Source organism: Ovis canadensis, chromosome 3, assembly GCF_042477335.2.
Source record: "Ovis canadensis isolate MfBH-ARS-UI-01 breed Bighorn chromosome 3, ARS-UI_OviCan_v2, whole genome shotgun sequence".
Classification (NCBI taxonomy): Eukaryota; Metazoa; Chordata; class Mammalia; order Artiodactyla; family Bovidae; genus Ovis; species Ovis canadensis.
Genome location: NC_091247.1, coordinates 212,700,588 through 212,753,250, shown reverse-complemented (window position 1 = coordinate 212,753,250; position 52,663 = coordinate 212,700,588). Strand labels below are relative to the sequence as shown.

At 39.9% G+C, this 52,663-nt stretch overlaps 1 protein-coding gene across 1 annotated transcript; it reads left to right on the top strand.

Annotated features, from left to right (window-relative positions):
* Window positions 1–22,688: 22,688 nt before the first annotated feature.
* On the top strand, window positions 22,689–47,065 carry LOC138436422 (killer cell lectin-like receptor subfamily G member 1). Its single transcript, XM_069582001.1, has 5 exons — window positions 22,689–22,872; window positions 25,933–26,037; window positions 28,414–28,583; window positions 46,521–46,621; window positions 46,924–47,065. The coding sequence occupies exons 1-5, from the start codon at window positions 22,689–22,691 to the stop codon at window positions 47,063–47,065; spliced, it is 702 nt and encodes a 233-aa protein (XP_069438102.1).
* The last annotated feature ends 5,598 nt before the right edge of the window (window positions 47,066–52,663 follow it).

Here is a 52,663-nt window from a genome sequence, read left to right as displayed (position 1 = left end):
CAAAAAAGATCCTCATGACCCAGGTAATCATGATGGTGTGCTCACTCATCTAGAGCCAGACATCCTGGAATATGAAGTTCCAGTGGGCCCTAGGAAGCATCACTATGAACAAAGCTAGTGGAGGTGATGGAATTCTAGTTAAGCTGTTTCAAATCCTGAAAGATGATGCTGTGAAAGTGCTGCACTCAACATACTAGCAAATTTGGAAAACTCAGCAGTGGCCACAGGTCTGGAAAAGTTCAGTTTTCATTCTAATCCCAAAGAAAGGAAATGCCAAAGAATGCTCAAACTACTGCACAATTGCACTCATCTCACATGCTAGTAAAGTAATGCTCAAAATTCTCCAAGCCAGGCTTCAACAATACGTGAACCGTGAACTTCCAGATGTTCAAGCTGGTTTTAGAAAAGGCAGAGGAACCAGAGATCAAATTGCCAACATCTGCTGGATCATGGAAAAAGCAAGAGAGTTCCAGAAAAACATCAATTTCTGCTTTATTGACTATGCCAAAGCCTTTGACTGTGTGGATCACAATAAACTGTGGAAAATTCTGAAAGAGATGGGAATACCAGACCACCTGACCTGCCTCTTGAGAAACCTATATGCAGGTCAGGAAGCAACAGTTAGAACTGGACTTGGAACAACAGACTGGTTCCAGATAGGAAAAGGAGTATGTCAAGGCTGTATATTGTCACCCTGCTTATTTAACTTCTTTGCAGAGTACATCATGAGAAACGCTGGGCTGTAAGAAGCACAAGCTTGAATCAAGATTGCTGGGAGAAATATCAATAACCTCAGATATGCAGATGACACCACCCTTATGGCAGACAGTGAAGAGGAGCTATTTTTAGCTCTTGATGAAAGTGAAAGAGGAGAGTGAAAAAGTTGGCTTAAAGCTCAACATTCAGAAAACTAAGATCATGGCATCTGTTCCCATCACTTCATGGGAAATAGATGGGGAAACAGTGGAAACAGTGTCAGACTTTATTTTTTTGGGCTCCAAAATCACTGCAGATGGTGATTGCAGCCATAAAATTTGATGCTTACTCCTCAGAGGGAAAGTGGTGACCAACCTAGATAGCATATTGAAAAGCAGAGACATTACTTTGCCAACAAAGGTCCGTCTAGTCAAGGATATGGTTTTTCCAGTGGTCATGTATGGATGTGAAAGTTGGACTGTGAAGAAAGCTGAGCACTGAATAATTGATGCTTTTGAACTGTGGTGTTGGAGAAGACTCTTAAGAGTCCCTTGGACTGCAAGGAGATCCAACAGGTCCATTCTTAAGGAAGATCAGTCCTGGGTGTTCATTGGAAGGACTGATGCTGAAGCTGAAACTCCAATACTTTGGCCACATGCGAACAGTTGACTCACTGGAAGACTCTGATGCTGGGAGGGATTGGGGGCAGGAGAAGAAGTGGACGACAGGATGAGATGGCTGGATGACATCACTGACTTGATGGACGTGAGTCTGTGTGAACTCCAGGAGTTGGTGATGTACAGGGAGGTCTGGTGTGCTGCAATTCATGGGGTCGCAAAGAGTTAGACATGACTGAGCCACTGAACTGAACTGAACTGATGCTACTAAGAAGAACGAAAGAGCCTCTTGATGAAAGTGAAAGAAGAAAGTGAAAAATTTGGCTTAAAACTCAACATTCAGAAAACTGAGATCATGGCATCTGGTCCCATCACTTCACAGGAAATAGATAAGCAAACAATGGAAACAGTGACAGACTTTAGTTTTTTGAGCTCCAAAATCACTGCAGATGGTGACTACAGCCATGAAATTCAAAGATGCTTGTTCCTTGGAAGAAAAGTTATGACCAACCTAGACAGCATATTAAAAAGCAGAGACATGACTTTGCCAACAAAGTTCCGTCTAGTCAAGGCTATGGTTTTTCCTGTAGTCAATCATGGATGTGAGAGTTGGACTATAAAGAAAGCTGAGAGCTGAAGAATTGATGCTTTTGAACTGTGGTGTTGGATAAGACTCTTGAGAGTCCCTTGGACTGCAAGGAGGTCCAACCAGTCCATCCTAAAGGTAATCAGTCCTGAATGTTCATTGGAAGTACTGATGGTGAAGCTGAAACTCCAATACTTTGGCTACCTGATGTGAAGAGCTGACTCATCTGAAAAGACCCTGATGCTGGGGAAGATTGAATGTGGGGAGAAGAAGGGATGACAGTGGATGAGATGGCTGGATGGCATCACCGACTCGATGAACATGAGTTTGAGTGAACTCCGGAAGTTGGTGATGGACAAGGAGGCCTGGTGTGCTGCAGTCATGGGGTTGCAATGAGTCAGACACGACTGAGCGACTGAACTGAAATGAACTGAACTGATGCTACTCTCCTCAAATATTTCCTAGTTCTGTGTCTATAAAGAGAAGAAAGTGAACAGGCTAATTTAGGGCTTGAGAGGTTTGGATGCACTTCTAATTGGAGCTGAAGGGCAGGTCTTGCTAAAGGAAGCCAAACTGGCTGTGGCTGAGATAGAGATTCATCAAATATCCACCGTATAACAAATACAGACTCTTCTGGTAAAGAAATTAGAAAGAAATCTTTCAGAGAGTTAGCACTCTTCTCCCCAGTGTATACTTCTGTGTTATTATGTGGCATGAGGAATCTGAGATCAAGTGAAAAAAGATATAGATGATTTTGTATTTAGGAGGACTGGCTTTAGGAACAAAATAAAGACTTGATACTTGGAACACAGACTGTTTACCTGTGTTACAGGGAGTTCTGTACTCAGCAAAAGCTGCTTCATCTGAAAGACACGATGCGGGGAAAACCTTGAGAAATGGGAGCTTCAATGGGACAGGATTTCATGGAGAGGTTTTCACAGATAAAAACTGTACACTTGACTGAAGCAGGAATTGTATCATTGCAGAAATACCAGCTAATTGGGGAAATAGACAAAAATGTCGAGGGATTTCCTCTCTTGATATCATTGAAGGAATCCCCTTCTCTGGGGGAGAAGTGAAGGGCTGCCCACACTGCAGTTGTTCAAGCAAAGTACAGGATGCGGCTAAATGTGGCATGCGTCCTGTCAGTTCTGCTTTGATATTTGCTTCTTTCTCCCTTCATGATATTTTTTCATCCTTCTTTCCAAGTCTGCAACATTCAGCATGTTCATCTCCACTAATCAGAAGAGTATTCATCCTTTATCTTCCAATTAAATTTTTATTTTCTTTATTCTTATATTAAAAAAAAATATTTTTGCAATACTGCATGGCAGGCGGGATCTTAGGTCCCTGAGCGGGAATAGAACCCAAGCCCCCTTCAGTGGAAATGTAGAGTCTTAACCACTGGACCGCCAGGGAAGTCCCCGACTTTTTTTTTTTTTTGGATTGGTCTTCATTGACCATTCAAGGGGTTGTTCTTTTCCTAGCTCTAATTTTCTCCTATAAATATCTGTATAATTCTCCCAACTTTTTATTACTTTGCATTGTTGAAGTATCTTTTAAAGAAGATTTGTATATCTCCTTATCTGTAAACATTTCTTCATAAACTCTGAGTCCCTTGGAAATCATTGCATGATTGGCAGACTTATGTTGTAGCTAGTTTTTATAATAGTTTTATAGGCCAAGGTAGCAGGAATAAGGTAATAGAATATGTCGAAAACAAGAATTACCTATACATGTCTGTCACACTCTAATTCCTTTATTATGGATTGAGGTAACTTAGGGTCCTTGCTGTTGTTGTTTAGTCGCTAAGCTGTGTCTGACTCTTTGCAACCCTATGGACTGTAGCCCAGCAGGCTCCTCTGTCCATGGATCATACCAGACAAGAGTACTGGAGCAGGTTGCCATTTCCTTCTCCAACTTAGGGTCTTAGTCCTCTGTTACTCACTGGTCTCATGGTAATCGTAGACTTTCATGATAGCAGGTTGCAGGTTTCCTACAGGGATGTCTTGTAGAACACAGAAGGAAAAGCTCAGTGTCTGATTGGTACCTGAAAAAAGACAGGGAGAATAATCCAGAATCAAGGAGTCCTCACCTCTTTTTCTTTAGCTCCATTCAGTCTTCATCCTTTGAGGAACAGTCCTGTTGGTGGTGGTGTTTAATCTCAAGGCAGCTGTGCTCCCTCATTGCTCTTGTAGGAGGACGGAGATGAAGATTTTAGAGTAGGAACCCGAGGAGTTAGAGAAGAGATCCTTAGAGTAATGAAACTTTCCCAGACTTTTTAACAATTAAAACAATTCAGGGACTTCCCTGGTGGTCTGACAGCTAAGATTCCACACTCCCAATGCAGGGGGCCCAGGTTCCATTCCTGATCAGGGACCTAGATCCCACACACTGCAACTGAGTTTGCATACTGCAACTAAAGATTCTGCATGCTGCAAGGAAGATGGAAGATCCTGAGTGCTGCAACTAAGACCTGGTACAGCCAAATAAATAAATATTTAGAAAAAAACGGTCCATGTTTCTCCATAATGCCCAATATATGGTTCTGCTCGGAGTGAGAGAATTTTTTCTTTTTAATTAAAAAAAATTCTTTTCTTGGCCATGCCATTCAGAATGCAGGATCTTGGTTCCCTGATCAGGACAAACCCACATCGTCTCAGTGGAAGCTCACAATCCTAACCACTGGACTGCCAGGAAGTGCCCAGAAATTCTTTTTACTGGTGGACTGACTCTATCCATACTAGTGTTTCCGAATATTTAGAAAACACTTTTCAAAGTGTAAACATTTGCGTACAAAATCGAGTGGCTTCTTGTGTTGCTAATGAAATTGATTACATTATGATGAAAGTAACTATGATTAACACTTCTAGACTGACAACATATCTCTCTGTCTATATCTATCTATGCATATATCTATCTACGTACCTATCTATCTATTTACCAATATCTAATTTTTGGTATATATTTATGTTAAAGTGAGGTTGGCATAATCATTGGCCAACTCCTGGGAACACTTCCTACCCTTGATCAGCAACTTTCAACTAAGCTTTTAGATGATCGAGCCTGTTTGTGGAAGTGTGTCTAGAACTCACATAGAACTCACATTCAACACCTGAGTAAACATGTGCCTTTGGTAAGTTTCTTCATTTATAAAATAGAAATAATAAAACCCATCTTCCTAGAATTGTTATGGAGACTGAATGTCTACCTGAAGCAGACAGAAATACTCATATTCCCATTTCAGGACGAATAAATCCATAGTTTCTGAAATGCTTGTATTCCCCCAACCCCCTTGCTTCTGACACTTCAAATTCCAGGGAAGACTGCAGTGAGGAAAGAGACTTTATAAATATTATCTAATGGAACTGGAAGGATGTGCTTTTCAAGGAGGCTTCCCTTATCGCTTTTCTCATATCAGGTACCTCCCAGGTGAAGAGACCCAAGTAAGAGGAATGTCCACCTGCCTGTGTCTAGCAAGGCTGCAGGGCTCTTACCTGTTCCACCTAAATGAGGACACTGTTGTGGCTCACTTCTGTCCTGCTCACGTGGTGCAAGTTATCAAGCTGAGGCAAATGAGAGAAATCACCAGTGTTACTGAATAAATGAATGAGGAATTGAGAGATTGTGATTGACACATATACACTGCTACGTTACGTATAAAATAGGTAACTAGTGTGAACATACTGTACAGCTCAGGGAGCTTTACTTAATGCACTGTGGTGACCTGAGTGGGAAGGAAACCCAACAGGGAGTGACTATATATATGTGTGTGTGTGGCTCATTCACTTTGTTGTACACTAGAAACTAACACAACATTATACAGCAAGTATAAATAAGTAAATGCTTGTCATTCACTTGTGTCCAACTCTTTACGACCCCATGGACTGTAGCCTACCAGACTCTTCTGTCCATGGAATTCTCCAAGCAAGAATACTAGAGTGGGTTGCCATTTCCTTCTCCAGGGAAAGCAATTATGCTCCAATAAAAATTAATTTAAAAATACTTTTTTTACCTGAAGACTACAGGCAGCCAATATTGTTACCATTCTCTGGACTTTGTAGAGCTCTCAAGCAAGTCAGGCTTACTCAGCTCAATTAAAAGAAGTTTGACAACTGTGTCTTTCCTCCCAATTTCAGGAACTGTAGCCACCTGAGTACTACAGAGCTCCAAGGAGTGCACTGTTTCTGTACTCACTGAGAAATTTATATTCCCTGAAAGAAAGGGTGTGTTGATCTGAGCTTAGAGGTCCCAGGACCTCTGCACATCATGTCCAATCTGGTGCTCTTGAAATCCCCAGAATCCGCATGGTGTCCTAGGTTTTGTGAGCAATTAAAAAGCTTTTGTTGTTGTTCAATTGTTCAGTTGTGTCCAACTCCTTGTGACCCCATGGACTGCAGCATGGCAGGCTTCCCTGTCCTTCACCATCTCACAGAGGTTTCTCAAACTCATGTCCATTGAGTCAGTGATCCACTCAGCCATCTAGTCCTCTGTCATCCCCTTCTCCTCCTGTCTTCTATCTTTCCCAGCATCAGGGTCTTTTCCAAGGAGAAAAGCTTGCCCCTAATTTTAAGGAGCTTGCAAGTGCAGGGACGTGTATAGCATCCACTGAAGTCTTTGGCTTGTGGGGCCCAAAGAGGCAAGCCCAATTTGAGGAACCTTCCCATTTTTTACCATCTTTGAGTGGAGGAGTCTCTTCAGAGAACTCTCACTCACCTAGTGATTTGGCAGTAACCAAGCAGGACACTAATTGCCTCTAGTCTGCTCAGAGGCAGGAAGAATATTGGTCTTTCTCTATGGGGACAGCTGTGAAGTCAGGAGAGGCTTCCAGCTGCATAGCCACCTGTAGCCCCCCAGGGGACAAAGTGACACCAGAGAAGGGCATTAAGGTTCCAAGATGATACATGAGATAGGCAAGTGAGAAAACCTGGAGTGAATCTGAGGTGTTAAAAGAGACAGATGGAATTGAGAGAGTAGCACTGACATAAACAGACTAACATGTATAAAATGAATTAAAATGCTTTGCATACAAAGGTCCATATAGTCAAAGCTATATTTTTTCCAGTAGTCATGTATGGATGTGACAGTTGGACTAAAAGAAGGCTGAGTGTAGAAGAATTGATGCTTTTGACTGTGGTGCTGGAGAAGACTCTTGAGAGTCCCTTGGACAGCAAGGAATCCAACCAGTGAATCCTAAAGGAAATCAATCCTGAATATTTTACTGGAAGGACTGATGCTGAAGCTGAAGCTCCAGTACTTTGGCCACCTGATGCGAAGAGCCAATTCATTAGAAAAGACCTTGATGCTGGGAAAGATTGAAGGCAGGAGGAGAAGGGGACAACAGAGGATGAGAAGGTTGGATGGCATCCGTGATTCAATGGGCATGATTTTGAGCAAACTCTGGAACTTGGTGAAGGACAGGGAAGCCTGGTGGGCTGCAGCCCATGGGGTCACAAAGAGTCAGACATGACTGAGTGACTAAAAGATGGAGTGGGAAGCTGCTGCATAGCACAGGGAGCTCAGCTCGGTGCTCTATTTTGACCTAGAGAAGTGGGATTGTGGGTGGGATAGGATGGAGGCTCAAGAGGAGGGGATATATGTGAACATAGAGCTGACTGAAGGCAGGAGGAGAAGGGGGTGACAGAGAATGAGATGGTTGGATGACGTTACTGACTCAGCGGACATGACTTCATTATCTCTCCAGGAACTAGCGAAGGACAGGGAAGCCTGGTGTGCTGCAGTCCATGGGTTGCAAAGAGTTGGACATAACTTAGCAACTGAATGGCAACATATTTACATTAAAAATTTGTATCAACTACATATAGAACATATGTATTTGTAAATATGTTTAATATAAATATGTATTTGTTTATTAATTTTTTGTACCAGTACTAGAGGGACAAGGAAAGTGAAAATAGCATGTTGTCCTGAGGAAATTTAGGTACTGGCTTAGACTCATGAGAATTCTCCCAGCTAAATTTGTAGGGATAGTCCATTTGGAGCTCCCTCTTTCAATCATTTCCTTCCTTTTTTTTTTTTTAATCCACACACTCATCTGCTCATTCAGTTAAAAACATTTATTCCTTTATGGTAAACTGTATGCATATAAGCACTTCTATGATATAAGTGCCTCCTGTCCTCAATATGGTTTTGGTTGCAGGACGTAAACAATGCCAGAGAGAAGAATTACATTACATATGGTTAAATGCAATGTGTGTTAGAAGAAAGGTACAAAGTAAGTCATAGGAATTTAGAGGAATACTTAGAATATCCAAATAATGGGATTGAACAGTATTGACTCATGTCATTTTTGGACACTCGGCCTGGGTTATAATAAAATATTTTTTGTAAGCTTGAGAAATGAAAGAAGATCTAGAGTATGTAAGTTATAGTTTCACAGCCAATGTTTACTTTAATTTTGGAAAAAAATGCTACTTATGCCTTTTAACCTAGGACCTGATTATTAGTGGCATGGTATGCTTGAGAACCCCATGAACAGTATGAAAAGGCAAAATGATGGGATACTGAAAGAGGAACTCCCCAGGTCAGTAAGTGCCCAACATGCTACTGGAGATCAGTGGAGAAATAACTCTAGAAAGAATGAAGGGATGGAGCCAAAGCAAAAACAATACCCAGTTGTGGATGTGACTGGTGATAGAAGCAAGATCCGATGCTGTAAAAGGCAATATTGCATAGGAACCTGGAATGTCAGGTCCATGAATCAAGGCAAATTGGAAGTGGTCGAACAAGAGATGGCAACAATGAACATTGATATTCTAGGAATCAGCGAACTAAAATGGACTGGAATGGGTGAATTTAACTCAGATGACCATTATATCTACTACTGCGGGCAGGAATCCCTTAGAAGAAATGGAGTAGCCATCATGGTCAACAAAAGAGTCTGAAATGCAGTACTTGGATGCAATCTCAAAAACGACAGAATGATTTCTGTTCGTTTCCAAGGCAAAGCATTCAATATCACAGTAATCCTAGTCTATGCCCCAACCAGTAACGCTGAAGAAGCTGAAGTTGAACGGTCTATGAAGACCTACAAGACCTTTTAGAACTAACACCCAATAAAGATATCCTTTTCATTATAGGGGACTGGAATGCAAAAGTAGGAAGTCAAGAAACACCTGGAGTAACAGGCAAATTTGGCCTTGGAATGCAGAATGAAGCAGGGCAAAGAGTAATAGAGTTTTGCCAAGAAAATGCACTGGTCATAGCAAACACTCTGTTCCAATAACACAAGAGAAGACTCTACACATGGACATCACCAGATGGTCAACACCGAAATCAGATTGATTATTTTCTTTGCAGACAAAGATGGAGAAGCTCTATCCTGGCAACAAAAACAAGACCAGGAGCTGACTGTGGCTCAGATCATGAACTCCTTATTACCAAATTCAGACTTATATTGAAGAAAGTAGGGAAAACTGCTAGACCATTCAGGTATGACCTAAATCAAATCCCTTATGATTATGCAGTGGAAGTGAGAAATAGATTTAAGGGCCTAGATCTGATAGATAGAGTGCCTGATGAACTATGGGATGAGGTTCGTGACATTGTACAGGAGACAGGGATCAAGACCATCCCCATGGAAAAGAAATGCAAAAAAGCAAAATGGCTGTCTGGGGAAGCCTTACAAATAGCTGTGAAAAGAAGAGAGGCGAAAAACAAAGGAGAAAAGGAAAGATATACCCATCTGAATGCAGAGTTCCAAAGAATAGCAAGAAGAGATAAGAAAGCCTTCTTCAGCGATCAGTGCAAAGAAAGAGAGGAAAACAACAGATTGGGAAAGACTAGAGATCTCTTCAAGAAAATTAGAGATACCAAGGGAATATTTCATGCAAGGATGGGCTCGATAAAGAACAGAAATGGTATGGACCTAACAGAAGCAGAAGATATTAAGAAGAGGTGGCAAGAATACACAGAAGGACTGTACAAAAAAGATCTTCATGACCCAGATAATCATGTTGGTGTGATCACTCATCTAGAGCCAGACATCTGGAATGTGAAGTCAAATGGGCCTTAGAAAGCATCACTACGAACAAAGCTAGTGGGGGTGATGGAATTCCAGTTGAGCTATTTCAAATTCTGAAAGATGATGCTGTGAAAGTGCTGCACTCAATACGCCAACAAATTTGGAAAACTCAGCAGTGGCCACAGGACTGGAAAAGGTCAGTTTTCATTCTAATCTCAAAGAAAGGCAATGCCAAAGAATGCTCAACTACTGCACAATTGCACTCATCTCACATGCTAGTAAAGTAATGCTCAAAATTCTCCAAGCCAGGCTTCAACAATACGTGAACCGTGAGCTTCCAGATATTCAAGCTGGTTTTAGAAAAGGCAGAGGAACCAGAGATCAAATTGCCAACATCTGCTGGATCATGGAAAAAGCAAGAGAGTTCCAGAAAAACATCGATTTCTGCTTTATTGACTATGCCAAAGCCTTTGACTGTGTGGATCACAATAAACTGTGGAAAATTCTGAAAGAGATGGGAATACCAGACCACCTGACCTGCCTCTTGAGAAATCTGTATGCAGGTCAGGAAGCAACAGTTAGAACTGGATATGGAACAACAGACTGGTTTCAAATAGGAAAAGGAGTAACTGAATGCTATACATTGTCACCCCGCTTATTTAACTTCTGTGCAGAGTACATCATGAGAAATGCTGGACTGGAAGAAACACAAGCTGGGATCAAGACTGCTGGGAGAAATATCAGTAACCTCAGATATGCAGATGACACCACCCTTATGGCAGAAAGTGAAGAGGAACTAAAAAGCCTCTTGATGGAAGTGAAAGAGGAGAGTGAAAAAGTTGGCTTAAAGCTCAACATTCAGAAAACGAAGATCATGGCATTTGGTCCCATCACTTCATGGGAAATAGAGGGGGAAACAGTGGAAACAGTGTCAGAATTTATTTTGGGGGGCTCCAAAATCACTGCAGATGGTGACTGCAGCCATGAAATTAAAAGATGGTTACTCCTTGGAAAGAAAGTGGTGACCAACCTAGATAGCATATTGAAAAGCAGAGATATTACTTTGCCGATTAAGGTCCATCTAGTCAAGGCTACTGTTTTTTCCTGTGGTCACATATGGATGTGAGAGTTGGACTGTGAAGAAGGCTGAGCGCCGAAGAACTGATGCGTTTGAACTGTGGTGTTTGAGAAGACTCTTGAGAGTCCCTTGGAGTGCAAGGAGATCCACCAATCCATTCTGAAAGAGATCAGCCCTGGGATTTCTTTGGAAGGAATGATGCTAAAGCTGAAACTCCAGTACTTTGGCCACCTCATGCAAAGAGTTGACTCATTGGAAAAGACTCTGATGCTGGGAGGGATTGGGGGCAGGAGGAGAAGGGGACGACAGAGGATGAGATGGCTGGATGGCATCACTGACTCGATGGACGTGAGTCTGAATGAACTCCGGGAGTTGGTGATGGACAGGGAGGCCTGGCATGCTGTGATTTGTGGGGTCGCAAAGAGTCGGACACGAATTAGCGACTGAACAAAGCAGAACTGAATATATGTAATTGGAATCATGGGTACTTCAGTGATCTGGAACAGGATGTTATGGGCAAAAAGCAATTTTAAATTCACACTTAATTTGAGAATGTCCTTACCCAAATACACTTGGGAAGATAGTTTAACACTGTGACTTGAGTGTGAAGGCTTCTCTGCGGATCACAGAGTATGGCATCATGACCTCCAAGAAGGTCTGGAAGGCTCAGAGAGAGGCAGTTGAGAGGGAGACCAAGTCCAGTGTCACTGGACAGACACAGGACCCCTGCCTTCCACTCAGTGATGGTATCAGAGACTGTTACTCACTCCTACTTCAGTTACACCCAAGGAGCTGCAGAGGACAGCCATGTGAAGAACAAAAAGCAAGCAAGTGAACTGGTTATCCTAAAATGGTAACTGGGCTTCCCAGGTGGCTCAGTGGTAAAGAATCCAGCTGAGCGACTGAGCACTCAGGCACAAGCTGATAACTGATGAGTGTGACCCAATATCATACTTTTGAGTCCTCTCAAAAGAGTTAGGGGCTTCCCAGGTGGCTTTGTGTAGAAGGCAATGGCAACCCACTCCAGACGGAGGAACCTGGTAGGCTACAGTCCATGGGTTGAGAAGTGTTTTTCACGACTGAACGACTTCACTTTCTCTTTTCACTTCCATGCTTTGCGAAGGAAATGGCAACCCACTCTAGTATTCTTGCCTGGAGAATCCCAGGGACAGCGGAGCCTGGTGGACTGCAGTCTATGGGGTCGCACAGAGTCAAACACAACTGTCCCAACTTAGCAGCAGCAGCAGTAGCAGCAGCCGGTGGCTCAGCTGGCAAAGAATCTGCCTGCAATATGGAAGACCTTGGTTTGATCCCTGAGTTGGGAAGATCCTTGGAGGATCTCCAAGGATCCTTTCCTTGGAGAAAGGAAAGGCTACCCACTCCATTATTCTGGCCTGGAGAATCCCAAGGACTCTATAGTCCATGAGGTCTCAAAGAGGTGGACACGACTGAACAACTTTCACTTTCAAAAGAATTATAGAAATTAACAATATAATCAAAGCCCAAGATGGAAAAAAAGAAGGCATTTCAGTGATTCAACTTCCCCCAATACGGTCATGCCTCCCTCAAGTCTGTACAATCATTAGAAATCTGACTATAGGGACTCCCCCGTTGGTTCAGTGTTAAGACTCTGAGCTCCCAGTGCAGGGGCCCCAGGTTCGATCCGTGGTCAGGGAACTAGATCTTATATACAACAACTAAGACCTGGGGCAGCCAAATAAATAAAATTAAAAAAAAATCTGACTATAGACTTGAAATTGTCATTGAGCTTCCCTCTCTAAAATACTCTCTGACAACTTTATAATTCTAAAAGTGGTTTATTCCACTTGCTTGTAGGATTGCTTCAGGTTTGCTCTTCAATGTGGCATTTGTGCTTGGTAAACATTAGAAAACTTGATTATAATTGGCTTCCCTGATTGCTCAGTTGGTGAAGAATCCACCTGCAATGCAGAAGGCCCGAGTTTGATTCCTGGGTCAGGAAGATCCACTGGAGCAGGGAAGGGCTACCCTATCCTGTATTCCTGGGCTTCCCTTGTGGCTCAGCTGATAAAGACTCTGCCTGCAATAGGGGAGACCTGGCTTCAATCCCTGGGTTGGGAAGATCCCCTGGAGAAGAGAAAGGCTGCACACTCCAGTATTATGGCCTGGAGAATTCCATAATTAGTCATCTCTTTTATTTTTCAGAAGTGCCAGGAATACATACATATCTACAATTGTTGAATTGATATAGTTAGACCAAAGTTTTATAAATTAGCCTAGTCCTGTTTTGAAATGACAGATAATTAAAGAAATGGTTGGAAATAATGAAGTCATGTTTTTTACATCCAAAGCAAATGTGGTTGAATGGAAGTTACTCGCTTTATTATCACCAAGTCCTAGATCCAGGCTTCAGGGAAGTAGCTTCACACAGTCTTAGTGATTGGTTTGAGTGGCTCTCTCCCATTACTGTAGCATCTTCCTCAGTGGCAAGGGCCACTTTGACTATTTTAGTGGGAAGAAGAAGATGCTGCTTGAGAAAGTTATTTCCATACAATGTGACAGAAATGAATAATGCAGCTAAATATCTAGTTTTCCTGCTAAAATTAAAATGTTAAAACAGTTGCACTGGAAACCATGTTCAGCCACTCATTTTCCAAATGGATAGAATCTTTGTCAAAAGTAGAAATGAGTGGATTTCTCTGATGGCATAGTGGATGGGAATCCACCTGCCAGTGCAGGGGATATGGGTTCTGAGATCCCTGGTTTGGGAAGATTCCACTTGCCGAGGGGCAACTAAGCCTGTGGGCAACAACTCCTGAGCCTGAGTACTGTATTACTGAAGCCCGTGTGCCTACAGCCTGTGGCCTGCAATGGGAAAAGCTGCCACAATGAAAAGTATCCCCCATCCACCACAGTCCCGTGCAGACAAAACCTTTTTTAAAAAGTAGAAATGACAAAATCCTGAAGAAAGCCTAACCTAGTGTAAGAGAGACTAGAAGGAAAGTGAAAGTCGCTCAGTCATTTGCAACCCCATGGACTGTCCAGTCCGTGGAATTCTCCAGAACAGAATACTGGAGTGAGTAGCCATTCCCTTCTCCAGGGGATCTTAACAACCCACAGATCGAACTCAGGTCTCCCACATTGCAGGTGGATTCTTTATCAGTTGAACCACCAGAGAATGGTGTATATTTTGAGAGTGAGGGTAGTTGGGGAGGGCTTCCAAAAAACAGAACTTTCACATTAGACAGAAGCAGGAACCTTAAGCTGCCCTTTAGGTAAGATATCTCCAGCTATAAGAAGAGTCATTTCAATTATGAATGGCAAGAGCTGAACAGTGTCAAAGTTATTAGTAGAGAGATTCTTGCAATGATTTTCTTTCTATAGATCCATAAAAGCAAACTTAATGTTTTGACTTACCTGTTTTTAATTTGTGAAAAAAGGCAAGAAACGGAAAAGTATAAACTTCTGAACTAGAAAGGGATGAAAGGGAACATTCCCTCTCTGGTATGTATATATATATTTTTGGATGGGGCAAAGGAAAATCAGGACACAAGAATCATTGCATTTGCTTGGAGTTAAAGTGGCAGGAAATAAAAATCTTACAACTAGTAGCAGAGGTTCTTTGGTCTGCATTTTCTTAGAACAGGAATACAAATAGATTCAGAGTTAAGGCTTTCAGAAATAACTGTTGATAAAATGATAAATGAGGAGACTGTACAGAAATTGTTTATCCTTCCCTCGTGGGTTTTTTCCCTGCATTTATACAGTTTCATTTTCTGGGTTTTTGTTTGCCATGGCCACGGACTTCCTTACTTGGCCTCTGACTTTCTTTTTAACGTTCATTCCTCAAGTTTTGTAAGGTCTCAGTTCTCCACTTCCGGATCTGCCGGTCTGCATGACCAGTTTTTCTAGCAGGTGCAGTAGAGCTTTCCTGGTGACTCAGTGGTAAAGAATCTGCCTGCCCATGCAGGAGACTTCGGTTCGATCCCATACAACTCAGTGACTAAACAACAACAACAAATAGGAAATAGAGTGACCATAGTTCATTTATAGTGCTGTGTAGTTGCTAAGTTGCCTCCGACTCTTTACAACTCCTTGGACTGCAGCATGCCAAGCTTCCCTACCCTTCACTATTTCCCAGAGTTTGCTTGAAGTCATGTCTGATTGAGTCAGTGATGCCTTCCAACCATCATTTAACTTAAAAATTATTTCTCTTTGTTTGATAGTATTCCCTTTGCTTAAAGGGTCTTTTTTCTTTTGTTCTATCTCTCATACACTCACTAAAATGCTCTTCATTTCATATGATACCTCTCCTATATGAAAAAACATCCAGAATTCTCAGAATTATTCTCTTCTGATGTACACGTCATCTACCTGCTATAGGAATAATTATATTTTATCTTACTGTTTATTTTTTTGCTTATTGAATGACAGCATAATGTCCAATGCAATAAAAATGTGGCTCCCACCATGGCTGTTTTAATTTTACCTGAAAGATAGAAACTTATAGTATCAGGACAGAATTTGGGATGTTTGAGCTTCAAGTTGGTGAATACCTTTAGTCTATGTCCTGGAAAGAAAATAATTACCAAATCAAGCACAAATATTTAAATATTGTATAAAAACCCCACTCTGTGTTAAAAATCATAATATCTAATAAGTGAATTACATTATTGTTTTACATAACTAAGAAAAGTTCAAAATACTCAGTGCAGCAGAGGAATAATAACATTTTTTCTAATTTATTTCCCTTGTATACTTTTGCATAGCAAAGCTGAGTATTGTAGAATTAGTTATAAAGCCATAGACCATGTTAAAAGGAACACAGCCATGTGAACACACATTCCTAATCAGCCGTGTGTCCTGCCTTGGCTCTGTTACAATGAGCTATGTTCCTTAAGCAAGTCCCTTAACCTCTTTATGACCCTGTTTCCTCTGGAGAAAAGCAACGATCCAGACTGGGTACTTTCTAGTATTTTTTTATTCATATAGTGTTCTATTAATCCTAATAATTCACAAGGCAGACTATTAATGGATATATGGGCTTTATTGTCCCCTGACAATTCCCCCTTTTTAATTTTTTCATAATTGGGGGTGACTGTAGATACTTTGGTGAGAAAGGTCCTGACCAAATGAGTTTGTTTAGTTTGAACAATTTTAGTTGAAAGGCATTGGTATAATATGCATATAACCATTAGGACAATTATGAGTGTTATAATTTCAGATCCAATACTATGTATAATGCTTTGTAACCATCCTCGAGGGTCTGGCCCAGATAATTGATCAGCCAGTTGTTCAGTTAGTTTCCAAATTAGTGGAAGAGGGCAGACTTTTAGAAAAGGTTTCAGAGATTTCTTTTTGTAATAATTGTACATTCAGAGAGGCATTATCCTGTATGTTTTGTAAATGAAATTTGATCCATTCCCAGTTGTAGGCACAATGATTGAATTGAACAGGAGTAACACAAAATTGAGTAGACCTCCAATCACGTTTTAGTATCATTTGTTTTTGTAAATCTGTTAATTGATCTCCAACCCATTTGATGGCTGTTTTTAGTTCCTGTATTTCATCTTGAATTTCCTCATCTATCTGAGCCTGAGTGGCCCACATAGTATGAGCACCTTTAGTCCAATTTTGGATAAAATTATGTGTTTGAACTGAAGTTTGTAAAGCAACGCCAGTGATGGCAGCAGTGGTGCAAATAGCTATTAATTCCCAAATGCCAAGAATCAGCCAGCCAAAGAATCATTAGATCATCAGAGTATTTTAGTAAGTAACTGGGAAGCGAGCCCAGCCATGGGGCCTCCTTCCCAGGGCTGTTGGAGATTTACTGGTAACCATAAATTACATCAAGATCGAAGAATCAAAAGGTGCCAGAGTCCAGCTCCAGCAGCCAAGGAAACTGAGGGGATGGGCGGTGTTGGTGAGTTATGATGCAGCCTCTCATCTAGTTTTCTTGGACTGCATCTTTATTTCAAGCTTAAGATTCTCTTTTATACTTTTACAAAAGCATTAGGTCAGAGGTTTGACATTTTCAGTTCCCCCTGGCCCAGATTTGTTGTCTTCATAAATCATTGTTGCCCCTCAAAAGGAGTTCCTGCCTCAGTGATTCTCTTATTTACTTCTTCTCATGTGTCCTTGTGAAAACATTGTAACTCATGCTAATGTCTGGGCTGCATACCACATTCCTCAGTTTATTTCTTATCTTTTAAAATCCTGTTTGCCCCTCGTATCCTGAGCTCACTTTCTCTAAAAAGGCTTCTAACTACTAATATCGCCAAAATTCCTAATCTCTATAAGCTATAGTAAAATATGCTAACATTACAACATTCCTTAAATCTTTAGCTTCTAACTATTTTAATTATTCCTAAGCCTTAAATTCAGCAAACTCCTTTGCCATAAACATTTCCCTCACAAATAGGTTTCTGATAGCAATCCTTCCCCTGGCCTCAAGCTGCGGCCTACGTGCTTATTCTGGAACACTCTTTTGTAAAGGTCCTTGAATGAATGTCAATGATTAACTTTATGAATTATTCTCTGAGCACAGCTGCAGAAGGCTTTGTGTCTTCTCATGCTCCTCTAAAGAACAATAAGCACCTTAATATTCTTTTCAGTCAACCCAGCCGAGGAGAGGAAAAAACAAGTCAGAATCACAAGGCCTAACTCCTTCATCCTGGGTCCGTGCCTGTGGGACAAGGAGAGGGAGTTGGGGCCATTCCTCCATTTTGTCAGTAATGCCTAATGTGGCTGCCGACAAAAAAGGATTCATTTCTTAAGGAAATAGGAGTTAAGACAGGTATATAATTTGCAATTTATAGAAGTTACAGAATGTAAAATCTTATTGAATTGTAAGTTTCCTATAGCTATAACAAAAGGAAGGGGAACACAAGTTTGTATGACATATGACTGATTCCAATGAAAGGGATAATGACTAGAACTGCGACTAGTCTCTGTGAAATATCCAGTCCAAGTTACAAGTTCTTTCGGTGCTTGTGGAAAGCTTCCAAATGTCTCATCGTTTAGGTTCAATCCATTTATTGAGGATGATTCGAGGGCAAGGGGGAGCCATTCTACCATCAAGCCAGCCAAGAAGTCCTTTGTCATGGTAATATTCCATCATAATATTGGTAATCTTCCATACTACTTGAGCAGCATAATCACATATAGTGCTATTAATATCATCTGAACAGTCAGATAACCACATACCATGGGGTCCCCAATCGACAATGTTGTAATTGGCCACAAACATTAATTTTCCTGATTTGGCTTGACACCTGTACCAACGAACGGGAATATACTTAAAGTTTTTATAAGTAAACCTTTTGCATAATGTCTTTTGTCCTTTCCCTAGAGTTTCAGTAGTGTTGACATGGTTCTTATAAAAAGAAAGGGCAGTAAATAATCCAAGCAATGTCCAAAAGTCCTTTTTTGGAGGCAGGATGAAAGCCCAAGTTTGTCGGCTAACATTTATGCATAATTCTGCTGGGCCCACGCATAAAGGAAGGATTTCATAACCTAGAGAGATACTAATAGTCTCTCTTCCTCCTCAGAGTGTGAGGGCCCTTTCATGCTCCAGGGAGAAGGCATATGTATGGAATCATTGGTTGATATGATCTGTTCGGTTTCTGTCCATTCTACAACCTGTAATAAAAGGGGTTGGGTATATAAGCCCAATAAGTGTGATTCATTAATTCGGCTTGAGCAGGGAAAGGAAAAGCAAGCAAAGCAAGCATAGCAACAAAAATGTTTTCTGGACTCTGAGGCATTGCCTGTTGAGAAACCAGATTTTCAGCTTGATTAGTAAGGGTTTTTATCTGTCCCCAAGAAGGGAGATCATAAGGTTGATGCCGCCAAGGGCGGTGCTATCTGGAGATATTTAGAGCAGCCATGGCTCTTATTGGAACTTCTTCCTCCTGGGGTTTTTGCTGTTTCATCTCTAGTTTGAATGCTGGGGGCCCTCTTAGGTCGAATCTTCTGAAGAGAAAGCCATTTCTCCATCTGGAGAAATACAAGCATACCACTTTCCCTGTAAGAATAGTTTTCCAGATTTCCATTGATTAGTTAACACATCTTGGTACCAAATGGACAGTGGAAGAGAAGTGACCTTCAGTTTCTCGAGATGTTTTTCTCTCTGTGGTAAGTTAAAAAAATTTAAAACAAATAAAGTTGTATTAACAATCGTTATAGGTTTAGAGAATAGCTTATTTTGGAATCTAGTAAAGTCTGTTTTAGATAAGGAAGATAGTATTGTTCCTGTGTATTCCCCCCTTTTAAATTAATTTTTTTAATTTGTAGTTTCAGTATGTGATGTTCTTGTTTGATTATATCTTGTGCTTGTGGATTAAAAAGAATACCTGTAATATGTTTAATAGAAAATGATTGTAAAAATTGTTTGAAATAACTTGAAGAATAGAAAGGGTCATTGTCTGTTTTTGTAGAACTAGGAGTTTTTATTATAGCAAAACAAACTAATAGGTGAGTTATAATGTGTTGTGTAGCTTCACTGCGAAGAGGTGTGGCTCAGATAAAAGAAGAATTTATGTTGATACAGACGTGTAGGAGAGAAGAAGGAGAAAGTTTAGGGCAATGAGTTACATCTATTTGTCATAGTTTATTAGGTTGTAATCTCTGAGGATTAATACCTTGGGTAATGGGTTGAAGATGTAGGGGTCTACAAGTAGAGCAATTTTATATATATATATATATATATATATATATATATATATATACAGATGGAGCTGAAAACAATATATCATCTATATAATGAATAATGAGAAAATCAGGAAATTGTTTTGTCCATGGGATCACAAAGAGTCAGATACGACTGAGTGACTTCACTCACTCGCTCACTCACTCAAGTTCTTTAGCAGCCTGTAATTTTTCTTTTGTAAGGGGCCATTGCTCTGTCCAAATAGGCTTGTCATTCTTTCAAGTTATTTTAATAATTATTTTGTTTGTTAAATGAGCTGTGGCCCCTAGGAAAAATGCGGAATGTATATCTGACTTTGTCATTGTATAAGTAAATCCCTTTTTATTAGATTAAGGGGTGTATCTATCACATAAGGTTGTAATGTAGCAGGCTGGCCTTCTGGTCCCTCATAAGGATAAATTTGAATACTTTGATAAACTTCTTGTATTTTGGTTTGAGAAAATCCTATAATTTGGCAAGAAATTTTCTGTATAGGCCAAGATTTGGGCCATAAGTGTTTTGAAATAATAGGGATGTCAGATCCAGTATCGAGGAGACCAGAAAATCTTTTATCATTAAGTTTGATATTTATATTTGGTTGGGTATATTCAGATGCCAATGATGTTCATAAGGACTGTTTTGATCTGTATTACTTGATCCATCTGTCTGTATATCATGAGAGGAGTTAATAGCAGTATAAGGTAAAAGAAGTAATTGAGCAATTTTATCCCCCTTTTTGAATTGCTGTAGAATCTGAGATGACATCATAATTTGAATTTTTCCTTTATAATCTGAATCAATTATTCCAAGGTGAACAGTAATTCCTTTAAGTCAAACTAGATCAGCCAAGTATAAGGCTGAAAGTTTGTGGAGGTAGGGGTCCAAAAAGTCCAGTAGGTGTTTTAGAAGGGATTGTTTGAGGGAAAAGGAGAAAATCATTTAGAGCTGATATATGGATGCCAGTACTGCTGGATGTTGAGGATTTGAGGGAAAAGATGGAGTTTGTCCTTGATTTTTGTTGAAGGGGATCTGGGGAGTCCCCTGTTTGAAGTTTCCCGAAATAAGTTTTCTTTCAACATCATATTTAGATTGGCAATCTTTAGCCCAATTCATCTCTTTATGGCAGCGATGGCAAAGTTTTGAAAACCTTTATTATTTTTATTTTTCTCTGTATGTTTCTTAGGGCAATCTCTTATATGGGTCTTATCCCCACATGTAAAATAGCCTTCATTTCTCTTTTTAAAAGCAGCAGCCATTGTTTCAGCTAACCTTTGCATTTTCTGTGTCTTAGACCCCAGATTGTGGCAAGCCTTCAAATAATCAATAACAGTCCCGGTCTCACATATTGGAGTGATAGCTCTTTGACATTCTTGATTTGCATTCTCAAATGCAAGCTGTTTTCCTAGTTGTATATTGGCTTCTTTTCCAATCACAGTATGGGAAATAGCAGTTTCTAGTCAAGCTAGAAAATCAGCATATGTTTCATTAGGTCCTTGTAATATCTTAGTGTAAGTACCTTTAGGTTCTCCTTGAGGAGTAATTTGATCCCAGGCTTCAAGTGTGACTTCTATCAATTATTCATGCAACAAAGGAGGGCATAGTATTTGAGCTTCTATTGCCTCAAAGAACAGAGAAAGCTTCAGTCATAGATATCAAAAAGGGGGTAGAAAGAGTATTTGTCTCATTAGTTTAAGTGGAGCCTTATATATTTTTCAATTAGTTGTCGAGACTAGGTAAAAAGAATACCTCAGTGTTGTAAAAGTTCTGTTAGGCCCTTTCTCAAGACATTCATCTGGTGGTAACTTTGGCACAACATTAGCCAGGGAGAACAGATTTCAGATAATGTCTCTGGGCAAGATATTTTGTTGTTGTGTAATCAGGGGTACAAGTCTTGAGATACATGTTCTTAGGCAAGATTTGTTACAATTATAATCATTAACATCAGTTCAGTTCAGTTCAGTTCAGTCGCTCAGTTGAGTCCAACTCTTTGCGATCCCATAAATTGCAGCATGCCAGGCCTCCCTGTCCATCACCAACTCCCAGAGTTCACTCAGACTCACGTTCATCGAGTCAGTGAGGCCATCCAGCCATTACATAGAGCCTAAGAAAAGCACTGCCATGAGTAAGACATTGTGCTGTGTAATCATTAGTTCTGGACCAAAAGAAAGGTCAGTTTTCCAGCAAGATACATTGTTGCACAGGGCTTAAGGAAAGCGTGAGTGAGAATGTTTGTTTCCTCTTTATAGGGCCCTGGACTGTCTGCTTAAGTTTTGAGTCTTTCATTTCCTCCTGATTTTAGGAGAATATTGTTGTCAGGCAGAGAAGGCAATGGCACCCCACTCCAGTACTCTTGCCTGGAAAATCCCATGGGTGGAGGAGCCTGGTAGGCTGCAGTCCATGGGGTTGCGAAGAGTTGGACATGACTGAGTGACTTCACTTTCACTTTTCACTTTCATGCACTGGAGAAGGAAATGGCAACCCACTCCAGTGTTCTTGCCTGGAGAATCCCAGGGTCGGGGGAGCCTGGTGGGCTGCCGTCTATGGGGTCGCACAGAGTCAGACACGACTGAAGCGACTTAGCAGCAGCAGCAGTAGCAGCATGGTTGTCAGGGAAAGGGGTGGAGAAATCATTCTGTAACCTCTTCCTGCTGGGAAGGGGCATAGGCCTTAAATTGTTGAGGCAATATATTCTCCTCATCTTTATATGGAGGGTCTCTGATCTAGGGGTCCTGAGTAATAGCTAGAGGAGGCAGTGGAAACTGCAGGAGCATGAATAATCATTTGTAACCTAAGCCATTTAGATATAAAAATCATTATATAGTTACAGATATAAAAAGCAAACAGCAAGAATAAGATGACTACAATTATTACAGTCAAGATAGTTTTCCACCATTTGGAGATAAGTCTCTATTTGCTGATGTGAAACCAAACCGTCCCTGAACTTTATTTTTTTTTTAATTTAAAATTTTTATTTTTACTTTATTTTACTTTACAATACTGTATTGGTTGGATTCACATCCCTGAACTTTAAACAAACGGTGAAGTAAACTAGAGAAACGATGGCGTTTTCCAGCCATTTGACCCATGTCTTAGTACTTACCGACCTCAACAGGTCCCGAGTCACTCCGTCCAAAATGCCACGTGTACCAGGTCCCTGTTCGGGCGCCACCTGTTGGGGGTCCTTTAATGGACCGGAACCTGCTGGTCTGGAGTTGATGATAAGAAAGCAAGAGAAAAAGGCTAGTATTCCCTGGGTTACGGAGAGAACCAATAAAGCCCTAGGACAGGGCTTGTACCACTCATGGAGGCACAGGGCGTTCTCTTGAAGAGGTCTTGAAAGCCCGGGCAGCAACGTGAGCTCGGCAGGTTTCTACGCTCCAGAGAATTAGCCAGAGGGAGAGAGAAAGAAAGAATGACATGAGGACCCAAGTCTTTAGTGGAACAAGGGTATTTTATTAGCAGAAATGCAGGCTTATATATCTTTTGTAAAATGATTACTCAGCCATTACAAAGCATGAAATTCCATCAATTGCAACAAAAGGGATTGTCTAATAGATACAAGGTCGCTGATGCTGAAAAGAGTCATTGAAGGGAGCTACTGAAAAGAATCCAAGCAGGTACCCTTTCCCATGATCTCAGTCCTGAGAACTGTGTGTGGCTCTACTTGTTCCCGGAATAGGGACTGATAAGGAACAGAGAATCCGTGAGAAATGGCACACAAAGGAAGAAAAGTGCAGCATATTGGATTCCTTAAATTTGAAAGTCCCCTGAACAATTCATATAACTAGGTCCTTCCCACACTCCCAGTGTTGCACCAGAATGGTGACAAGTGTAGAAAGAAGGTATTAAGAGCATTACAGATACTAGACCCTGTGACTCTGGGAATTTGAAGATGAAACAAACCATTCTTACATAGAACCCCGAGAAAACACTTTCTGCGACAAACAGATAACTGTGTAAATGCCAAAATTAATATTTGATTTTATATCTTGGGGAGCAAACTCCCATGACGTGCATTCTTTAGTGTAGCTCCATAAGCTTTCTCTCTTTTTTTGCCTCATAGTCTTCTATTACAAGTTTTAGTATTGTCCCTTGAAATCACTGCTATAATTTGCTAAATCATCCCACTATCCTTAGACATTTAGATTTATTTCTATTACTATAAATTATAGAGCATTTAACATTTTATTTGTACTTATTTTTCCTGCTTTGGGGTTATGTCTGTGCTAATTTCTAAGGAATAGAAATGTTAAATCAAAAAGAATGTGCATTTTAGAGTTTATATACATGATCACACAGTTTGTGATAAGTTGAAACTTGACTGTAGTTATTTTGATTTCCAGGCAAGTGGTTTTTATTTGTATCCAGTGGATACTGCACGTTCTTATTTATTGCCAGTATGTTTATTCCTACACCAGCTTTCTGGGGTGCTCTGCTTGGGAATGGGAAAATAGGTTAAGAGCATTAAAACAATATTAAAAATCTCTTTAGAAAAGTATTGGTGGTGGTTTAGTTGCTAAGTCGTGTCCGACTCTTGCGACCCCACAGATTGTAGCCCGCCAGGCTCCTCTGTCCATAGGATTCTCCAGGCAAGAATACTGGAGTGGGTTGCCATTTCCTTCTCCAGGAGAAATACAAAAAGCATTACATGCTCATCACAGGAATTAGAGAAACTATCAGAGCATATATAATAAAATAAAATCACTAATAATTTTACAACATGATGATCATCACTATTACTATTTTGACATATTTTTGCTTTTTTGTACTGACTTTACTTCTCCGACAAGTAGTTCACTAAGAGTCTTTTAATATAAAGTACATTAAAATATTAAATTTAAGTTAATTTTTTGAACTGAATTGTGGTTGCACATATACAATTTATCCAATTATGTTTGACACTTTTTTTACACTTAGTGTAATATCTAAAATCAACATTTATTTCATTAAATATCCTTCTATAGTGCAAATGTATTTTTTATGTCACTAAAAAATCAAATGCTTTTGGATTTATCAGTCCAAATAGTTATCCTACAGAGCTCTCTCATTTTAAGCTATCTTCACTATGAATTTCTTTAAGAAGTTCAAAATATATCATGGATACTTACATCTACAGTATCATTTACCTAAAATTTAAATTTGAAAGTGAGGCCCAAATAAGCAGAATTATTTTCTCCATTTCCAAATTAAAGGTTATCAAATAAAGGAGTCAAAACTAGAACTTAAATGCCTTACTTTATAGATTTTTGCCTGTCATACTATCAATCTTACACTATCAGACTATGGGATCACTACCATTTTAAAATAAAAAATTGGTGTGAAAAATCTGTTATTTTCCAAATGAAAATAATGCCATTCTTGGTATACATTGTATACAACATAGTTAATATGAAGTAATGTCCTATCCTTAAACAAATTATCAACCTAAACTGATCACTTTACCAATTATGACAGGTTTCAAAGCACTTGTGAGGTGTCAGTTATTTTCATTTAAGTTTTTTTATCTCAATTTTGAATAAATAATACATCATATGGTTCAAAATTCAAAAAGTACAGAAGAAAATAAAAAGTCTTCCTCCTATCTCTGTCCCCATTGACCTGTTTCCCCTCCCCAAGGCAAGCAACCTTATCAGATGCATGTGTCTATTTTCAGAAATGCCTATTAGCATACACTGTTTCACGACGACTGTTTTATTAACTGTTTTTCTTATCTATAGTCCTTGAAAAATCACTCCATATCTATAAAAAAAGCTTGTCTCTGTTTTTTGTTATAAACTGCATATTGACTTTATGGCTACATTAAAATGTATTTGACTCATCTTTTATTGATAGACAGGTTGAATTTAGTCTTTTTTCCTACAAATATTGTTGCCATGAGTGGCCTGAAAAATATGACGTTTTATACATGTGTGAGTGTCTGCAGGAAAAATTTCTTGAAGAGAAATTGCTGAGTCAAAAGGTAAATTAATGCCTTTGTGATTTTGGGACACAGCCAAACTGCTATCCAAAGAACTTGTTCCAATTTATATTCTCACCACTAAAGCATGAGACTGTGCAAGCCACAGTTTCAAAACAAAAAGCATCTTTCACTGGATAAGTAAAATATGTTCCTTGATAAGTTAATGGTGGCCACTCTCAGCTTCAGAGCATGGCCCTGACAGATCTAGGAAAGGAAACTTTAAGGCCTGGATTGCAATTCCAACCAGGCCAAATTGCTTCCAGATCCTAGCTATCATTCCCTGACCTTTTCTCCTTCGACTTTTATTCTGACTCAGAATATTTGTTTGGATTCTATTCTTGCAGCTTCTTCCTCGAGATGCCCTCACTCTTACCATGTGGCGTTAGCTTTGGGGCTTCTGTCCACCATTCTAGCAAGTATGCTGCTATTGCAGTGGATTCTGTACTGGGGTAAGTGCTAACTGAAACCAAAATTTGTGTATAAAAGCAATATAACGTTACAGAAACCTTGAAAAATAGTCCCAGCAAAATAAATCACCAACATACACAAGAGTATTTCCCAGGCATAGTCTTCTAGTTTTTGAGTACATGCATTTGTGTTAAGTATTTATTCTTTTAAATAAGGTGGGGTATGATTCTGATCACAATATGCTTATAAGTTTGCATATTGCTTTTTGGTTTGATATTGTGTCATAAACATTTTCCTACCTACTATCATATTTAGCATGAAAATCAAATTATAATTTTAATATTATGTTTAACTTTTCATATGAGATATACTGTAGTTTAATTAAGCATATTCTAATTTTTCCCATTTTAGTGAGCTTCCCCATTTTCTAAAATGAACTTTCCTAGATTTAGTTCTCCATCCTTATATATGATGATCCAGAGAGCCTTCAGTTTTTGTTTCACAATCCAGAGTTCTAACTTAGGTTTCTGTTATCTGAGCATGATTGTTAGTGACAGGCTATTGCAGTTGTTGTTTTGTCACTAAGTTGTGTCTGACTCTTTCTGAGACCCTGTGGGCTGTAGTCTGCCAGGCTTCTCTGTCGATGGGATTTCCCAGGCAAGAATACTAGAGTGGATAACCATTCCCTTCTCCAGGGGATCTTCCAAATCCAGGGATAGAACCCAGATCTCCTGCGTTTCAGGTAGATTCTTTACTGAGTCATTAGAGAAGCCCCAAGTGACAGGTTCAGTTCAGTTCAGTTCAGTCGCTCAGTCATGTCCGACTCTTTGCGACCCCATGTATCGCAGCACGCCAGGCCTCCCTGTCCATCACCAACTCCCGGAGTTCACTCAGACTCATGTCCATCAAGTCCGTGATGCCATCCAGCCATCTCATCCTGGGTCGTCCCCTTCTCCTCCAGTCCCCAATCCCTCCCAGCATCAGAGTCTTTTCCAATGAGTCAACTCTTCGCATGAGGTGGCCAAAGTACTGGAGTTTCAGCTTTAGCATCATTCCTTCCAAAGAAATCCCAGGGCTGATCTCCTTCAGAATGGACTGGTTGGATCTCCTTGCAGTCCAAGGGACTCTCAAGAGTCTTCTCCAACACCAGAGTTCAAAAGCATCAATCCTTTGGCACTCAGCCTTCTTCACAGTCCAACTCTCACATCCACAGACAGACTTTATTAATTGGGATTCTAAGGGTTCAGTCCTAGGACCTCTACATCAGATCCAAGTCCTACTTTTGACAGAAGGGGACTCCTAGGCAAGTCAGGAATTTTTCCTTCAGGAAGGTACCATCACAGTTGTATGGAAAAAGCACAAATTATAAGGTGTCGACTTCATAGCTCAATCTCCAGAACCCTATGTTAGTCCCATGCCAGGCCTTCCTACAGAAAGTTTGTCTATAGGTTGACTACTTTGCCCACATTTTAACTTCAAATCTGGGGTAGATATATAATCTACTCTTCAATTATGTATCCACACATATGCTCACTTGATATAATGGTTCATACTTGAGATTGTGATATTGTGTTTATGGTGGGTTTATATAAAAATGTCTTGTGGAAGTAGAAAATCAATAGAATTTTGGAATTTTCATCGAAATCACCGTGAAAGCTTATTCAGTTCCCTTTCATTTTCACAGATCTATAGCCCAACCATTTTAAAGGAATGAATGTGTCTGAATATAAAAGAGCTCAGTGAGGAGAATGGCATGACTTTTCGCTTTAGCAGCTGATATCCTTCTCTGTCAGAAAATCTTTTTTAAATATCTAGAATGAATTCTTTTTTGATGATGTATATCTTTTATCCAATTTCCAAGGAATTTTTACCGCATTTTGTGATTTAAAAAAAAAACAAAACAAAACACCAAAACAGCCTTTCATTCTAGATAAGTTTGTTCTTTCTAGTTTCTGTCCTTTTCTTTTGCACTATTATGGAGTGTCAGACTGAGGTTGCATATTCTGAAAGATTCTACTGAGTTAAGCAACGTGCATTATGCAGTTACACAATGTATGCTCTGAGCCTATATGAATAGCACAGAGATACATTCATGCAGACACGCTGTTATGTTACCTGTTGTGTGCATGTCACACGTGCATACTGATGTCTAGCACCAGCAAGGGACTCTCCTCCCAGTCCTCAGCCAGCTTGTATCCATTTCCTTCCCTGCTCCTTCATATTCTTGCTCAACAGAATGTTCAGTAGTAGTAATAGAGTTGGACATTGTGAGGTATTTAATTTGAGACCGTGCACTGTGGTACATTTCTCTAAACCTTAATCTGAGAGGTAGAGGGCAGGAAAGAGAGTTTATCCCCAATTTCATTGCCAAGACCAAGTGATCCATAAACATGTGACCCAAACCTCTTCTTTTCCAGGCTCCAAGTTGCCCACTTGTCCTGGCTGTCCTCACTGCCCAGACCTCTGGATGGGGCATGGTGACCACTGTTATTACTTTTCAGTGGAAAAAAAGAGCTGGAATTCTAGCCTGGAATTCTGCTTAGCCAAAGATGCGCATCTCCTTATGTTTAAAGACAGCAAGGAAATGGTAAATGCAAACATTTAGTAAATGTAGGCAGTTTTGTTGGAGAATGCTGTTCAAATGTATTGTGTATCCTCTTTCGAGGAGCAAAAGGAATGTTCTTTCCTTTCCCTCCCCCAGCAACCCTCATTTATATACCTAGATGCTCCAATTGGTATGTATACGTGTGTGTGTGTGTGTGTGTGTGTGTGTGTGTATTGGAGGTGGCAGGATGGTGAGTATTACGGGGAAGAAGTAGACCATAAATACAGGGCTTCCATTGTGGCTCAGCTGGTAAACAGTCCGCCTGCAATGCTGGAGACCTGGGTTCGATCCTTGGGTTGGGAAGATTCCCTGGATAAGGGAAAGGCTATCCAATCCAGTATTCTGGCATGGAGAATTCCAAGGACTGTATAGTCCACGGGGTCTCAAAGACTCGACACGACTGAGTGACTTTCACTTTCACTTCACTTTCACAGATCTCATAAAAGAAAACATTAGATCCAGACACATATGAGTGTAACAGTAAAGAGGCACTTTACTCCCTTTACAAGTTTCACGAGCTCTCTCTCACCAGTAAGAGCTGGTGGAACTTGGGATGGAGGGAAAGAGAGGTAGCTTGGGGACTTAATGCCTTCTTCATAATATTTTGCCTTCATTCATTTGAATTCAGAAAGGTCTAGACTAGGAATCAGTTGGGGTTGTGCTGAAGGCATGAGGAAGAAGCAGTTTCAGAAACTTGAGAAAGAAGGAAGGGAAGTGTGTGTGTGTGTGTGTGTGAGTGTGACTTTACACTCCTCGCAGAGTTGAACTGCTGGGCTCCTCTTCCTACTGGCCTCTCAGATCCTTCCTGTCCACCTAACTATCAGGAAACGAGTTCTTTATGAATCCTGGAGTATCTCAAAGTAACACAAGGAGTTGACATCCTGAGGTTACCTGGTATGAAAATCAATCAAATTCTAACTGGTCAACTTAAATAATATATGCAAAGAAAATAAGGAATCCTCCTTAGGTTTCTGTGCTAATTTCATGCTAAGTTTTGTGTTTTGATATTGTTTTACATCTTTTTCTTGGGGTAGATCCACAGATAAGAGTTTATTAAGAATTCAACTATATTAAACATCCCTTGGGGGAAATTCTGACAGGCAATGAATTACTCTAAAGGAGTTGGGGAAAACATACGGTCTATAGAGTCTGTAATTTCCTATTTTAAGAGAAGACTAAAGCGTCTGGATTCCTGCTGTCTGTCAAAAGAATACTCATTCCTTTGAAATTCTGCATACACTCTAACCTCAAATCAGTCCACTTTTGTGACTTTCTTTTCCTTTATCCTTCCATAAACTAGGTGACAGAATGCACTGGTGTGTATTGAATTGTGGTTTTATGGCACCTAGTAATAATAACCTTGCTTTCTGGACCTTTTTGTAGCAACTCCTATTCTCATTCTGATACAACTGCATCTGAGTTCTTAGGCTAAGTGAAATCAATAGCAAAAGTGAGCAGACAGCTTGAAATACTGTTGAGCAAACACTGATAAACAGAGTAGTGAATCATAATACACGACAGTGCCTTGGAGAATTGCAGAGAGGCAGCTACCATAATTGCAGTGTGATAATGACAGCTTCAGCCCAGGATAGCTGGGAGGTGGGCGTGGTTCTGTTTCTCTGAGGTCCCCTGGAAGAATGGATGAGTGTTAAAGGATTTCATCTTTCCATTCTTTCTCTACTTACTGTAAATCCTGATCTACTGCTAAGTAAGCTGAACAGAGTTAGACTGGCTGCATTTCCAAAACTGGTTTATTTCCTTTTAAGGACCCTTGATTCAGACCAGTCCTGGAAAGGATATTCTATGCTCTCAGTAGAATATCCCTGAGTGACTGCATAGCAACTACAGATAAATCTTACTTCTGACGTTCCTGTGGAATTTTGCTCGGTTCTCTGGCCTGATTCTTTTTCTTGCCCTCAGCTTTTGTAAGATCTTGTAAAACCAACTTGACTTATATCTAGTCTGATTTGTTGTACCAGTGTCATTATTCTTTTATTCTCATGGCAATATTTATACATTATTTTAAGATAAATGCTTGCTTTTCCTAGGATTGCACATGATAAGTTGCTTCAGTCATGTCCTACTCTTTGCCACCCTAGGGACCGTAGCCTGCCAGGGTCCACTATCCATGGAATTCTTCAGGCAAGAATACTGAAGTAGGTTGCCATGCCTTCCTCCAGGGGATCTTCCCAACCCAGGGATCAGACCTTCATCTCTTGGGTCTCTTGGATTGGCAGGCAGATTCTTTACCGCTAGCACTACATAGGTCTAAACAGCTACCAAAAGAGATAAAGATCTATGAAAACCAAAGTTTTCTGACATTCCAGTGGTGGAGAATACTGCTAGGGAATTAGTTTACTCTATGCTAGAGGCTCCAAGGCTATCAGAAATGTCCCTCTTACACTGGTAAATAGTTATCTTTCAGGAAGATATATAACTACAGTGCACCTCTTAGATCAGTTATAGATAGCAAATCTTATAATGAAAATAATAAAAATTGAAACTACTGTGTATTGAGCACCTGCTATGTGATAGGAATTCACTTCTATTTTATTATTAATCTTCACAGCATATCCTATGAAGTAGAATTCAACCTCTCCATTTCATTGAGTGAATAAAATTCAGAAGAGTTAGTGAGCAAGTCCAAGGCTACAAATCTGACAGAGCCAAACTTTCTTTTCAGAGCCAGATTTTAAACTCCATACCAACCCACCTTTAGAGTCTTACAGAAATACTGTGTTTGACAGCTTTCAGAATCTATCTTGTGCATGCTGAAAAATGAAATCACTTTTCCAGTTGTTTGTTTTCTGGTTCCTTTTCTTTGCTGTACATGTTTAAAATATTATTTGAATTTGAATCTGGGATGTATATTTTATGGCCCTTGGGATTTAAATATTTTTAAATAGTGAGATGTTCACTTTTTTTTTTGCTATCCTTAGAAATATTTACATGAAAATTATATGCTGAGAGTGTCATTTATTATCTTTTTTTTGTGCCTTGGACTTCAAGATTTATTTTATTTTTGAGAAAATAAAAGAAGTAAAGTTGAATTGTTCTATTATTTCCTCAGTGTTCTGTTTACCTTGTGGCAACTACTCTTTTTTGCTCTTCTTGCTCTTTGAATTTATCCTTAGATCTTTAGATATGTTAAAATTCTTAATTTTAGTTGTTATTCTTTTCTCCATATAGATAAGTTTATTTTGATTGTTAACATTTGTTTCTTATAGTTTTTGGTGTGTTATTTTAAAATATATGTTGACTAAATAATTCCCTGTGGAAATACTTTGGTTTCTTTTTTTTTAATTTTTATTTTTACTTTATTTTACTTTACAATACTGTATTGCTTTTGCCATACATTGACATGAATCCACCACTGGTGTACATGCAATCCCAAACATGAACCCCCCTCCCACCTCCCTCCCCACAACATCCCTTTGGGTCATCCCTGTGCACCAGCCCCAAGCATGCTGTATCCTGCATCGGACATAGACTGGTGATTCGATTCTTACATGATAGTATACATGTTTCAATGCCATTCTCCCAAATCATCCCACCCTATCCCTCTCCCTCTGAGTCCAAAAGTCCACTATACACTTCTGTGTCTTTTTTGCTGTCTTGCATACAGGGTCATCATTGCCATCTTTCTAAATTCCATATATATGTGTTAGTACACTGTATTGGTGTTTTTCTTTCTGGCTTACTTCACTCTGTATAATCGGCTCCAGTTTCATCCATCTCATCAGAACTGATTCAAATGTATTCTTTTTAATGGCTGAGTAATACCCCACTGTGTATATGTACCACAGCTTTCTTACCCATTCATCTGCTGATGGACATCTAGGTTGTTTCCATGTCCTGGCTATTATAAACAGTGCTGCGATGAACATTGGGGTACCTGTGTCTCTTTCAATTCTGGTTTCCTCTGTGTGTATGCCCAGAAGTGGGATTGCTGGGTCATATGGCAGTTCTATTTGCAATTTTTCAAGGAATCTCCACACTGTTCTCCATAGTGGCTGTACTAGTTTGCATTCCCACCAACAGTGTAGGAGGGTTCCCTTTTCTCCACACCCTCTCCAGCATTTATTGCTTGCAGATTTTTGGATCACAGACAGTCTAACTGGTGTGAAGTGGTACCTCATTGTGGTTTTGATTTGCATTTCTCTAATAATGAGTGATGTTGAGCATCTTTTCATGTGTTTGTTAGCCATCTGTATGTCTTCTTTGAAGAAATGTCCATTTAGTTCTTTGGCCCATTTTTTGATTGGGTCATTTATTTTTCTGGACTTGAGCTGCATAAGTTGCTTGTATATTTTTGAGATTAGTTGTTTGTCGGTTGTTTCATTTGCTATTATTTTCTCCCATTCAGAAGGCTGTCTTTTCACCTTGCTTATATTTTCCTTTGTTGTGCAGAAGCTTTTAATTTTAATTAGATCCCATTTGTTTATTTTTGCTTTTATTTCCAGAATTCTGGGAGGTGGATCATAGAGGATCCTGCTGTGATTTATGTTGGAGAGTGTTTTGCCTATGTTCTCCTCTAGGAGTTTTATAGTTTCTGGTCTTACATTTACATCTTTAATCCATTTTGAGTTTTTTTTCGTGTGCGGTGTTAGAAAGTGATCTAGTTTCATTCTTTTACAAGTGGTTGACCAGTTTTCCCAGCACCACTTGTTAAAGAGATTGTCTTTAGTCCATTGTTATATTCTTGCCTCCTTTGTCAAAGATAAGGTGTCCATATGTGTGTGGATTTATCTCTGGGCTTTCTATTTTGTTCCATTGATCTATATTTCTGTCTTTGTGCCAGTACCATACTGTCTTGATGACTGTGGCTTTGTAGTAGAGCCTGAGGTCAGGAAAGTTGATTCTCCAGTTCCATTCTTCTTTCTCAAGATTGCTTTGGCAATTCGAGGTTTTTTGTATTTCCATACAAATCTTGAAATTATTTGTTCTAGTTCTGTGAAAAATGTGGCTGGTAGCTTGATAGGGATTGCATTGAATTTGTAAATTGCTTTGGGTAGTATACTCATTTTCACTATATTGATTCTTCTGATCCATGAACATGGTATATTTCTCCATCTATTAGTGTCCTCTTTGATTTCTTTCATCAGTGTTTTATAGTTTTCTATATATAGGTCTTTAGTTTCTTTAGGTAGATATATTCCTAAGTATTTTATTCTTTTCGTTGCAATGGTGAATGGAATTGTTTCCTTAATTTCTTTTTCTACTTTCTCATTATTAGTGTATAGGAATGCAAGGGATTTCTGAGTGTTGATTTTATATCCTGCAACTTTACTATATTCATTGATTAGCTCTAGTAATTTTCTGGTGGAGTCTTTAGGGTTTTCTATGTAGAGGATCATGTCATCTGCAAACAATGAGAGTTTTACTTCTTCTTTTCCCATTTGGATTCCTTTAATTTCTTTTTCTGCTCTGATTGCTGTGGCCAAAACTTCTAGAACTATGTTGAATAGTAGCCGTGAAAGTGGGCACCCTTGTCTTGTTCCTGACTTTAGGGGAAATGCTTTCAATTTTTCACCATTGAGGATAATGTTTGCTGTGGGTTTGTCATATATAGCTTTTATTATGTTGAGGTATGTTCCTTCTATTCCTGCTTTCTGGAGAGTTTTTATCATAAATGGATGTTGAATTTTGTCAAAGGCCTTCTCTGCATCTATTGAGATAATCATATGGCTTTTATTTTTCAATTTGTTAATGTGGTGAATTCCATTGATTGATTTGCGGATATTGAAGAATACTTGCATCCCTGGGATAAAGCCCACTCAGTCATGGTGTATGATCTTTTTAATGTGTTGTTGGATTCTGATTGCTAGAATTTTGTTGAGGATTTTTGCATCTATGTTCATCAGTGATATCGGCCTGTAGTTTTCTTTTTTTGTAGTATCTTTGTCAGGTTTGGTATTAGGGTGATATTGGCCTCATAGAATGAGTTTGGAAGTTTACCTTCCTCTGCAATTTTCTGGAAGAGTTTGAGTAGGATAGGTGTTAGCTCTTCTCGAAATTTTTGATAGAATTCAGCTGTGAAGCCATCTGGACCTGGGCTTTTGTTTGCTGGAAGATTTCTGATTACAGTTTCAATTTCCATGCTTGTGATGGGTCTGTTAAGATTTTCTATTTCTTCCTGGTTCAGTTTTGGAAAGTTGTACTTTTCTAAGAATTTGTCCATTTCTTCCACGTTGTCAATTTTATTGGCATATCATTGCTGATAGTAGTCTCTTATGATCCTTTGTATTTCTGTGTTGTCTGTTGTGATCTCTCCATTTTCATTTCTAATTTTATTGATTTGATTTTTCTCTCTTTGCTTCTTGATGAGTCTGGCTAATGGTTTGTCAATTTTATTTATCCTTTCAAAGAACCAGCTTTTGGCTTTGTTGATTTTTGCTATGGTCTCTTTTGTTTCTTAATTTTGTTTCCTAATTTTTAAGATTTCCTTCCTTCTACTAACTCTGGGGTTCTCCAATTCTTCCTTTTCTAGTTGCTTTAGGTGTAGAGTTAGTTTATTTATTTAACTTTTTTCTTGTTTCTTGAGGTATGCCTGTAGTGCTATGAACTTTCCTCTTAGCACTGCTTTTATAGTGTCCCACAGGTTTTGGGCTGTTGGGTTTTCATTTTCATTAGTTTCTATGCATATTTTGACTTCTTTTTTGATTTCTTCTGTGATTTGTTGGTTATTCAGAAGTGTGTTGTTCAACCTCCATATGTTGGAACGTTTAATAGTTTTTCTTCTGTAATTGAGATCTAATCTTAATGCATTATGGTCAGAAAAGATGGTTGGAACGATTTTGATTTTTTAAAAATTTATCAAGGTTAGATTTATGGCCCAGGATGTGATCTATCCTGGAGAAGGTTCCATGAGCACTTGAGAAAAAGGTGAAATTCAATGTTTTGGGGTGAAATGTCCTATAGATATCAATTAGGTCTAACTGGTCTAATGTATCATTTAAAGTTTGCATTTCTTTGTTAATTTTCTGTTTAGTTCATCTGTCCATAGGTGTGAGTGAGGTATTAAAGTCTCCGACTATTATTGTGTTATTGTTGATTTCCCCTTTCATACTTGTTAGCATTTGTCTTACATATTGTGGTGCTCCTATATTGGGTGCATATATATTTATAATTGTTATATCTTCTTCTTGGATTGATCCTTTGATCATCATGTAGTGGCCTTCTTTATCTCTTTTCACAGCCTTTGTTTTAAAGTCTATTTTATCGGATATGAGTATTGCCACTCCTGCTTTCTTTTGGTCTCTATTTGCGTGGAATATCTTTTTCCAGCCCTTCACTTTCAGTCTGTATGTGTCCCTTGTTTTGAGGCGGGTCTCTTGTAAGCAGCATATAGAGGGGTCTTGTTTTTGTATCCATTTGGCCAATCTTTGTCTTTTGGTTGGGGCATTCAACCCATTTACGTTTAAGGTAATTATTGATAAGTATGATCTCGTTACCATTTACTTTATTGTTTTGGGTTAGGGTTTATACATCCTTTTTGTGTTTCCTGTCTAGAGAATATCTTTTAGAATTTGTTGGAGAGCTGGTTTGGTGGTGCTGAATTCTCTCAGCTTTTGCTTGTCTGTAAAGCTTTCGATTTCTCCTTCGTATTTGAATGAGATCCTTGCTGGGTACAGTAATCTGGGCTGTAGGTTATTTTCTTTCATCACTTTAACTATGTCTTGCCATTCCCTCCTGACCTGAAGAGTTACTATTGAAAGATCAGCTGTTATCCTTATAGGAATCCCCTTGTGTGTTATTTGTTGTTTTTCCCTTGCTGCTTTTAATATTTGTTCTTTGTGTTTGATCTTTGTTAATTTGATTAATATGTGTCTTGGGGTGTTTCACCTTGGGTTTATCCTATTTGGAACTCTCTGTGTTTCTTGGACTTGGGTGATTATTTCCTCCCCCATTTTAGGGAAGTTTTCAACTATTATCTCCTCAAGGATTTTCTCATGGTCTTTCTTTTTGTATTCTTCTTCTGGGACTCCTATAATTCGAATGTTGGAGCTTTTCATGTTGTCCTGGAGGTCTCTAAGATTGTCCTCATTTCTTTTAATTCGTTTTTCTTTTTTCCTCTCTGATTCATTTATTTCTACTATTCTATCTTCTATTTCACTAATCTTATCTTCTGCCTCCATTATTCTACTATTTGTTGCCTCCCGAGTGTTTCTGATCTCATTTATTGCATTATTCATTATATATTGACTCTTTTTTATTTCTTCTAGGTCCTTGTTAAACCTTTCTTGCATCTTCTCAATCCTTGTCTCTAGGCTATTTATCTGTGATTCCATTTTGATTTCAAGATTTTGGATCATTTTCACTATCAATATTCGGAATTCTTTCTCAGATAGATTCCCTATCTCTTCCTCTTTTGTTTGGTTTGGTGGGCATTTTTCCTGTTCCTTAACCTGCTGAGTATCCCTCTGTCTCTTCATCTTGGTTATATTGCTGCGTTTGGGGTGGCATTTTAATATTCTGGTAATTTGTGGAGTTCTCTTTATTATGGAGTTTCCTCACTGTGGATGAGGTTGTATCAGTGGCTTGTCAAGGTTTCCTGGTTAGGGAGGCTTGTGTTGGAGTTCTGGTGGGTGGAGCTGGGTTTCTTCTCTCTGGAGTACAGTGGAGTGACCAGTAATGGGTTATGAGACATCAGAGGTTTTGGAGTAGCTTTGAGCTGCCTGTATATTGAAGCTCAGGGTTGTGTTCCTGTGTTGCTGGAGAATTTGCGTGGTATGTCTTGCTCTGGAACTTGTTGGCCCTTGGGTGGAGCTTGGTTTCAGTGTAGGTATGGAGGTGTTTGATGAGCTTCTACTGATTAATGTTCCCTGAATTCAGGAGTTCTCTGATGTTCTCACGCTTTGGACTTAAGCCTCCTGTTTCTGGTTTTCAGTTTTATTTTTACAGTAGCCTCTAGATGTCTCCATCTATACAGCACCGATGATAAAACATCTAGGTTAAAGATGAAAAGTTTCTCCACATTGAGGGACTCCCAGAGAGGTTCACTGAGTTACATGGAGAAGAGAAGAGGGAGGGGGTAGTTAGAGGTGACTGGAATGAGATGTGGTGAGATCAAAAGAGGAGAGAGCAAGCTACCCAGTAGTCACTTCCTTATGTGTGCTCCATAGTCTGGACCGCTCAGAGGTATTTACGGAGTTATACAGGGAAGAGGAGAGGGAGGAAGTAGACAGAGGTGGCCAGGAGGATAAGAGAGAGAAATGAAAAGGAGAGAGACAAAACCTGCCAGTAACCAGCTCCTTAGGTGTTCGCCACCGTCTGGAACACACAGAGATTCACAGAGTTGGATAGAGAAGAGATGGGGGAGGAAAGAGACAGAGGCCACCTGGTCGAGAAAAAGGAGGGTCCAAAGGAGGAGAGAGTGGTCAAACCAGTAATCTCGCTCTCAGGTAAAACTGGGCAGTGAAGTTTGGGTTTTTAAATGTACAAAATTGACAACAAAAACCAAAAAGCAAAGATTAAAAATCTAGAGTAGAGGTTGGATTTTCAAAAACACAATATTAAAGAAAAGAAGCAGAAGGAAAAAAGAAAAAAGAAAAAAAAGGCCACAAGAATTATTAAAAAACTCCAACAATAATCACATAAAGACTATATATGGTGTTTGCCTTCAAAAAGTCTTTTTTTGAAGAGTAATAGTAGGTTATAGAAATAAAAATTAGAGGAGAAATAGAAGACTTAACAATTTAAAAAAAGTTGGAAAAAAAAAAAGCAAGAAAAAAAAAAAAGAAGGGGGAAAAAAAAACCCGGAATGATTGTAAAAAGAGTAAAGATATATCTGGCCCTTCTCTGATGTTGCGGGCAGTGTGGGGTCACTTCCAAGGCGGTTCCCTCTGTTTAACTTCTTGTTTGCTGGTTTTTTAGGCTCACTAGTTCAGTCGCTCTGTGGGGAGGGGGGATGCTGCAAAGAAATAGCACTGTCGTGTGCACACAGTGTCTCAGCCCCGCTGGACCTGTCCCTTCTCGTGGCGCACAAACCTCTCTGGTTCTACGATGCTCAGCCGGGAACCGTCTGAGGCCGGCCCTAGGCTGCGTGCACCTCCCCGGTCTAAGCCGCTCAGGTTCGGCGCTCAGGTATTCCTCAGAGGCTCAGATTCGGTTGGGACTGCGTTTTGTGCCCTTCCCAGGTCCGAGTAGCTCAGGAGTTTGGCGAGTATGGTCGCTGAGACTTGTCGCCTTTTCTGTCTCTGCTGCTCAGTTTTCTGGGTGTATCGCTGGCGCCCCTAGTGAGGCAGATGGTGGCAGACCAGCACCCCCAGAAGTCTTAGCAAAGAAGCCTGCTTGCAGTTTGGTAGGTAGAGTCTCTCCGGGGCTGCAATTGCCCCTTTCCAGCCCTTACTGCTCTGGCTGCCTGTTCCTGGTGGGGGATGGTCTGCAGCCGGCTATTTCTGTTCCATCCTTTGCTCTGTGGGCGGTCCTGGTGGCGTCTTATGTTCGAGCTTTTTGCGTGGTAGCTATCCCACAGTCTGGTTTGCTAGCCCAAGTTAGATCGTTCTGGTTATGCATGGGGCGTTCCTGCCCGATTCTTGCAAAGCTCTGCAGCCCGCGCCTCCCGCGCGTCCCTGCCCTGCCCCCACTTGCTAGTGGCGGATGCAGGCGTCTGTGCTGCTTTTCCGCTGGGGGAGTTACTGCTGGGCTTGTAATCTGTTGGTTTTAATTATTTATTTATTTTTCCTTCCTGTTATGTTGCCCTCTGTGTTTCCAAGGCTCACCACAGACTCGGCAGGGAGAGTGTTTCCTGGTGTTTGGAAACCTCTCTTCTTAAAATTCCCTTCCCGGGACAGACTTCCCTTCCCGGGATGGAGCTCCCTCCCCACCTCCTTTGTCTCTCTTTTCGTCTTTTATATTTTTTCCTACCTGTTTTCAAAGACAATGGTCTGCTTTTCTGGTTGCCTGATGTCCTCTGCCAGCATTCAGAAGTTGTTTTGTGGAGTTTGCTCAGTGTTGAAATGCTTTGAGGAATTTGTGAGGGAGAAAGTGGTCTTCCCGTCCTATTCCTCCGCCATCTTAGGACCGCCCCCCCCCCCCCCCCCCCCGCCCCCATACTTTGGTTTCTTTACACCTATCCTGATGCTCCTCGCTGGATAACATCTTTGTTCTTCATTATCATAATTTGAGATTATATCTTCAGACTTTATTTCTTTAACAACCTCTAGTTCAACTTGAACCATCATCCCTGTTAGAGCTTATGACTTTGGGATTGTCCCTATCTTCTCCCTGAAATTTCAATATTGGCTTTTCTTATATTTAGTGTTTGAAAGTGAAAGTGAAGTCACTCAGTCATGTCTGACTCTTTGCGACCCCATGGACTGTCCATGGGGTTTTCCAGGCAAGAGTACTGGAGTGGGTTGCCATTTCCTTATCCAAGGTTTCCTTCTGTGACTACAAACACTATGAAAACATGGTCACTTTCCCCCATAATATAAAGTAAATTCAGGTAATGAAAAGAGATTCATTTCTTTCAGACAGACATGAGTTTGTTTTTACTAAATTGCTTACTAGCTATGTGAGCTTCAGCAAGTTTCTTAACCTCTTTGACTCTAAATTTCCTCATGTATCAAGTGGAGAAATTTTTTTTTTCCAGAATTGTTACAAGTATTAAGTGAGAAAATCTATGTGAAATTGTTTTTAACATAAGAGGAATCACTTCATTTTAGATTTTCTTCTTTCCACTTTAATTCCCCGTGACACTTGAAATAAAGCCAGAGTCGAAATAACTTTTGTTTTTTCCTTTCTGTCTCCCAGGGTGTGAAATTTCAGTAAAATATATATCACAAAGTAAATTATGATTTGTTGAATTGAGTTTTTCCCTTTTGAGGAAATCTGAAATGATGTTAGAAGATAGAACTAAATGGCTGGAAGCAGATGGTAGGTGATAGGAGAATTGTTTTACTTGAGGTCTTTGTAGTCTGGTAATGTGTGTATGTTACCCTTTCTTCATAACCAGATAAAGCAACCATTATGAACTTCACCCCAAAGCATACCTTTGGTAGGTAGGTTAGGATACTTCTCACTCTTTTTTTTTTTTAACTTAAAAAGTTGTGGTAAAGCATCAATAACATACAACTTACTATTTCGACAATTTTCAAGTATACAATTAGGGTCGCAAAGAGTTGGACACGACTGAGCGACTGAACTGAACTGAACTGAAGTGTATTCACATCATTGTGCAACTGTGACTGCTGTTCATCTCCAGAACCTTTTTCATCACCCCAAACAGAAACTCCACATGCATTAAACAGTAACTCCCCATAACCCCGCCCACCCAGCCCCTGGTGACTACTAATCTATTCTTTCTGTCTGAATTTTCCTCTTATGTCCTTCTGTATCTGGCTTATTTCATTTCACTGGCTTCTTCTGTTTGGCATGTTTCCAAGGTACATCTGTGCTGTAGCAGGTATCAGATTGGGAACACGTGTACAACTCATGGTGGATTCATGTTGATGTATGGCAAAACCAATACAGTATTGTAAAATAAAATAAAAAATATAGAAAAAAAGGCAGAATAATATTCCATTATATGGATAGGACCACATTTTGTTTATCCATTCACCTGTTGATGGACAGTGTTTTACTATTTTTTTTCTTTCATAATTGAAATTGTAATGATGATTTTGAGGATCAGTATTTTGTTGTGTTGTTCAGTCGATAAGTCGTGTCTGACTCTTTATGACCCCATGGACGGTAGCCTGCCAACCTTCCCTGTCCTTTACTGTCTCCCAGAGCTTGCTCAAACTTATGTACATTGAGTCAGTGATGCCATCCAGTCATCTCATCTGTCATCCCCTTCTCCTGCCCTCAGTCTTTCCCAGCATCAGGGTCTTTTCAGCTCTTTGCATCAGGTGGCCAAAGTATTGGAGCTTCAGCTTCAGCACCAGTCCTTTCAATGAATATTCAGGGTTGATTTCCTTTAGGATTTACTGGTATACAGAAGTTTAAATTTGTGTATAATTCTTAACATTTGTACTAAAAAAAAACACAACATGTAATTGTGATTCATTTCTGAACAATTATCCAAGTTACTCTCGTTTAAAATGTGAAGGCAAACTTGTCTTAACAGTATGTTAAAGTATGAATGCCTTCAAGTGTTCATACAGTTATATCATATGTCCCACAGATTCACAATTTGAAAATTCATTAGTAGTGTATATGACATTAATCTTTCACGGCAGATGAAGAAAGTTACTAGGAAAACGGGACTACCTGAACAAAGATGTTACAGAGTACACAAAATTCTGACAGGGAGAGCGGAGATCAAGGCATGGTTTTTCTTTAAGAAACAATTTCACCAAAACCAACATGGGAATAAAAGTAATTCAAAGTGTCTAAGACATGTTAAACACACAACTGACTCCAAATTGCCATTTAGTGTGCTTTGTATTGGAGGATGTAAAATCTACCCCCTTTATGCAATGTTAAGCTGACACCCAAGACAATCAAAGCCTCTGTATTCAATATCCCTCTATTTTCTGGTTGTACAAACCAACCAACCAGTAAATGATTTCACCTCTTAAAGGAAAGCAGTTAGCACTTAAAAAATGGAATAACGTTGAATTTCCTCCTTCTTAAAAATGTTTCCAGAGCTACTCACAGTTTTGCATTTACAAAGTAGTTGATAAACATATTGCCCTGTATTGTACAAGAAGGGAGACAGGAACCACTAAGACAGGGAGGTGATTTGAATCAGGTTTGGCTTCTTTTGTCTCCTGCTTCATCAGAGGCTGGGTTCTCTCTCTTAGTTTCTGTTTTCTGCAGGTAAATCTTGTCTCTTGGTTAGCCTGTTTCCCTCGTTCTCCTTTTTCCCCTTTTGTTTGTGGGGGTTTTTTTTTTTTTTGGATTTGAAATTTTATCCTTTCCTGCCACCATTTTTTGGCTTCCACTCTGATTTCCTCTTTTTTGCAGGAGCAGGTTAGCCGAGAACCTCATCTCTTGGGCTCCTCCTTTGTTGCTCCCTGGGTGGAGCCGATGTCCCTCCTGGGCGTTGCAGGGAGCAAGAACGTGCCCAGTGTCTGTAGGCAGGTGCTCCCTGGAGACTTAGGGAAGCGGGAATGTGGGTCCTCCTGCCACCCTAGTTGGTGGGACCCCAGCATTTCACTCTTTTAAAGAGAGTGCTCGGTTTACCGAGCAAAGCTCGCTAACTTTTAGTATTGTGCACATACACAAAATTATAGGGGAAATTCTTGTTAATATTAAATTCTAGTAATTTTGTACCCTGTCAAGTTTCCCTTCAATCTCTTAAGGTATCTGCATGTTTTTATATGCTAGTAGTCAACGCTTGGGAGAACGCAATGGCAACCCACTCCAGTACTCTTGCCTGGAAAATCCTATGGGCGGAGGAGCCTGGTAGGCTGCAGTCCATGGGGTCCCTAAGAGTTGGACACGACTGAGCGACTTCACTTTCACTTTTCCTTCTCATGCATTGGGGAAGAAAATGGCAACCCACTCCAGTGTTCTTGCTTGGAGAATCCCAGGGACGGGGGAGCCTGGTGGGCTGCTGTCTATGGGGTCACACAGAGTCAGACACGACTGAAACGACTTAGCAGCAGCAGCAGTCAACGCTTACATTCTGTAGGATATATTTGAAAAGTCTGGAAACATAGGATAAAGTTATTTTAAAATAGTATGTTTGTTACACTTTCAAGTAATATGCCCAATATGTCTTTACTCAGCCTTCCAGACACATTTTCAAGTGAAATATCTCTAAACTGAAAACAATAGATCTAATTAATTTTAGATTTTATGGGTGCTCTGTATTGTAATTTTTTTCTAATAATACCTATAGGTATTGTTTTAAGTACTTCACCTGAAAAAAGTGTCTGGGGGATTGAAGAAAAAAATGTAAATGATATTATTTGAAGACATAACATACATATTATTTAAAATTACATATTTACCTTCTGTAAATATCTAGGCTTTTTGGATACCATATGTTCATGTTTTGTTTTTGCTTTTGTCACATAGCATTATTATATTCCTTTTCCCACATGTTAAATGATTTCAGATACTTACCTTAAAAATTCTGTATTATTCTATTTTAGCTTAACTGTTTTCGTATTTCTAAAAAAAATCTTATTTCCAAATTTTAAGCAGCTACAAACATTTATATGAATTATTTTCTTGAAGTTAGTTGTTTAGTATATAGTCCCTGAAATTAAGTTAGCCAATCAAAGATATATCCAATTTAGCTTTGGTATATTAGTAGTTTATCTCCATACAGGTTGAAATATCTTAGTTATATCCTGTAAACCATGTTCATTTTGGCAGTGTAAGGAGTATGTTCTATACCTTAGCAGTATTTTAATTATAATTTAAAAATATTGCCTGCAAAAGCATATGTGTGCGTGTGTAAGACATAAATATTGACCTTAAAAATAAAATGAAAAGGAAAGAAAAAAATGTATTTGGTTTCATTTGTGTTCTGTCTTCATCTTGCTTTTAGGTTTTGTACTTTTTCCTCTCTAAGGTATACCAAACATTACTAGTTCTAAAGTGGCATAGCACCTCATTGCTCTAGTTCACACCTTCTCCTCAAGATAAGCCTTCTGAGGTCACACCCTTGCAATAAACACTCTTGTTTATGCTTTTATGCTGCTTCTACAGTAACGCATACACATCATTCATGAGTCCGTAGAACCCAGAGATAATCGCACTCTGGTTCCAAAAGCTCCTTTCAAGTGGGATGTTGATTTTCAAGTGAGAGTGATCCAGTAAACATTTGCCCTGTCCAGCCTCATCAGTGAGAAGTAGTAAGCTGGCAGAATCATGTGACTTTGAATTGTATGGATCTTGAGAGTAGTGATCAAGTGTAGGATTGTAGTTTGTGAGTATTATCGAATCCCAGCTCTTCAGACTCTGATTGAGGTCTGTGTTTATATCTATTTATTTATTTAATGAATGAAGTCTATTCATTTCTGTGTTTCGTTAGCTGTCATTCCTCCCACTGAAATGTGAAGAAGAAAGAGATGGACAGTTTTTCTTATAATCCCATTGGAAGAATGAGGTTAAACTCACTTTTTTCTTAATTTAAATAATCATTTTAAGCAAATTGTTTAAGTAATGCACAAAAGGTTTCCAGCTAATCTGGAAATTAGGATGTCATTTCAGTCCCTGGTGGCTCAGAGGTTAAAGCGTCTGCCTCCAATGCAGGAGACCTGGGTTCGATCCCTGGGTCGGGAAGATCCCCTGGAGAAGGAAATGGCAATCCACTCCAGTATTCTTGCCTGGAGAATCCCATGGTCGGAGAAGTCCATGGGGTCGCAAAGAGTCGGACACGACTGAGTGACTTCACCTTACCTTACCTTACCCTTCCTTTACACTTCAGACTCTGTCCCCCAACCAGCATACACAATTAAGTACTTGCTGGGAATATAGGGCCATATCCAAGGTGGTAGTTTACTTGTTGCTAAATATATTTATTATACGAGCACCAAATCCTATACAAAATTAATCTTCTGGGGTTTAACCTTTATTCATTTGATTTCATTTTATTTCTAGAGACAATTCCATTAGGATATAAACTCCTTCATTTTCCGGTCAGACTCAACAGAGCAAAGAATCTTATTTCTTTTCTAGTGGGTAGCTTGGGACAGGTAAAGAGTATAACCAACTTAATCTTACCATCAGCTTTTTCCCTAAGAACTGTGTTTATTTTTTCTTGCCATATGCAAGATTGATGAGGACTTGGAGAATGGGAGTTTAGTGGGGAAAAAACAACACTACAAATACATTGTTGCAAGTAATAATAACATATATGTTAAATGATGATGTGAAATATGAGTGTGTTCACAGCAGTATTTAGCTTTTCTTCTTTCAAAGTTATCTGAATATGTATTTATCTGGTATTTATCTGAATACCTATTTGGTGCTCCATCTAATCAAGGAAGAAGTTGCGTTGGAAGGTAGAGATGTAATAGCTATCTTATCTGTCATGATCTAAGAATGTAATTATAGGCATGAAGTTCAATTCTAGGAAGTATTGCACTCTGCAACCAACACATCTCTAGAATGAAGGTTTGAAAGAGAGAGTAGTTATTTGCAGTAGGTGGTTGTTTCAGTCCGCTAGGACTGCTATAAACCAAAGACAAGGTGGGGGAGCTTAGGCCACAGACATTTCTTTCTCAGAGTTCTGAAGGCCAAGTCCAAGATCAAGATGCTGGTAGACCTGGTTTCTGGTGAGAAACTTCTTCCTGGCTTGTAGACAGCTGCCCTCTCATGTGGTGGTGAGAGACTGCATGCTAAGTCGCATCAGTCATGTCTGACTTTTTGTTATCCTGTGGACTGTAGCCTGCCAGGCTCCTCTGTCTATGGGATTCTCCAGACAAGAATACTGGAGTGGGTTGCCATGCCCTCCTCCAGTGGATCTTCCTGATCCAGGGATTAAACCCACATATCTTATGTCTTATGTCATTGGCAGGTGGATTCTTTACCACTAAGCCACCTGGGAAGCCTTCTCCTCTTCTTTAAGAGCACTAATCCCATTTTTAGGACTTCCCTGGTGGCTCAGACGGTAGTCCATCTACAATGTAAGAGACCTGGGTTGGGAAGATTCCCTGGAGAAGGAAATGGCAACCCACTCTAGTACTCTTGCCTTCAAAATCCTATGGATGGAGGAGCTTGGTGCAGGCTACTATCCATGGGGTCACAAACAGTACTTCACTTTCACTTTAATCCCATTTTTAGTGTGGGTCCCACCCTGAAGACCTCATCTAAACCTAATTACTGCCCAACGGCTACTTCCAAATGCCATCACTTTGTGATATTAGAGCTTCAACATAGCAATCTGGGGAAGGATCATAAATAACAGTAATGAGAGAGGGTGTAAGGAATAATTACCATGACTCTACATCTCTTTTTAAACTTTCTGCATTTTTTCTTACCTTTTTTCATCTTCTGCAACCTCTCATTTAGATCCAGCTCCAAAATCTTCTCAGTCAGGAATTTTACTGGATTGGTCTGAGAAACAGTTCTGGCTGGAGATGGGAAGATGCATCAGCTTTAAATGTCTCAAGGTAAGGGGCTTCAAAAGAGTGCAGAGAGAGAGCGAGAGAGGCAGAAGAGAAAAGAAAAGGGGAAAAGAAATTATATGTCTGGGGAAATAGACTAAGGATAATGGATGGAGAGGAGAAGAAAGGAAAAGGAAACAAGGAAGGAAATCAATAGTTGATAAGGGCAAGAAAAAAAGAAAGGACATTTTAAAGAGGATAACGAGTAATTTTTATTCTCCAGTTTTGGGAGCTGAGAGAAGTGAGGTCTGAATGGGAGAAAGAATTTGCTCATTTTTATCTTTTCACACCTTAGAACTTCCTTACAGAATTACTTCAAATAGCTGGGTACAGAATTGTGGTACCATCAGCAAAAGTGGTCTCTATGCATCTAGCTGTGAAGTTCCTCTTCCGTGGGTCTGTAAAAGGTCAGATGTCGATGAATGTTCCTTCTGTCCTGTGGCTCCCTAAAAAGAGGGAGATGACCTCTTGTGAGTACACCTTTAGTGAGTGCTGCCCTTCTAGCAAATAAGTTAGATGTGAGATTAATGCCACTTCCCTGGAATTGATGGCTTCTTGCTGGACTCTTTGAGAGAACTTAGATGTTATCTTAACACTTTAAAGAGTGTAGGCAAATTTGTGAAATAGATAAGGTTTTTAGTATCCCTCTCTCTAGGGACTAAGGTTGTTGGCTTAGTCATCCCCAATCATCTCTGCCAAAAATGTACTTTTAAAATGCTATATTCTGAGCTGAGCTGATGAAATCTGTGCAAATATGTGCTATTGCTAGTGTATTGCACGGTTTTTCTGAGTGCTAGTGGGTTGACATGCTACTTCTCCCTGATAATATATTTTTATCCTAACAGTGTCTCTTTGCAAGTAAGACTTGAAATAAGTTGTGGAAGGTGAATGAGCGAGAGCAGGGTGGTGCTTTGTGTCTTGGCTCTTCACACTTCATAAAGAATTGACCTTGACTGAATTTAGTTTTTTCAAAAATGCATAGTTGTGGTTGAATAAACCAGTGTGTGACTATATTTTCCTTGTTATGACTGTGATTTGCACATTAATTTCACAATGTGAAATGTGGGCAGTCTGGTAAGGCATTATTTTAGAGGAAATTTTACAGAAGGAGTGTATGTGGATTGATCTCCCAACTTTTTTACAAACGACTAAAAAATAATAAAAACATTATCCTTAATAGGGTTGGGCATAGATGAGAAAGCAAGGTGTTATTTAGAGATAGAGGAGGGATTAGTAGGACATAATGACAAATAAAATTAAAGGGAAAGAAGGCACAGCATTGTCAATAGAATCTTAGAAATAAAACAACTGCTTATTGTAGGTCAGTAAAGCAAAGAGAAAGAAAAGATACAGGAGGGAATGATGAGGAGATTGTGATTCTGTACTGTTGCTGACTGTGGAAAATTCTGAAAGAGATGGGAATACCAGACCACCTAACCTGCCTCTTGAGAAATCTGCATGCAGGTCAGGAAGCAACAGTTAGAACTGGACATGGAACAACAGACTGGTTCCAAATAGGAAAAGGAGTATGTCAAGGCTGTATATTGTCACCTTGCTTATTTAACTTCTATGCAGAGTACATCATGAGAAACGCTGGGTTGGAAGAAACACAAGCTGGAATCAAGATTGCCGGGAGAAATATCAATAACCTCAGATATGCAGATGACACCACCCTTATGGCAGAAAGGGAAGAGGAACTAAAAAGCCTCTTGATGAAAGTGAAAGGGGAGAGTGAAAAAGTTGTCTTAAAGCTCAACATTCAGAAAATGAAGATCATGGCATCTGTTTCCATCACTTCATGGGAAATAGATGGGGAAACAGTGGAAACAGCGTCAGACTTTATTTTTTTGGGCTCCAAAATCACTGAGATGGTGACTGCAGCCATGAAATTAAAAGACACTTACTCCTTGGAAGGAAAGTTATGATCAACCTAGACAGCATATTCAAAAGCAGAGACATTACTTTGCCGACTAAGTTCCCCCTAGTCAAGGCTATGGTTTTTCCTGTGGTTATGTATGGATGTGAGAGTTGGACTGTGAAGAAGGCTGAGCACTGAAGAATTGATGCTTTTGAACTGTGGTGTTGGAGAAGACTCTTGAGAGTCCCTTGGACTGCAAGGCGATCCAACCAGTCCATTTTGAAGGAGATCAGCCCTGGGATTTCTTTGGAAGGAATGATGCTAAAGCTGAAGCTCCAGTACTCTGGCCACCTCATATGAAGAGTTGACTCATTGGAAAAAACTCTGATACTGGGAGGGATTGGGAGCAGAAGGAGAAGGGGACGACCGAGGATAAGATGGCCGGATGGCATCACAGACTCGATGGACGTGAGTCTGAGTGTACTCTGGGAGCTGGTGATGGACAGGGAGGCCTGGCGTGCTGCGATTCATGGGGTCGCAAAGAGTCGGACATGACTGAGTGACTGAACTGAACTGAACTGAACTGATGACTATGGATTGTGGTTTTTATTTAAATTTCCCTTTTATATTATTGTTAAGACAAAGACTATATCGAATCCAACCTTGTATCCCAAACACCTAAAATAGTGCTTACTTGTATCAGTGAATATTCAATGCTTGAATAAAAAAACATCAAATTTAAAATTTCTTATTCTAGTTGTTTCTATTAGCTCATGGGTTTATTAGAGGCATTGAACAAGAAACATGGTATATCTGAATCCTACCTTAAACCTACCCATTTGAGCAGTTCAGTTCAGTTCAGTCACTCAGTTGTGTTCGACTCTTTGGGACCCCATGAACTGTAGCATGCCAGGCCTCCCTGTCCGTCACCAAATCCTGGAGTCCACCTAAACCCTTGTCCATTGAGTCAGTGATGCCATCCAGCCATCTCATCCTCTGTCGTCCCCTTTTCTTCCTGCTCCCAATCCTTCCAGCATTAGAGTCTTTTCCAATGAGTCAACTCTTCACATGAGGTGGCCAAAGTATTGGAGTTTCTGCTTCAACATCAACCCTTCCAATGAACACCCACTATTGATTTCCTTTAGGATGGACTGGTTGGATCTCCTTGCAGTCCAAGGGTCTCTCAGGAGTTTTTTCCAACACCACAGTTCAAAAGCATCAATCCTTCAGCACTCAGCTTTCTTCGCAGTCCAACTCTCACATCCATACATGACTACTGGAAAAACCATAGCCTTGACTAGACTGACCTTTGTTGGCAAAGTAATGTTTCTGCTTTTTAATATGTTGTCTAGGTTGGTCATAACTTTCCTTCAAGGAGTAAGCATCCTTCAATTTCATGGCTGCAGTCATCATATGCAGTGATTTTGGAGCCCCCCAAAATAAAGTTAGCCACTGTTTCCACTGTTTCCTCATCTATTTCCCATGAAGTGATGGGACCAGATGCCATGATCTTAGTTTTCTGAATGTTGAGCTTCAAGCCAACTTTCTCACTCTCCTCTCTCACTTTCATCAAAAGGTTCTTTAGTTCTTCTTCCCTTTCTGCCATAAGGATGGTGTCATCTGCATATCTTAAGTTATTGATATTTCTCCCGGCAATCTTGATTCAAGATTGTGTTTCATCCAGCACGGCATTTCTCATGATGTACTCTGCATATAAGTTAAGTAAGCAGGGTGCCAATATACAGCCTTGACATACTCCTTTTCCTATTTGGAACCAGTCTGTTGTTCCATGTCCAGTTCTAACTGTTGCTTCCTGATCTGCATACAAGTTTTTCAAGAGACAGGTCAGGTGGTATGGTATTCTCATCTCTTTCAGAATTTTCCACAGTTTAATGTGATCCACACACTCAAAGGCTTTGGCATAGTCAATAAAGCAGAAATATATGTTTTTCTGGAACTCTTTTTTTTTTTTCAATGATCCAGCAGATGTTGGCAATTTGATCTCTGCTTCCTTTGTCTTTTCTAAAACCAGCTTGTATATCTGGAAGTTCACGGTTCACATATCGCTGAAACTTGGCTTGGAGATTTTTGAGCATTACTTCATTTGAGCAGAGGACTAGTTTAATCTAGATATGGTCAACAGTACATACATATATTAATATATTTGGAAACAGCACTCTTTATTCAGCATTAAACACACACTGCCTCTTGAAAAGTTATGACCAACCTAGATAGCATATTCAAAAGCAGAGACATTTCTTTGCCGACTAAGGTCCATCTAGTCAAGGCTATGGTTTTTCCTGTGGTTATGTATGGATGTGAGAATTGGACTGTGAAGAAGGCTGAGCACTGAAGAATTGATGCTTTTGAAGTGTGGTGTTGGAGAAGACTCTTGAGAGTCCCTTGGACTGCAAGGAGATCCAGCCAGTCCATTTTGAAGGAGATCAGCCCTGATATTTGTTTGGAAGGAATGATGCTAAAAGCTGAAACTCCAGTACTCTGGCCACCTCAGGCGAAGAGTTGACTCATTGGAAAAGACTTTGACGCTGGGAAGGATTGGGGGCAGAAGAAGGGGAAAACCGAGGATGAGATGGCTTGATGGCATCACTGACTCGATTGATGGGAGTCTGAGTGAACTCCGGGTTTGGTGATGAACAGGGAGGCCTGGCGTGCTGCGATTCATGGGGTCGCAAAGAGTCGGACATGACTGAGCGACTGAACTAAACTGAAACACACACTTTGTAGAGACCTCAGGAAAAAAATAGAAATGATTTAATTATCTATCAATATTAAAATGATTAAATAAATAACCACCTTACTTCCTTTATTTTTTCTCCTGTAGAACAAACTTTTAAAAATGAAAATATTTTTATCTTTTACCTGTACAACTGTAAAACAATAACAATTAAGACACAAGGAATCTAGTCTGCAACCTCTGACACCACTGTTGAGCTTTAATGTTGGTGAGGTGGTTTGGCCTCGACAGTGCATTCGAGGGTTCGCTGGCTGGGGCTTTTCTGAGCTCATCCCAGGTGAAAGACTAGTTTGGTTCTGTTGCTCTGGAAAAGGAGAGTTAGCACTAGATTTGTAGTCCCACTTGATCTTTGAGTGAACTGCTTAATGCATCTTCTCTTTTTTCCCCCTTTTAGATCTACTTTCAAAAGTTGCATTTTCTGAAGCTTTCTTTCCAATGCAGGGAATGTGAGTTTGATCACTGGTTGAGGAACTATGATCCCACATGTCCCATTGCTAGAGCCCGCATGCTACAACTAAGACCTGATGCAGACAAACAGAACAAGCTTGGGGCTGGTGCATGGGGATGACCCAGAGAGTTGTTGTGGGGAGGGAGGTGGGAGGGGGGGTCATGTTTGGGAATGCATGTAAGAATTAAAGATTTTAAAATTAAAAAAAACAAAGTTGCACTTTCTCTGCCCCCTCAAAACAAGTCCTACCTGTCTTCAAAAGGGTCACATCTTTGGTCACATGGACATAGGGTCAGTGACCTCACTGAACACATTCCAAAGCTTGTCATGGATGCCCAGACTGCTCTTAGACTTTTCTTGTCTTAGCTACAGTGATGTCCCAAGCTGTTATATATGTGCTGTCTATCCAAAATGGGCTAGAATGTGCTCTCTAGATCCCCAGTAAAGAACTAAAAGTTTTTCTCCCCTTGTGAAGTGAGTGAAGTCACTCAGTTGTGTCCGACTCTTTGCAACCCCTATGGACTGTAGCCTACCAGGCTCCTCTGTCCATGGGGTTTTCCTGACAAGAGTGCTGGAGTGGGTTGCCATTTCCTTCTCCAGGGGATCTTCCAACCCAGGGATTGAACCCAGGTCTCCCCCATTGTAGGCAGACACTTTACCCTCTGAGCCACCAGGGAAGCCAGTTTTTCATGACTTGCAAGGCCCTGCATGACTTGTAAGCAACTATTTGCATCTAAATGCTGCTAGCTGTGACAGGTATGGAATGCTCAAATGCTTTCCTGAAGACTGTTAGTTACACTGGTTCCTTGTATGTGTGTGTGTGCTCAGTTGCTCAGTTGTGTCCACCTCTTTTGTAACCCCATGGACTGGAGCCCCTTAGGCTCCTCTGTCTGTGGGTTTCTCCAGGCAAGAATACTAGAGTGGGTAGCCATTTCCTTCCTCGGGGGATCTTCCCGACCCAGGGATTGAACCTGTGTCTCCCACATT

What these genes read in the sequence shown, in the direction of transcription:
- LOC138436422 (XM_069582001.1), top strand. Translation starts at nt 22,689, where the DNA reads ATGGCGTTTTCCAGCCATTTGACCCATGTCTTAGTACTTACCGACCTC. An exon ending in AAAGCAAGAGAAAAAGGCTA is followed by an intron (nt 22,873 to 25,932) that starts GTATTCCCTGGG and finishes CTATTCTTGCAG; the next exon opens with CTTCTTCCTCGAGATGCCCT. An exon ending in TTAAAGACAGCAAGGAAATG is followed by an intron (nt 28,584 to 46,520) that starts GTAAATGCAAAC and finishes CCTCTCATTTAG; the next exon opens with ATCCAGCTCCAAAATCTTCT.